The sequence below is a fragment of the Strix aluco genome, chromosome 4 (assembly GCF_031877795.1).
Source record: "Strix aluco isolate bStrAlu1 chromosome 4, bStrAlu1.hap1, whole genome shotgun sequence".
Taxonomy (NCBI): domain Eukaryota; kingdom Metazoa; phylum Chordata; class Aves; order Strigiformes; family Strigidae; genus Strix; species Strix aluco.
The window spans coordinates 95,544,695-95,615,489 of record NC_133934.1 but is presented as its reverse complement, the minus strand read 5'-3'; the positions used below and the strand labels follow the sequence as shown (position 1 = coordinate 95,615,489).

The window sequence follows — 70,795 nt, the reverse complement described above, 5'->3', positions numbered from 1 at the left end:
CCCTTGGTGACCTTGCCAGTGCAGCAGATGGTCATGGTGAAGATGACAAGGCTGTTGATGACTTTCGCTATGCTTTTCCCTAGTAAGAATAGTACTTTTCATCAGGACCCACTCAAATGCCCTGTTTCCCACACACTCTTAAGATACTCAGCACTGCCTGGAGCACACCTCAGCAGGTGTAAGAGGTGCACATCACTCATTGCTAAGCTTTGTGTACATATATGATTGGGAGATGCTTATCATATATTTAAATAGCTACTACCTACTTTGATATTCACTAGGTCTTGTTCTTCCCCCAGTGTTAAACCAAAGGTTACAAAACAAGAGGTTGGAGAAGGCAGGGGAAAGAAGGGGAGATTTTTTCTGTTGGTGGCAATCACTTGTGTGTGTGAAATTAAAGATGTCACATAAGTTTAATCATAAAAGTATCAAAGCTTAAAATAAATTATTGTGCTATCAGATTAAACTAAGTGGTTAAAGCACCTGTCACTTAATAAGGCCAGGCACCAAAAAACCTCAGCACACTATGCCAATATGTGTGTCCCCAGGGTGTGGTAGAGTTCAAGCGTCACCCCGGCACACAATGGCTGGTACTCCATTACCAGGTGCAAAAGACCATTTGAACATTAATTTCATTTTAATCTGAACAGAGGTGCTGACACTGAATAAGAGTGATCATTTAAAGCAGGTTTATGTAAATGAATGCAAGCTTGTGTGTAAACACAGCTTACAAATGATAACATATAAATTAGCTAATATATTGCCTGAATAAGAAGAGACACTAGATAGCAGCTTTGCTCTTAGATATGAGAGATAATGTTTTAGGTAAATAATCTTAACTATTAGCAAAGCAAAAATGTGTACAAGGATGGATACTGCGTTTTGGGGGGGATAATTTGCTATCTCTCCCAGAAAAAACATGTTTAAAAGATCACTAGATAAACAGATTTCATTTGTTGCACAGCAAAAGCAGGTTCTTCTTCAGCATGCTTGAATAAGTCTGTGGTAAAGCCAAACACATCAAGTCCATGTCTAAAATAAAAGATATTTGAGAAACTCTATTCCTTAAAAGCAAACAATTAAACAAAGAATACTTTTATTTAAAGAGCTGCTGCTACCTTATATTGATCACGCTGTACTTTATGCTAGCAACTGAGAATATGTGGAAATGCAATAGCGTTTTTGCCACCCGAGGCTCCAACACAGACTGCATACAGCCTTTTACTTGCAGTATGATATGTGTAGAAGCAGTTCGCGTTCAGGCTATTCTTACTCCTTGGGTTTACATGTTCTTTCTAGCCAGCAGCAACATCACATAGCCATCTCACCCCAAGCTGCCACACCAGTCTTGGGAATAATCTACTTTCACACTAGAGCAGCATATACAGCACAGAAAGCCTATAAAGTCAGTTTTCACAATTTAAAAAAGGAGTGGTCTCATTCTTCCAGACTAGTATTATTGGATAGATATGTCCATACAATATATAAACATGGCCTTGACCGAAGACTGAAGCAGACTCAGGGCCTGCCTGTTTCCCAGTCCACAGGGAAGACTTGCAGACAGCCTGCAAGCAGCCTAACTCACCCTAATTCACCTAGGGACAGACCTGAACCGGGTCTCTCTCCACCCCTCCATACAAAAAATCAAAGACATTCTCTTTCAGATACCAGATTCTCAGGACTGTGAAGTTAACCTCCTCTCTGAAAAGAGTAGACTGTATGGACAGAGACTGTTAACAACACTTCATCAAAGAGGCTAAGATATCTGTAACTGCAACATTATTAACAGACTACTATGCAAACAGCTACCATCTTTGTTAGCTCCCCACATGATATTAAATCAAGACCACTAACTAGCAGTGTATATAGACACCAGAGTCTCTAGGGCTTTATTTGCCCTTCCCAGACATTTCCACATACAACTTCTTTGTTTTAAACCCTATCACACAGAAATGTCTTTGAGCGTGTAACATGCGTTTTCAGTCACAAAGCAATCACCTCTGACCATTGGATTAGCCCCAGCAAATATAAGGTATTCCAAGACAGCTACTTACTCGAATCAGTCCACGTTATGCTCTAAGAAATTACTGGAGAAACAGAATCCAAAGAGCAGTTCAGTATTTTTCAGCTCCTTTGGAACCGGAAGTGCAAATTCACTTTCTTAAATACTTAAAATAATCAAAATAAGTCTCCAGAGGCTCGTACCACATCATGCCGTATCAGCCTTTGCCAACTGCATGGGTGTTTCAGTATCTCCTTTAACCAGATTCTTTTCTTCTGCTGACTGTGTTTTAAAAACTGAATAAAACAAAAGGATGTCTTTGCTGTCCTATTTCAGAGGCTTGTTACAGTCAGAAAATTTTTAGTGTGGTGGCAATTTATTTCTTTTTTCAAATTAAATTGCAGACATAGAATACTGAACTTAGACAAATCTAGCATGAACACTAGAGAACTGTACTGGATGAAAATAAGGATAATAGATAAAAATTTTTGTAAGTGAAGTAAAAGAACATTCTGTAATACACTATTGAGTTCTGCAGCTTTTTCTGTAAGTATTATAGTAATTCTGCTGACCTGTACATGATGTTCCTTGCAATGTTCCCTTTTTCTATTAATGCATCAATGTTTGGGTGAAGCGAGCAAAATAAGAACTGTATCTTTTAAAACATGTGCTCCAAAAAAATACGGACATGTTAAAGAGCAGTATAGGTGGTGGCATCCCACTATAATTTCCTGATGATTAGTAGTTATATACACAGTGTCACTGTACACCTGTGTAGTCTCCCAGACTTAACCTACACAAGATGGAGACACGATGTATCCGCAAAAACAGATGGATGCTATATCCAGCCAGCACAGAGCATGTGTGCACTCCAGACAAAATAGGATGAATGCTCATCTCTCTGTGGTGGGAGTACATATAGCAAACAAAGGGCAATCCAATAGGGCAGGTGGCACCACTGTTTTGACCAGAAAAGACAAGAACAGTGGGAAGGCAAGCAAGACTGGTGGGTTTGCGGCTGGCCTGCTTCCTTTCGTAGCCATGTGCCTTGGGTAAGTGGGAATTTGCTGAGGCTGCCATGAGCATTTGCCAAGTGACTGCTGTGGAGGATGTGAGAGGGTGGGATGTGAAGAGGTCTGCAAGGTGGTCCCTTGATCCTGACAAGGATGCATACCCATCATAGAGGCAACAACAGGACAAAAGGTAGAAGCTAAATAACCAGAGGAGTGTAGTGAACAGGGGCAGCCAAGATGGAAGAGTGCACTGGGAGACTGCACTGGTAAAGGTACAGGTGAGCTTGCTGCTTCACACATGCTCACCCACATGGGCATGCACGCATTCAATTTATCTCATATAAATTTATCTCTCACATCTTACTTCACTGCTAAGCATCTTACAAAGGGTACAGTATAGTAGGAGGACAGCACTCTTAATCACTGAAGCAAAAGACAAAGCTAAAGTAATAAAACTTTTAAAAAAAGTAATCCGTTAAGCTCAACATTTCAGTCAAAGTCCAGGAACAGATAGTGCTACTGGCTGGAGCACAGCACGTGTGATTACCTATGCAGGGGCAGGTTTTCTGTGTGTGTGTCTGTGTCTGTGTGTGTACACACGTACAGTACAAGGAGTTCCTGGCCCTCATCCTCTTCGGGTGGGAATGGCTAAACTGGAACAGCTAAGAGAAATAAAAAGGTCCCAGATGAGGCCTACAGGGACACTGCTGCATAACCTCATCTCCACTGCTGCAGCTCTTGTGCTGGGCATGCGAGTCTCAGGGAAGGACAGTACCCATCTGGGCAAGAGTGTCCTCTTGCACACTGGACGCGCCTGCAGCAGAAGGGACTCCAAGGCGGGAAGTTGCTTTCCTGGGCAAAGAGCTGGCTGGCTTTGAGATGTCGGAGAGGAAGTAAGGACTGCACGGTAACTTGCCAGTCAGGTGCAAAGGAACTGGCCCTTCTGGGATCTCCCAATAGCTCACAAGGAAGAGCAAGGCCAATAGTCAGTCTGTATCAGTACCGGTAACACAGAGAAGTGTCGGAAGGATGTTCTGGAGGCTCAGTTCAGTTGATCAACCAGGATACTGAAGCCCAGGACCTTCATAATCACATTCACTAAGAGACTTATTAAGAGCTCTATATGCGAAGGGCAGGCAGAGATCTGGAGTCTCAATGCATGAATGAGATGGTGATGCTGAGAAGGGGGTTTTATATACGTTAAGGAATGGGGTACCTTTCGGGACAAGACAGACCTGTAAAAGAAGGACATGCTGTCTGTACCTTAACTGGAGTCAGGCTGAAAATTGCAGGAAAACATTTAAACTAAAAGCTAGGGAAAGCCAAAAGGCACAAAGGAGCACCTGATTCATACTGACACAGTCCCAAAGGGGTTGTAGCTAATGCTCCTCTGAAAAGGCTAACAGAAATAAACAGCCTAATACAACAAATAGAAAAGGTGAATTAGACTACCCTGTCTGTTCTAGATACTCCTTAAACACACAGATACTAAATCGAAACAAGAACAAAAACCACCCTACCTCAATATTTTCCACTTTTTCCAATTAATTCAGGCAATAGCAGTAGAAAATCTATTATAGTCCCTTGTATGACTGACTTCGTTGTTTATTCTAAGGTATTAGAGAAATGATTCAGTTATGACATAAGAAATACAGACACACAACAGAAGTAAGGCCTGCTGAAGCCTGAACACAAGCCAAGTGACACAAGGTATGGAGAGAAAGATACAAGCGGTTACATGAGAAGCAGATCACTTTGTATTTTATCAGTCTGCTGGAAGAAATTGTTGAGTTCTGACATGGAATTGCTTTGACACACAAGAGAGTAAGTCAAAGGTGGAAATAAAAAGCAGACTAAAATCAGTCTCTGTCCCCAGAATAATTACAGGCTTTTTTTCCCCCCCAAGAGAATTGGCAGATCAGAAGAAAGGACCACATTTGTCAGGAAGTAAGCCAGACTATTCTTGATAGAGAAGAATGTAAATTACAGTGTCGAATATCATAACTAACAAAGCTTTTAAAAAGGCAGCAGTCCACAGCAATCTCCCATCAATCCCCAATGACAGCTAAAGACCATGAGCGGAGAATAAGACAATTAGAGGTCTCCCCGCCACCACCATTTCAGGTTCACTATTGCTTTTGTTACTACCATAATTGCCATTTGCACTGTCCAGCTGATCTAATGCCTTACCATGAGAGGTTATGTGATTTCTTACCCAGCCAGCCTTCCAATCCAGGATATTCTTCTCATTGCAATGTTTCTGTGGAAGCTGGCTGACTACAAGGCACCACTTCTTGTCCCTGCTTCCAGCTGCTAAATCTAATTTAAAGATGCTAAAAATAAAAAAGGCTTACATGTAACAGTACTGTTCAGAAAGCAAGAGGCTGTACTTCCTACAGGGATAGCATTTAATCAGCAGTGAAATGAAGAGAGGTACCATACAATAATTGTTTCACTGGTATTTCTGCCATTTGCAAACTTTCTAGCAGTACCTAACCCACTTTCAGAACATTTTGAGACAAACAACTCCTTACTTGTTAGATATTGAGACAGCAAGTTATAGAAACAACACAGAGAAGTCCTAAGTCATTTGACTTCCAGTTCAGCTGCTGCCCCAGTGACCACCTATACTAGACACCCAAGAATGCAGTTATTTACAAATTCTCTGACGGGCTGGGAGGGTCTGGGGCAGGGATCAAAAGAAATCAGCAGAAGAGCAAAACATTACCTTGATCGTTTGGGAACTTTTCCTTAAATATATACAGGGTGTATATAAAATACACTTCTGTTTTTCTGTGCAAAACACTTCACATTGATATTCCCACTAGTACACATACAATCTACTGTATGATCTCAGAGTCTCATCATACCCAAATTATCAAAAAGAAGTGCAGTTTGTAGCTTATATTAGGAAATGTTCTTACAGGCTTGCCTCCATGAGGACAAAGGAGCAGAGAGACACAACAGGGGAGGAGGGGAGGGCAGGGGAATCTTATTAACCTGCTCAGAGAAAGGAACTCCTGCCCCAACCTGTCCCCAGGTTGTCACAGGGGAGCCTCAGCCCCAAGGACCAGGTATGTCCCCATCTGTGAGTCTGTGGGAGAGGCTCTCCAGGTCTCCTTTCAGACTGAGGGGGGGTTAGCCCAGGCGTATGGGAGTCATTGTGGGATGCAGGGAATGAGCATTTTGGGATTGTATAAAACTTATAGGATGTTTATGGTGGGGGGAAAAAGGTGGCTAAAGGGAAAGTTCAGGTTGGTTTGGGGAGGAACAAGTGTGGGAGACTAGAGGGAAAAGGGGATAAAAGCCATCTATAAACTGGCATTTGGTCAGTACACTTGTCTGACCATGTCCTGCACCTGATCAGCACAGACTATCCCATCTTCTCATTAAACTCCATTTCCAACTCTTCTCATGGGTGAGGGGTCTGTGTGCATACGGAGGTGCAAGTGCAGTAACTGGAGTCAGACCATGGGGCATCAGGGCCCAAGAACGAAGGGTGACAATGACTGGAGAGACCAGAGAGTGTGCATTTGTGTGGGTGTGTACATCAGTTGTAATCACGACTGAACACCAAGCCAGACTAGCCAGAAAGTAGGATAAGATGCTCAGGAGGCAAGTATTGGTGTGGCAGTAGGTCTGGGCCAGATAACCAGGGGGGACGACAGGGCTCTGAAAGTTGGCTAGTGGAGGACAAGCAGGTCCAAGCCAGCTACTGGAGAGACCTTGGGATTTGGAGGTCAGCTACTGGTGAGGTCCATAGTTCCAGGCCAGCAACTGGAGAGACCCATCTACAACTGTGTGCCTGTGTGTGAGGCAACTGCGAGACCAGAGGATCCTGTGCTAGATACTAGGTATACCGGGTGTCTAAGACCAGCTACTACAGAGTGATCCATACAGATGTGCATATATTTATATACTTATGTATTTTATACTAATGGGCTTTCATCCTGAGCAGCCAGAGAGGGGAAGAGGACAAGACCATTGGTGCTCTTTGTGTTTGCATGAGTATTGCATTTTTTTTCTGTGTCAGTCTGTGTGGCTGCTTGTGCATACACGTACATATGTATTGTGTGCACATGTGCCTCTTTGGAATGCTCAGCCTTGCTATGGCTGGACCTGAGGACACAGAGCTGCAGCAGGCTCACCTCTATCTGCCTACGGGATTCAGCAGCACCTAAACACTTACCAGCATCTTTTCTGGGGGTGAGTGGGAAAAAAATATACATTGAAAAATGTTCCCAATAAGTGGCAAACTTTTTCCAATACCACACAAATAAGAAATTAATTATTAAAGATGAACAGAAAAGAATAAAAACCTCATTTAAGTGCTCATGGTGCCTGCTCGATAGCAAGTGAATAAATGAGATCTGCGACAGAACTAACACCATTTAAAATTCTTCCTAAGTGCTTGGGTTCATTCATGCCTGAAATACTAACTTACTGTCCATAATATCCCATACAAAATCTTGATGTATCTAAACTTTCACTGAAGTTCAAAACAGTCAGTGATATATACACCAGCTGGCATTTGAGCAAACCTAACTCACAATGAAAAGCAAAACATGACATCCAGTCACTTAGTTAAACAGCTCTGGTTCACAGCTATCATTAAAGTGTTCACACGGGGACTACAGACAGTAAAATGACTGGTATCAGTCAGTTTCACCCTAAAAAGGGATCAGTTTAGCATCCTCGACACACACAATGTTTCAAGACATGGCTAACCCCCCAGCACATGTCTGAGGAACACTCTAGCATACAGTGTCCCCAGAGTACCAGGCACTTGCATTTCAGGTATAAATCATTGCCTCTCACACATTTCCAGACTGGGTAAATCGCTGTTTTCCCAACGTGTCTCTTTGAAAGCGCAGCGGTGCTCCCCGAGTAGCCCCTCAGCCAGAGCCAGACAAGGCGCCTCTGCTGAAGCGCAGGAAGAAGAGAGGTCTCCATAGCAACGGGGACCGCAGAGGCTCTCACAACCCCTCTTCTTCACCCACTCCCCAAACTCAATTTTTCTTCCCAAGCGAACTGCTTAGTAGTTCACCTGAAAACACATAAAAAGCAAAAGCATAATACCTATTCCAGACAGACTTTATCAAGGGCACAACCTGAACTGGGCTTACTGCTTCAGGGTCTATTATTGCTGAGGCTTAGAACCACCTATACAAAAATGCCGGGGGAAATTATTACTGTATGTTATGATACTGTAACATGTTATTACTATGCCATTATTACATCAAAATATTACCAGTCATATCATTACATTCACCTGATGCTCCTTATTAGACTTGATTTTCAGTCACTTTTTGCTTTGTCAAACTTTATTCCAGCTAATCAGCAACAAAGTTAATCTATGCAAAGTGTCTGGTTTAGAAAATTTCATCTAAAACAATTCCAATTTTTTTTAAGAGTGACACAAAACATTTTTCCCATCCCCACACTTCCCCCCCCCCCCCCGATGGTTCTACCCTTTTTGGGGGCAGGCCTACCAATTTTTTCTGGAGCTATTGCAGACATGCCCCTCACTCTTTAAAAATTCTCTCAGTCTACCCTTTAATCATGTACCTGCAGTATATTTTACTGCAAGATTCCCTGCTTCATTCTTTATAGAAGATGCCTGTGGCAAACTTCACTGGTAGCTATTCCAAGATACAAATATTTATTCCTTATGCTAGTATACATTTGCCTTTACAAACACATTACAATCCTAAAGTAACTGGCAGTCTAGGTATCCCAGAGAGGATCTATCCCTTTATAAATCAGGTGTTTTAACAATTCCATTTTATATCTCTGTGCACAGATGTCAAAACAGGGAGATGAAAATCAGTTTCAGGGGCAGGGAGAGGCTGGAGCCAAACAGCTCATGGAAAATCCTGAGGAAAAGGGACAAGCCTTACCTCTTTTTGTCCTGCAGGACACTGGGAAGGCAGCAGGGGTTCACTTTTCACTTGGAAATCTGGTATCTGTTTTCAAGCCCACTGTTTTCTTTCGAAGGACACCTCCCTTTGATATCATCACAGCATGGTTAGAAACCAGGAGATAACTGTTCTAACCCACAGCTTCCCAAAAAGTGCTATAACCACTAGAACAGAGTTCAAACTGTATCAGAGCATCCTCGGCCTTTCCAGTGAAATTTCTTTCTGTACAAGACAGATTTGGGAAGACAAAAGAGCAAGTAACAAAGAGCCTCATTCCCCAAACCCCAATTAAGGCACTGATCTCCAGGGTCTGGGAAAGCTTCCTGGATTTGGGATTATTTGGGATACTTTCTGTGCATTTTTTACTAACTCTAAGATGCATATTCAGTCTGGGGAGCAGGCATTGGCACTGAGGACATCTCCTTCTCATAATTTTCATCAATCGTCTAGTATGGGGTTTTTTCCCCTAAATGTCTGAAAATAATGCTTTTTTAAAAGAAGAAATTCACACAGTTTTATCTACATGGCTAACACGGAAACTGTGAACAGACTCAAATAACCTCAGGAGCACATGCAGACTCTTATGAATATGACAAGAATAGAAACTACAAACCATGATAATGGGATATCATCTCACCTAAGCCTAACATGACACGAACATTCAGCTACACCCATGCTACAGTCAGTAAAAGCACAACTCATATAAGCTCCTCCATTTAACTGCAGTTAATGGTATGTCAATTTGTATGTAAATAAGTGAACTGTGGAAAATCCATGTTGAGTGACAGAGCCCATATCCTGATCTCCCTCAAAACTGTTATTCCTGGTCTTCCTTTCCCTTCTCCTGAGAATAATTGAAGGTGCTATTGTCCATTGCATTTTACCCATCAATTTTATCTCCCTTTCATGCTAAGCTCACTGTGCATACTGGCTACACACGCTCTTTGGAGATCCTCTTGATTTCCAGGACACACCCCCCCCCCCGCCACTGCTTGCACTCAGCTGAAAGCAGATGCAGCCACCTCCAGCGACCTCTCTCCGCCAAAGCTCAGAAGTAACACTCCCTTTCCCTTCTGTCAAAGGTTTGGTTGCTGTACTCAAGTAATAATTAGTCTCTGCAGATTGATTATCTCTAATAGCAAGAGAAAAATATCCCTTGTAGAGCAATAATGCTCTATTCCTACATTCACTGTAAATCTGATCTGAGGAATCTTTGATAAAAAGGAAGCTATTAAAACTTTACTCACTTTGAAAAGGAGCCCTATGTCATCCCAAGCTTTAAAAAAAACAACAAAAGCATCTTTGATTTGCCATTCATCAGTTGTCACCTATTTAAAAGTCATTGTTCACATGTATCCTTTTTCAAACTAGTGACAGCCACAAGAGTAAAAGCAGTAACTCCATATTCTTCTGAATCAAACAGCTAATACTTTTTCACAGTTACCATGTTCAAATACTCTATTTTCGTAAACTGTTTATTCAGTTTTGAGTAGCAGCCAAGAATACATTAGAACTTTTTGCTGTTTTCGTGCTGGAGGAGGGGGTGGAGGGAAGAAATTATCTGAATTAAAAAATACTATAAATTTCAGGTTAAAAATTTAAATTCTTAAATCCAATGAAAAATTACCTATAAACTTTGCTCTACCCCTCTGACCTCCAACTGAAAGATCTGAAGCCTCTATTTCTTCTACCTGTGAGTGTACAATGGATGAGTAACACCAACAGCACTGGTGATCCCCCTTTGCAGCCTGGCTGCTCTGCTGTGCATTACTGAAACATATTGCAGGGCTAGCTGCAGTCCTACCATGCTGTAGTTAATCTTCACAGCATGCTCTGTATATTAGAAGCCCAAAGAGCCTGAGATATGCCCCCAAAAATGGAAGAGTGAGATCACTGCACAGGCTTCATCTCACTGTATGGTCTTCATGATGAGAAAACAAACAAGAGAAAATCCAGAATGTACCCAGTTTACACAGATCTCAGAAGGGGAAGAATGGAAAACAAAAACCAATAAACACTTTCCTAGGTCAATTAACAGAATTCCTGTGCAGAATGCTTCTCAAACGGCAGAAATGTCTTTACCATAGCTTTATCAAGCTCTCATCTGTAAAGCCAACGCAGATACATCTGCACAGCCAGATGTAGCTCCCAGCCTGTTAGTCACAATGGAGAAGCCAGCAGTCTCACTTTCCTGGCCCACTGATCTCAGCCAGTCAAATCAGAGTCTTCTCTTCACTACAGTTGCAGGCAACAAAAACTGGTTTCCCTTTGAAAGGCTCTGAACTTCCTGGTTTCTGCACTTGTCCTGTGAGAACAAGCCCTATTCATACATGGCAAAGATACAGACAACCTAGCACAAGAGAGTCACGGGCACAACCATCAGCAGCCTGCATTGCTCTGGGACGTGCTGACCATTGATCACAACAAATCATACAAAAGCTGAAGTCTAACTATTCTCCAGCAAGAGGAACCAACTTCCCATGGACATGGGAACGCTACAGATTTTTCTTCTCTACCATTGCAATAGTACTTGTAAGTCCTCTTCCAAATAAAACCCTACACGATCAGAAAAACTCATCAAATCTCTTTTTTTTATTTAAAGAAGAAAAAATTCCCAACGAGAACTTTACTCCTGGTCAATGAGGAGCAGCTTAAGAAACTGGATGAAAACCTGTGCTTTTATTATGAATCTGTATCACTGTGGCACACTGCTACTATGGCAGTAGGTGGCAGAAGAATATTGTGGACAGACTCAGAAGAAAGACTGAAACAAGAACCCAGAGACAGACAAACAGGGTGACATGCCAGAAAAAAACCATGAGGACAGAGAATATGGTCTCCATCTTCAAAACTTCAGTAATTTGGTAAGGCAGTAGTTCTAAACATGAATTTTATTTTATCCTTCCTTTTAACAACTTCACAACACTATCCCTTTGATAATAACCATTTGGATTTGCCAGCTAAAGACCCTAGCCAGTATTACCATGACTGCAAATCATCATTCACTTCCACAAGTAATCCTGACTTCATCATTTTAGCCGCATCCATTTGGCAGCAGGTGGAAGGAACTGCACTGAAACACAGGTCAGACAAAACAAAACAGTTCCTGCAGTTCTTACAAGGCAGTAAAAAATTATCTAACCTGAGTCAGGCAGAATACACAGGGAACCACAGAGCAAATAGATCTGTGCAGGATTAGTGGAAATGAAGCAATCAATTTCAAAGCAAATCTCTACCATTCTTGTTCTTTCATTGACGACTACTACACCCTTTCAAAACAAGTTAGGACATGCAAAGCTTGAACCTCTTGACACCTTTTACCACACAGGATTAAGTCAAGCAAAAGGAATCAGTACTGACAGCATGTGTTGCTTCTCATGTCACATCGCTCACGTCTGCATCATTCCAGTGTCCAGTAAAATCAGCTAGTTCTTCCCATTTGTGCCTTTCGCTTTCCCTCGTATTTCGGTAATGAAAGTTGCTGCATTACACACAGAAATTCAACACATGAGTTTTCCTTTTGCTAAGACAATTGGAGGCAATTGAGGGGTCCAAAAAACAGTCATTCATATCAGAGCATTGACAGAAGCAGCATAATTGTTTTGGCTTCTATTCTGCTAGAGAAACTTTTCTTAGAAGCAACAGATTTAATCATTCTGTACCTGCACAGCTATGGCCTAAGCACACTGCTGAGTGCAACTCACCTGACCTCACACCAGAAACACATCTCTACACATGCACTTGTCACTCCAAAGTTCCTGAGGCACCAACCACTCTCTTCGTTTCAGGGAGTACCAAGTACAGGTGTGGATCAGAAAGGAAAGTGCTAATAAGAGGCATGGGTCTTTTCCTAGTTATTCTGCTGATGCTCAGCACACTTGTATTTTTTCTGTAACATGTTCCACATTCCCTGATCCAAGCACAGTTCAAACAGTGGAACAAGAAACACCAGTGGCAAGCATTTTCACTGTTTTATTCTAGCCCTGCCCCGAGTTGATAGCTTACAGGCTAGGAAATGCCATTACTATGAGAACTGCCATTACTAGCCATGGAGCTGCCCAGGAAGACAGCATTAACAAGGCCTTCTGATCTCATACATACCTAGTATATCGTCTTGTGCGTTTGGTAGGTAAGTTCATCAACATTTAAAGCTTCCCAGATGAATTCCCCAGTTCGTGCACCCAGCTAAGTATCACAGACAGAAATGGCTTGCAAGTCTTGAACATACTGCAAATCCTTCCTTCACAGAGGCAAACCAAGCTGATGATCAGCATAACTAAATTGACCAAATTCTTCCCTCCAGTGCCCCGTCATGTGCCAAAGGAGTGCATACCAGGTAGTACCAGTTGGGTTCAAAGCACAGAGGTGCAGATTTACCCCATCTTATTCCTCAGTCCTTGAATATTAAAATCATAGGCCTGCTAAGCAAGAACTTCCACACAAGCAGTGGAAGAGCAACAGCAGGAAGTTTGTGCAAACAGACTCAGCCACATTAACAGCTATTTAAAACAGTAGCATTTAAGCACTTTATAGCTTCCTTAACTCAGTAACTCATGACCTGTTATCTGAAGAACTATCAGTTACCTGAAGAACTACCATCTCTAACTGCTTTAAGTGATTTTTAGACTAACAATTATGTTTTGTCCATTCCACACATGGAATAATCTGATTCTTGACAAAAGAAATTTTTAACAATGAAAGCTTTCTATAAATTAGAACAAAAAACAATAGGGAAAAAATCTGCCCATTAGCAAGCCTCTTCTTCTGGTCAGTCCTACCAGTTAGATCCTCTAACTGGTTAAGGTCACATTAAGGTCACATCCAGGTTCAAGCTTTGGCAAGCTTGTGACAACTACATAACCCCTTTTAAAGACAAACAAAAATTCTAGAATCTAGTACTGTTATTGCTACCTAAAATAAATAAGTAAATTGAGGATGTGTTTTCAATGTATTGGAAAGTAACCATAAAGAACAGTTTGACTTTCTTGTCCTCAGCAAGTATCATGAAACATGTACCATAGCACTGTCCTTTCAGTATACAGCAAAAACTAACACAAGAATTTCTCCTACTGTTACAAGTCTCCCAGAGGTCTCAAATAAGTGTGATAAACAGAAGGAAAAAACGCAGTGTACATCTCTCTCACAACTGACTCTATCACATTCTTCTGCACAGCAGGAACTCAAATTAAATTCACAACCCCGACTGTGATTCTTCCCTCTTGTAGGACCTGGACCTCTCTGTGCTGTAGACTGCTGCTTATGTCAGATCCCAGTATTCATTATCAAGACTAAGGCATATACATTTGTTCCCTTTCAAGCTGGAAGTAGAAAAAATTTCCTCCTTTTAAAAGGGTAGTGGTATTTTATCCAACAGCAAAGTGACTTGGGCACGCACAGACATTGTCGGATGTACAAGTTGCACATCCACCCACCCCAGAAAGGGTTCAAGCCCACATATCCTACCTCCGAGGAGGGTGTCCCCCATCTCATGCTTTAGGAGAAGGATAGACCTAATTCCCCTTGAAGGGTTTCCCCTCTGCAGAGAGGAACCTGAGACTCACTGGACTAAAGAACTGCTATTCTGCAGCTCAACTGAGGGGCTCACCTGATGGAGGAAAGAGCTGGATGCCGCCCACACTCTAAGGACCATGGCAGAGAACAAATGAAGAAGAAAACTCAATTAACTATGTTTGTGCAAGCCCAAGTGTGAGGTAAATATCAAAGCTGTTCTCGCCTGCTGATGCAGAGATAGTGTGCAGCATGTGCACAAGCAAAACTTCTGGCACGTATGAGGGTTGAGCATGCAGACACCGAAACCCTGGGATGTTCTGGAGATTGGGGCTTCAGCTTCTTTGTGGCTTTGCTTCCATTCAGTAAAGAGGGAATAACAGTACATCCATAGGGATGATTTGAGAAGATGTTCTTAAAGACTCAAGTTTTCAGCTGTTACGATAGGGTGTGTCATAAACGTTCTTAAAATAGTGTTTCGGGGCAGCAGGGAGACTGGAAAAGAAGGCAGTTACAAAAAAAAATAGTTAAAATTGGCTTCCATCACTGTAAATTCATGAGGCCCGCTGCTAACACTTGTCATTGGACTATTGCATTTTCATATTTAAAAAAAAAACATGATTTGCTTTCCTGTTTTGCTCTTTGATAGGCCTAGAGAAATTACTGATCTGGAAGCTTCATCAGCCTCACAGTCATCCAATCTGCAAATAAACCCCTTATAACAGGTCCAAATCTTTTCACAGACTCCCCTCTCGAAAGCAAACTGCAGGAGTGTCAAACCATGACTTACAGTAATCTTGCAAAATTTATACCTGTGGTATTTTTTGGTTGGTTGATTTTTAAAAACTCCTATCTGCTGAAGGCATGATTATATGAGAGTGTTCGTTTTCTTCTTCAAATAAAATTGGAGGATCCATGCTCATGAAAGTAAGTCTGGACATATGACCCAAACGTACGCTCTTAAAGCTCAAAACCCAAAAGATAAAGAACTAAAATTCTGACTTTTCATATCCAATCTTGTTATTTTTAGGACACTATTTACTGGCTGTCATTTTGTGCCAGGCACTACCCAACATATGGCAAAAGAGAGTCCTTTCCCCACACTACCTATGCACTAAATAGAAAAAAAGCAAGAACCATGAGGATTACCCCCACTGGACATAAGCATAATTGAGGCCAAATGACTCAGTGATTTACAGTAATAACCAGTAAGTGTATTGCTGACTGAGCGCAGAGCTCAACACTGTTCCAAGACTATGCTTTACAATCATCTCAGAAATTATTTAAGTGATATTAAATATTACCAAGAAGAAATCAATATTAGAATTAATTACCATGACCACAGAAATGGATTTTAGCATTACTCGAGATCAGGAAAACCAAACCCAAATCCTTGATAACAAGAGCCAATGACCATCAAAAAGGTCCTACGGATCTCTCCTAAGAGAGCTGGAGACTTCCTCAGTCAAGTCTTGTGTGAAAAGCCTCATTTCCAGTAAGCAGCTTTGAATGACTTAGATAGCAGTGGCATTTTACTGAAATCCAGCTTATCGATCTCCCAAACAGTGCTAACTTGACTCACCATAAAGCTTATTTTGCCTTTTTTTTTTTTTTTTGGTGAGAAGTACACGTGTATTCCTAACAAAACAACATACTGTAAGCACCTAGAAAGCAAACTTACACACATTTGTAAAGTTATATGGCCAATATATTACTAGTTTACTACCACATATCTAAAGTGTATGATTCTTACTTTAAGTAGGCAAGATTGCACATGGTTATATGTATGAATTCGAACTCTGCAGAACACAAATACAAAATCACTGCAGTATGAAACAGAAATTCAGTAAAAATTATTTAAAACACTCCACAGCTTTTTCTATGGCAAAAAGGACAGATCCCATTACAGTTGAAATTAAGGGTGTGATCAACCCATTTAATTTTCACCCATTTAAATTCTGATAGAAAAGTTTTCTAAGTAACACATACATATAATGTACCAGTCCTCATCTGTGATGAATACCATTTTATAGTAATAGCTTTGACACATCAAAAACCCACGAGGAACTTGAAATCATACTCCCGAGGACCTAAAATGCAAAAGGAAGAGTCACTAAGGCAGCAAACGATGCTAGTTACTGTTTGCTCTGCAGTCCCTGACCATGAGGATAAACAAGCCACATCAACAAAAAACTCCAGCAACACTCACCCAGCAAAGAGCCTACGAAGATGACAACCTGCACCGTGGTAGTGAAATGCCTGTAGGTCTGCTCCTCGCCGTGCTCCTCGCCCTCGGCAGTGCCAGCCTCGCTGCCGTTCCCGCCCTGCCACACCGCCTGCCCGGCCGAGGCGTTCCTCATGCCCAGAGCTCCGGCCACAGCCTGGTACGAGGTGTGCTCGCTTTCATTCCTCGAGATCCAGCTTTTGTCATACCCCATGGCGAAGTTCGTGCCTTCCCTGCTGCCACCTGATAACCACAGGTTATCGAGCCCTTCCTTGCCTTTAAAGACTGAAAGGAGCCCACTGGCAAGGAGGCGCTTCTGAGGATAAAGCCCCGTCTCTGACACTTGGACGCATCTTCACCAAGGCTCCGTGTCCCGGAGAGTGGGGCTGGCTTTTCACGTTTCTACCCTGTAAATCATGATGGCCAGTAAAGAAAAGCAGAAAATAAAGCAGGCTCCTCCTTGCGATTAGCTGTCCCATATTTCTGGCTTCACAGTACCACAGCGTTTCCTCAGCATGTTTTACTGCAATAACCGTGAAGGAGGAAATGAGTCCCCGCTGCGGCTCATCTTCCCAACCCTGCCAGAAGGTCACCTCGCACCGCACGGACCCGCTATACATTAAAACCGCTTTGGAAAAGTTGATGGACCACAAGCTCTGTCCTCCCACTCCACTCTCAGCCTGGGCGTCCGCTTGTGTCACAACCCCGAGAGAGGAAAGACATCTCCTTCCCCGTGGCACATCCCCCTCCTGCCCACTCCTCCCGTGGGGAGACGTGGCTCCGTCCCGCGTCCCTCCTTGCTCTGCGCGACACTGGGCGCCAAGACGACCCTCACACCGCGTCCAGAGAAGGCAACGACTGCTCAACGGCTTCCACCGCTCTCCAGCTAATTCTCAGGGAAAATTAATTTGGTTTTGAATCCCAAGGCGGGGGGCACTCGAGCCTCCAATGAACCAAAAAGCCTCCGCAGGATTCTGCGTGACCCGCCCTGAGGGCGCCCCGCACCAAGCGCGGCCGGCGGCGACACCCTGACTCGTACGTGCTCCGACATCCCGGCCCGGGCGCCGAGCCGCGCTGCGATACCGCCGCCCGCTGCCCCGCCACTCCACACTGCGGACGGCGGCCCAGCCCCGCCGCCCGCGGGAGGCGGTGGCCCGCCGGGGAGGGGAGGGGAGGGGCGGGGAGGGCCGGGCCGCCGCGCTCCCGCCTCCGCCGCGCTCCCGAGGGGCGGGGGGCGCCGCCGTCACGTGGCCGCGGCACCCAGCGGGGGCTGCAGTGCCGCCATTTTGCCCGGGAGCGCCGTGCCCCCAGGTTGCTGGCTGGAAGCTGGAATTTCTAAACCGGTATTTTAAAATAGGTCCGTCACTCTGAGGACAGAATTTCAAAAGACAGCGCTAACTTCTAGGTATACATGTTATTTCTTAAAATAAATACTTTTTAATACATAATTTGCCAGGAGAGCTCTATAGACATCACAAGTTTGGGTTTTAATCGTGCGTCCATATAGCAGGTGCATTTGCCTTTACTATAAAGATTTTAGGAGGATGGCTAGTTAAGTCAGAAAAAGGGCTTTCAGCCATTGGCTAGCGATCTGGAAGCGCCCCCCACAGACCACTACCCGCGAGTACCCCCCTGCCCAGCAAGGCTTTTTCAGGGACCCCAAACCGACAAAACGTGTTTCTGTGGTCCACGTCCCGTCTCCTGTGAACTCCGATGACACAGGAAAGAGCTGGGTGCTCTGCCGTGGCTGCAAAGGCATTTGCTGACCCCGGGGAAATGGGGACTGCCACCACCCACCCCACCACAGGCGCTGCAGGCTGGCGGCCAAACCTCGGCTTGTACCTCCAGGTGTTTGAGCCTTGCCCTTCACAGCCCCCCCCCCCCCTCCTCTGGGACGGTGAGTCTCCCAGCTCACTGCTCCAGGCTCTTTTCTAGTAATTCATGTCTCTTCCCCACACCCAGCCTGGCCCCAGGCTCCCTCACCCTCCCACCCTTTTCTCTCACTCCTCCTCCCAACCCATTCACCCCGTCCAGCCAGTCTGTTTTTCCCAACCTTCCCCAGACAGTAGTCAGTGGCTTCCACCCTGCATTCCCCTCATCTTTGTTTCCTGGGACTCCCGATTTCACTTCTTCCTCCTTTTGGTCCCCCAACATTCCTGTGGCTATTTTGGTCAATCTCTCTGGCCAGACTCTGGCCTCCTCCCCTCCATCTCCCAGCCACCTGCCAGGGGCTTCACACAGCTTTTTTCCACACAGCAGCCCCTTTCTTCAGCTCCTCCCTCCGGGACCCTTCCCCTCCTTCCTGCACTCCGCCTAGGGACACCCACCTCCCCTCACCATGCACGCAGGGGGAAGTGAAAGCAGCTCTCACATTTCACATCATTAATAACTAGAATTAAATTCTAATGTTGTGGGATATGAAAGTTTTAAATTTTGTCTTATAGAAAGGAAACTTCCATCCAGATGCAGTCAGGCACATGATCGGGGCAGGTGGACCCTTCAGTGATGTCCACCATACTCCAGTAAATCTGTGCCGAGCATATGAATGCTTCCTCCTCCCTCCCCCCCCAATATAATTTGGTTTACTTTATGCAGGTTTTCACAAGGCTAGCTAGCAAAGCCACAGCACCGAAAAACGTTGTCTCTTCCCATTCACCCATTAAATTTTCATGCTTCTGCTGGGGTGCAAGACTTTTTAAAAGAAATTCTCAGAATGTTTTTATTATGATGTTATTTTTCTCTGGCTTGCTTCTTGGAAACAATGAATCACTGTAGAAGAAATTAAGAGAAAAAAATAAAATAGCCTGAGGTGGACATCTGGTCTAGAACATTTCATCCCAACTGGTTAAAATTTTGCCAAGTCACGAAGAGCGAGGAACAGCTTTTACAGTGCATAATGTTACCTTGACCCCCCCACTCTTAAACAATGTAACATGGGAGAAGTTTCCCATGTGCTGGACTCTGTGTCCTACACAAAGTGCTTGGAAAGTGCAAACCCGTAATTTCTGTTAAAGACAACTTTGCTGAAGCTTCTTAATTACTTACTGCATCATATTCAAATTGGCCATTCTTGCTGTGTCTTTGTGTGGGAAGATGAATCAGTGGCCTAGAAACTTTTATTTCTACTCTTGAACACAGACAAGTTATACAAATTGATAGATGAGTCAAATAATAGCAGTTCCTTCTAAGAAGGTACAAGAAACTCTAGTGGACAATTACAGTGCCCCAGGACACACTTAACTGTGCAAAAAGAAATCTCTCTTGTTGTTAGATAAACACTACACAGCTTTGATCATGTATTTCCCACCAAAAAAAAAAAAAAAAAAAAAAAAAAAAAGAGCTAACATTAAAGGCACCTAGGCATTTCCAGACATGGTAAGCAACAGAGAACACCATCAGAACAGTGATACAGTTTAAGAGTTGGATTTGGTTAGATACTAATGACATTATGAAACTACTTAAATAAATTGTAATCCCAGCTGGGACCATAAGAATTTAGTTTAAGTGAAATGGAAAGATAAACAAGTACGCAGGTAACAAGCTTTCAATTTCAGATGGACAAATTGAGGGCTACAGGAACTATTCCTTAGAGTAAGTCCCTCCTTAAGTGGTCTATTTATAACAAAAAGCTCAGGAAGTGAAGATCACTCCATTGATATAAACCTTTTAAGTAAAATAAGGAAAAGCTTCAGAAGATTTTTCATGCAATTACAAAAGTAAAGAAAAATTGAGTCCATTATGCTGCAACAGTAGAGATTTAAAATAATGCAAGTATGGCTCTGAAACTGGGTTTTTTTCAGTTAAAATAACGGAATTTGATCTTTAGGGGCAAGATAATATAACTAATGGGGATCCTGGTATGAACACAACTAGGTCTCAGGCAGGAGGAAAACTCCAAGATTCAGTTCATTCAGCTTCAGTGGATTCCACTTGTTTCCTACATTTCCTTACAAATGAAATCACCTCAGTATAATGTATGGTGCATGGTAGCAAGCCACAGACTACTGCAGCATTTTTCTTTGCCTGGGGATTACACACCTAATAAATAAGCTTGTATGTATGAATATACTCGGGTTTTTTTCATTAAGATCCTGAAACTTTAAAGGCTGCATCATCTTATGGCAATCCCTCTGTTCAGTAGTTCCCACTTGAAGTGACTGAGGAGAAGCACATTTTCTTCCCCGCTATCCACCGCTCCCCTGAGAACCCCCAGCTGCTTCTCTCCAGCCAGTCCCACCAGGGAGACCCAGGGCCTGAGGGGGTGTCACAGAGTCTGGCCCCACTTCGGGTTTGCAGCTCAACCTGCCAAAGGCAGGCTGCTCCCGCTCCACCTCCTGGCAGTGCTCAAAGCAATCATCAATGGAAACATTCTTTAGTTTCCACATAAACTGCGCTCCAGCTCTGCATGAAATTTGTTCTGAATTTTGTGGGTTTTCCCCTTCACAAATCTTTCTCAAGGTCTATGAAAAACAATCCGCACAGTAACTACTTGTCTTTGGTGCATATCTCTGTATTTGCAGATAGACCTGGAGGCATATCCCGGGGAAGTTCAGCCCGGACATTATGAGAAGGTTCTTCACTGGGAGGGTGGTGGGGCGCTGGCGCAGGCTCCCCAGGGAAGCAGTCACGGCACCAGGCCTGGCAGAGTTCAAGGAGCGGCTGGACGCCGCTCTTGGTCGCTTGGTTTAGTTTTAGGCAGCCCAGCGAGGAGCAGGGAGTTGGACTCGACAATCCGCGTGGGTCTCTTCCAACTCGAGATACTCTGCGATTCTATGAGGCACCGCTACGCTGGGCCTACACTGCTGGCAGGACGGGCCAGGCGGGACCACGAGCGGCCGCGGGGCTCGACGGCAGCGGTGGGCGCTAAGTCGCGGTCCCTCACGGGGCGGCAGAGCCCCAGAAAGGCCGCCGGGAGCCGTCGGCTTCACGGCCCTGCACGGCCCGGGGCTAACGCGGCGCCGAGGTCGCTGCGGGACCGGCCCGAGCCCCGGCCCTTCCCGCAGCCGCCGTCACCGGACGCAGCACCAGGCCCCGGCGCCCCCGGCTCCGCCTCCCTCCGCCGCGGAGGCGGTGCCGGGGCGCGGCGAAGCGCGGCCGCCGCTGGGCCGGCGCCACTTCCAGGGTGGCAGCGCCGCGGGGCCGCCCGCCATGGCAGCCGCCCGCCCCCGCCCGGGGAGCTGATATGGCCCGGGCGAGCGGCGCGCAGCAGCTGCCGGCGGAGGCAGCCGCGGAGCCGGCCGAGAGCTACCAGCTGCGGCAGGAGAACGAGCTCCAGGTGCTGGAGTCCATTTACGGGCAGGACTTCCAGGATCTGCGGCAGAGCCAGGCCTGGAAGGTAGCAAGCGGGGCTGCTGCGGCTCGCCCGCTGCTTGCGTCGGGCTGGCCGGGGCTGGGGTGCCCTGTCCGCGGCAGCGCTGCCCTCGCCGGGCCGCTCCGAGTGCGGCGGCCTCCTTGGCCGCGCTCCCTGCGGCCGGTAACGGCGGGAGGGGCAGGCCCGCTCCTTCCCCCTCCCCGCAGGTGGCGGGGGGCAGCGGCAGGAAGCCGCGCGGGGCCGCGGTGCTTGCGGGCGGGGCCCGCGCCTCGGGCGGGTGGGCGGCGGGAGCGCTGTTAGTGCCGAGCCCTTGCGGGTCGTGCCGGGCGCCTCCTGCCTCTTGGCTGTTCGCCCGCGGTCCTCCCCCCGTCGGCCGGCAGCCTGGGACTGGCCGCCTTTGCAGTTAATCCTCTAGGTCGATGCGTTCGCGCCGTAGTTAATGCTGTGCGTATAACCTGCATTTTAATTAATTGTCAGGGGTTTTTTTAAATTGCTTCTTAATTTATCCCTTAACCCACTAATTACATACCTTCTTAATCGTCTCATCGGTGTACAGGTTGCTGATCTCTGCATATTTATTGTATGCTGTGGTTTACTCTTAACTGTGGCTGTTTCCATGATAATGTAATACTTTAACTTTCGTTTCTATAGTGTTGTGTTTTTTAATCACAACCAATTAATGCTCAGGTCTAGTGCTCACTACTCTTTCATTTCTGTGTCCACAATGTCTCATTGATAATTTTTTTTTTCAGCTGCACCTGTGGCACTGTTTTCCTGTACCTGGAGGTGCTGGTCACCCTTTTCAGTTCCCCAAGTTCACTGCTAATGTCGTTTCTTTTTACATTCTTGTCCTGGTTTTGGCTGGGATAGAGTTAATTTTTCTTCTTAGTAGCTAAAATAGTGCTCCTTCAGTATGGGATTTGTTACAAGAAGAATCCTGATAATACCCTGATGTTTTCAGTTCTTGCGAAGAGATCAAGTACTTTCTAGCTCCCCATGTCCTGCCTGTGTGCAGGTGTACAAGAAGCTGGGAGGGGGCACAGCCAGAGCCCCGGACCCAAACTGACCAGTGAAATATTTCACATCATGTAATGCCATGCTCGGTATATAGAGGAGGGGTGCCAGGAATGTGGGAGTTCTCTCCTGCTCCTGGGATTGTGGTTTTGGGATTTTTGGTATTTCGGGATCACTAGCTGGGAACAGGCTGGGTATCAGTTGGTGGGTGGTGAGCAATCGAGTTGTGCGTTACCTGTTTGTACTTTCTATTATTGTATTATTACAATTATTAAACTGCTTTTATCTCAGCCTACAATCTGTCCCGGATTCCCCAGGCAGGGGAGAGTGAGTGTATGGCTGCGTGGTGTTAGGCTGCCAGCCAGGTTCAAACCACTACGCTTCTTTTGGGTTTAGTTTCTACAAGATATATCATAGCCCCTGCTGTCTTTTTTTCTGCCATAAACCTGAACTTAAAATTGTTGCCGCAACCTACAACTTCTTTTTTTTTTCCCATGGAGTTTGATGTGGGCACTTTAATTTGCTGGGTTTTCAGAAGTATTGCAGACCTTGCTCCCTATTAAATTCATACCTGGCATCCTCTTGATTAAACTATCCTTTTCCCTGCTGTAAATCCAAAGGGAAAATAGAGGGGATAGTGACCATCTTTTAACCCATTTCCATATTTGTTATTCCATGTGTTATTTCCCTACCTATTTGTCATGTTACTAAGATCTCAGTTGTTTGGTTTTTTCTTTTTTTCAAAAAAAATCATTTTCTAATTGAAAAGTAAAAGTTTAGAATGTTTATATGGGTATGTTTTACTTTATTGTGATTTTGAGTAGGCAATTTGAACAGGATGGGTGGGAAAAGCAATACTTGTTAAAATTCTGTTTTATGCTAAAACCAAAAATATAAATACAAAAAAATTACTATCCTTTTGTTTGGCCACACAAGGTGTATATAGATGTGATGTTATCATCTGTTGTCATGTCAGAAAATAAAATATTGACTGATGGGTGTTAGTGATCTAAAACAAACGCAAAAGAAACAATACTATTCTTATAATGAATGCTTTAATTTGTAGATAGTCCATAAATAATCTGTTACATTTATTTAATTTTTTCCTACTACTAGCCTACAGTAAGCAGGATACAAGGGTTTTGTTATCAAACCTCATTTTTGCTCAGCCTGAATCATCTTTCTATTAACTGTAACCACTTATCTGAAGAAGTTCTAAAAATATACTGGATAAACTGTGATAATCAGTGAACCAGTTCGCTCTCATTGAGCAATGTCAATACATTAATATATTTTTTTCATGGTTTGGATGGTCTAACCTGAATTCTGCCATAATATGGGTTGTGAGAGTTGTGTGCTTTCATTAAAAGAAAACCAAAAAACTCTTTTAAATCAAAAGTTTTGCTTTCCATTTTAGGTACGGCAACCTCCTGAAATTAATTTAGTTCTGCGTCCTCAGGGATTGACTGGTGATAATGAAGTGTATGCCAAAGTTGATCTGTGGGTCAAGTGTCCACATAGTTACCCTGATACGTGAGTGAACGTTAAAATACAACCTTTTTTCTATGAATGTTTTTCTTTGTTTTCCAAAGTAAAGTGTAAGTTGAAAAAAACATGTAGTTTTATTCATCAGTCTTATTCTTGCTTTCTGCATGTCAGTATTTGTTAAGCCTGTGATATTTTATAATAAGCAACTGTAACATTTGGCACCTGAATTGGATGTGGTCTCTTGTGCAATGGAGAATAGCAGGGACGCATTTGTCAGTGCAAGACTGCAGACTCAGTCTGTACCTTGGAGAGACATAAACACAGGTATACCTGCTAGCATCTTAGTGCCGTTTTTAAACTTTTTCAGCTCATGACCTGCTGAGAGAGGGACAATCTGCTGTCTTAGTTGTATCTGCTGTTCCTGTTTTCTGCTGGATTAGCCTTTTGGAAGAGTTCTCCATAGAGAATGTAAACAGAATTGCAGGTGATCAGCCTCCCCCAGCATTTTGGGTTGGCAAGTAATTTCTGGGTTAAGTGTTGCACTGTCCCCCATTTTGTTCAGTCCTTTTGCCACTGGTTGTGTCCAAAGCATAACTCCCTTTAGCCCGTCCATTTGTGCTGTGGCATGAGCGGTATACAAGGGAAGTGCTATTCCTTACTAAGTGATAGCTCAGTTAAACCCTGTAACACAGGACAGAACAGCCACTCAATATTATTTTTTTTTTAAGATAGCATAGATACAGACATTTTACTTGTTTACTTTATCTTAAACATTTTTAAAATTTAGCTGTTATTTATTTTTTATATGTTTCTTTAGATTTGTGTAACCCTTATAGTGGTGATAAATTTTAAACACCTAAATGTTACACTAGTAATATTTTTAAAGGACTATTAAGTAAACTACTGGTTAAGAGGTGAATTACAAGAGTCTGCAGGGTTTCTTTGGTAGTTCTGTTAAGTATAACTGGCAAGTAATCTGCAGCCAGAAAATTTGCTGGTAGGGAATGTAAAACAGCATTTCTGGCTTTATTCTATATTGTATATGTAATATTTATGTACTGCTTATTTGAGCATTGACTAATTGCCAGGTGACTATGAACTCCATTCCTTTTCCCTCATCCACCATTTTTATTAACATTCTGTTGCTTTTTACACTCAGTTTTTCTAATGAGGGCTTTTTTTACGTTTTGTTGCTGTCTCCCAGTGTCCCTGAAATACAACTAAAAAATTCAAAAGGCTTGTCAAATGAGAAAATAAATGAATTAAAATTCAGACTAGCTGAACTGGCAAAACAGCGCTGTGGAGAGGTAAGAGCTTTTTACTTCCTTGAGAAATATACTCTGGACCTAAGTAGTTCTAAAAACATTTGTGGTATAATATAATGGAATGCATCCATGTTGGATGTGCAAGGTGCATTGCTCCCGAGGAAGGAGAGACTGACTTTCTTTCTTAACAATGTTTCTAATTAATGAAAGTTCGCAATATGCCTGATCTTAAAATACAGTGCATGTGTAAATAGTGCAGGCTTTATTCCTGTTTAAAGGCAGATTTAAAGGTTCATGCTATTCTCAAGAGTTATTTCATAGTATGAAAAGCAATACTGACTAAAATTGACAGCTTTCTGCACTGTTCAGATTAATTTGAATATTGTAAGTGGCTATACCTGTTTAAGCAGATAGTGATTACCTGGGGAGTTTTTCAGTGTGATGTTGTTCATCTAATGCCAAACTGAAGGGCAAAAGACCTTAGTTATAATACCAGCTCGACACTTGACTTCTGCAGCTATAGCACAGTCACTCCATGCCATTGTGCCTTTTTTCTGCTGTGCCTAGGAATAGTGATACTTGACTTCCCCCCGAGTAGGATAAAAAGAGAAAGATGGAGAAACGTGTGAAGCTTAGAATTTGTATCTATTTTAAGGGATTTTATAAGTCCCCAAGTATGTTTGGTATTGATAATACCTTTCCATTGTTGCTGAGGACTGAAATGACTCAAAGAATTACTAGCAAACACTGAATTCTTGGTGAAAGCAGTTTATGGTATGTTTCTTATCACTTTTTGGAAATGTTACAGTGAACAAATCAAATGTGTTCACATTTGCCTTTTTAAAAGTGAGAAATACACAGCTGTGGAAGTTGTTATGTGCTGAAATGGAATACTCTGCTTTCAGTTTCTTAAGCCTGTCAACTGTACAGGTTTGGCAGGGGTTGCCTGTCGTTCAGTCTTGCCCCATCAAACCTTCTTTACTATACTTCTACTTTGCCAATTTTTCTGCATACTTTCAAAAGAACTGTTTTAGGCAGATACCGTTTTGTTCATTATGTTCAATAACCAAGAATTTCCCCAATTTTTACAGTATCTTTGGAAATTATCAGTTTAACAGTGTATTCTGTTTTTTTTTTCTGTTTTGTAACGACTGTGCTATGGACAATTGATAGGAAATACAAGGTTCAAATTCTCTAAGTAGCCTCTAAATCATGTCACATGTACTGTCTGTTCACAGCTGACCCCAGGAGAGCTGTTGGCCTGTAGGGCTTTAAATCCCTGACTGATTTCTGATCTCTTTGAAAGGAGCTACAAATGTGTCATAGGTTTTCCTAATGTTAATTTTCCAAAGCAAGAATTGAGGTTGCTCCAGCAATGTGTAGATACAGTTGTCAGTTACATGTATGATACACATTTTTGATGAATGATATACACAGTGCAGTCTTGAATTACTGTCCCTGCAGGGAAAGGGAGATAACTGTTCTCTCTGCCTTGACAGGTATTCTTTATTAAAGTGTATTGTGCAATATGAAAAAATCTGAAAATATCCCAGTTACCTGTCAAACTGAACAGCAGACTGTGGTTTTCTGATTATTGAGATTCCTTTTTTTAATACATGTGTGTGCATGCATGATCACCTTGCCTTCTGCATAGTAACCTGGGAAAGATATTTTAGTTTGCATGTGTCAGATATATGCATATTGTGCTATTCTTTCCGTTCTGAATTGCCTCCTGGTTTCATTTTTACTTTCAAGCAGGGGATTCAGTGTTTGAGAATCTTCGGAGTGTCAGCCTGTTACAGGTAGATGGTACAATTTAGTTTGGCTGTTCTCCCACCTATATATATGCAAATCCTGCTCAGTGCTCCTGCTGACTGCTGGGATGCATCTTTGTGATGTACTGTTCTTTAATTTTGGAGATACGATGGTCTGTTAGCACTACAGATTGCTTGAATTAATAACGCTATTAGATGCTACTAGACTGATGAAAGCTTAAGCCCAGACAGGTCAATAGATCATCAGTACATACCCAGTTCAAGTGAACAGTAACTGAAAATTGATTCCAACAAATCGTGTAACAGAATTCAGCTGAGTCTTCAGTGCAGTTCTTATTTTAGTAGTTGTGGTTATATGAATGTGAAATGCCTTAAGTAGCTTTACAGTTCTAATTGGGGAGCCTAGTTTGTGTTAGCAGTGAAATAAGTATTTCATAGCGATAGATACAGTAATAGACAGTCGCAAAGGATTTATTCTGTTGTAGCTTGTATGTCATAAACACAGATCATTGTGGATAGAAAAATATGCCTAAAAGCAGATGAGAAAAGGATAATTTTTTTTTTAAGAAAAAGAATATGCTTGAAGTTGGCTGTCTCTCAGTAATTTGTCATCTTTGCTACTGTGGTCAGGGGGTTTTCATGTTGCAGTTCTATTAATAATAGTACTGAGAAAAATACTGAAATAGGGTAAATTCTCCCTGATAAGTAACAAAATTAGCAGTCACACTGCTGCTGTATTGCTTTTTCATGTTGGGTATCATTTTACTACACGATCTACTTTTTCTTTGAACTCTGTATGTCATATTTGTTTTCTTTCAGGTGATGATATTTGAACTTGCTGACCATGTACAGTCATTTCTCAGTGAGCATAATAAACCACCTTCGAAGTCTTTTCATGAAGAAATGCTAAAAAATCACCAAAAAGAACAAGAAAGGCTGGCTCAGGAGGAATTGCGTAGGGCACAAGAAGTTAAGAGAAGAGAGGAGCAGGAGGTAAGAGAAGTTAAAGTATGAATAAGCCTGTATTCTTAAAATAACATAAACAATCATGATTTTGTAAATTATCCTGCACAGTATGGGGTTTTAGTGAATTATTAACTTGTCAGACCTGTCAGTATGAGTTGATCAGTGTGTGCTACAGGAACTATCTGCTGCTGCAATTGTAATATTTTAATGATGTGTTTTTAACCCTGAGAAATATTCATGCCTGAAACCTAAATGTTGATTCCTGATCCCGTGAAAATCACTTATAAAGAGGACCTTATACAAAAGTGTAAGCAAATGTGTATATATAAAGCGCATTCCATCTTAAACTGGAAAGTATTAGCCAGACAGATAGGTAATCCAGCCTGCCTTCACCCACAGAGTGCCTGGAATGTTCACTGTGACAGACTTCTCTAGAGGGCAGTGAATTTAATCCAAAGAGACTTTGGACCTGCATACATTCCTCACTAGGAATGAGGGGATTTATCTGAGTCTCACAGAGACTGGTAGTGTGGAGTCTTTATGCTGTGGGAATATGGATAGAATAGCTCTTTTTTTAAAAGAATGTTTTGGCTTATTCCTCTACCTTTTCTGTGGATGAAACTTTATTGTTGGGTCTGTCAGTAGAAGTAATTTTCTTTAGTCTACAACTCTGTTCTCCTGTATCATACAATTGATGTTGTTAGCTTCCTCAGAAGAGCTAATTTGACTTCCTTGGTTTTTTTATTCTTGTGAGATCCACAAGTTCTCTTTAACACTTTTGAAAAATCAGCATCATAGCTTTTTTTTTTTCTAAACCAGGGTAAGATTAGCAGTTGCATTGCATATACTGTTGCACCTCTAACAAAACCAAAATTCATTTCAGCAACGTGAAATCCTTAATGAGATTCAGAGAAGGGAGGAAGAGAAAAGAGAAGAAAGAAAAAAGAAAGAGATTGCCAAACAGGTATTCTTTCTAAGCAAGCATGCAAAAACCATTGCAGTAACTTCTATCCAGTAGTGTAGCATATGCTTATAAAAATTTGAGACATTTACTTGACTGAATTGTCCTTGGATGTCTTTTCTCATCCAGTGCTTCTAATAGATCTAGGCTAAAATAGGTTTTTGATTATATGGGGTTTATTTCTGGAATAAAATCAATTGTAAGGGACGACAGTTCAGTAATCAGCATCTTCAGTGTACGGAGATGGATATTTTCAAACAGACATAGAAAAAAGCTAGTATGTTAATGTTTCTGTTTCATTGTAAAGAATCTTTACGTTCTTGCCCATGGACAGTACTGAAATATGCTTTCTGGATCGCAGCACTTCTTCCTCAGCCTCATATATACATTTATTATGGAAACCTATTTCTTCCGTGATCTGGGTGACTTCACAGAATAATAGTCAAATACTTGCATATTTTGAGGATAGCAGTTTCTGTTGTTACTTGGTGTTTTTCCTGATTTATAGGAACGTTTGGAAATAGCTGCATTGACAAGTCAAGAAAATTCTCACAGGAGAGATACTGCAAGATATAGAGTTGCTTCCAGTTTAAATGGGAGTTGTTTGGAACATGGAGTGAATAATAAACATCGACCAAATTCAGCTGGACGTTCAAAGTATGTATGTCAGTTTGCATGTGGATTTTCTTTTTTTTTTGCAAACATTAGATTTTAAAGTGAAATTCGAAGGCAAGAGAGTAATGTGCCATGTTGCTCAGCTATTCACTTTGTCTCTGCACACACACCACCACCCCGCCTTCATTTGGCATGGTTTAACTAATTCATGTGCTATGGATAACTTGGGAACTTCCCAATTAAGGGAGTCAGCTTGGCCCTTAGTTGAACTTAGAAAGTATTTGGCAATCATTGGAAGGCTGTTAGGGCTTACTTAGTTTCTTAAAAATATGCAATATGTTGCCAGTTGCAGAAAAAAAGTATTTTTAAATCAGTTAATAAAGGTTTTGGAATAACACAATAAATTACAGCTTATATTAATCTCAAAACATTTGCTGTAAAGATACACCAGTGTAAAGTTCCCTGCCAGAAAATCGGATAATGCTGACTGCATTTGCAGAGCAGCTTATTGAAGGGGAGATTAATGTTGCTGAAGGGTTCTTTTGCTGGTACACAACTCATCTAGGTTAGGATTGGTGATGATATAGGTAGGTTGGGGTTTGGGGTTTTTTTAACTTTTTTTTTTTTCCTTCCCCTGTCCTGTGTTCATAGCTGATATAACTGTCAAGGACAGTGGAGATACCCTGGTATTAATTTTCCTAGTTTTGATTCAGATCATGCTAATGACTTGTTATTTGGACTGCTGTTTTAATGGAAATAGTGTATTCCTGTTTTTTTTCTTGTCTATAGAGTTCAAAATTGTTTTCACGTTATTTATCAGCAACACTAGATACCTGAAGAAGTTCATCTTTGATCTATCCTACTTTGACTCTTGTTGCCTCCCTTTGACTATCCCAAGTCATATTTGGCAGTTGTTTCTGCATATTGTTTGACAGTCCATAAATCTCTCTTCCTATCTTCTTGCTAGTCTTAGTATAACAGAACGAGACAGTCTGTGCTTGTGGAACAAGACAAGTGTCTCAAAAGTTTGTTAATATGCTTTAATGCAGAACTCATACAATGAACTTCTAAGAATTTATGTGGAAAGTTAATATATGTTCTTACTTAAAAAAACAAAAAATCCCCAAAAAACAACCTCCCCCCCAAAAAAGATGGAGTTACTTTTTTTAACAATGGTGAAAATAATAAAAAAAATATTTTGAAATGTTGAAACTTTGATGCCATTTAGAGTTAAGCAAAAACTAGATATGTTCAGTTTTCTGAGGTCTCTTTTCACAAGAAGAGTGGTGCAGTATTTTTAGCTGTTTATGAAGCCTGAACTTTTGGCTGTTGGGACACAAACTTTTAGAAAACTGCTAAAATCTAAAATAATTTCATTTATAAAAAGTATTTGAGTTTGGAAAACCAGATGCTTTCTTTGCATATTTTGTCTTTATACAGTACTTGTAAGACATTCCCTGTGGCATCTCCTTACTATGTAGTGCTTTTTTACCTTGAAAGAGCTTCTGCGTTACCCTTCATTTATTCCTGTGATCTCTATACGTGATTGCATTTATTTGGAGGATAGTCTTGCAGTGGTGATGTTTCTGTTAATTCCAAAATAGATTGTACCAAGAAGTAATGGAGGCTGCTTTGGGTTAGTGGTCTTGAGTTCTTTCTGATCTCGTGTGCAGCTCCATACGTGCATGTGAGAAGAAACACCTTAATCATACTTGCTTTAAAAGTTTTTGCAAAACATCCCTTTTCCTGAAGGAGGAGTTCAGAGTAGTAAAGGAGGCAAATGGGAAACCATTTCAAGTCAGGAAAAATAATTAAGCTAAAGCTGGAATGAACTTCCAAAATTGCACATACTTGCATTTTGTAATGTTTTGAAAGAGAATGCAGATCAAGTCAAACTTACATATTTTTCAGAGCTGTAGTATGTTTACTTTTTTTATTCCCACTCCCCCACCCCCCTACTGGAAGTGTCGTCCTAAGATGCAGAAGCTTTAAGGTCTGGATTCAACTCCTGGCTTTGAGTATAGAGACCCAGTGCAGCATGATGTTGGTGCTAAAATGCTGGACTTCTAATCAGACATACATCTTGGCACTAACTCAGTATCTTTGAAATTAATGGATATTATCATTGGATGCAAAAATCTCTGAAAGCTAATCCTCTTGCAGAATTGGTGTCTTCAGGGACTGCAACAATACTGTCTTTTTTTGAGTTGGAGAAAAATGTTCTGTTCACATTGCAGACGAGAACGCCAGCTTTCTGTTAGTAATAATGAAGAGTCCCCTGGAAATTACAAAGTTTTGAACTTCAGCACAAGTGGTGCTGGACAACTTACTGTCCATAAAGGAAAATGTCTAGGTAAGCAAAATTACAATTGCGGCTTGAAATGCTGGACTTTGGGCTGGTTTGGGTTTGGTTTTTTTGAGAGGGAGAACTTAATGTCAACTGGTACAAGCAGCATGGGTGGAGAGAATATTGTTGTGGATTGTGAAATGTCACAGTCAAGAGTGAGAGAGGAAAAGTTGCTTTGTGGTAAATATTTTATATTTTCTTAGGACTATTTTAAGTAAAAACTTGCTTCTCCATATACAAATACATAACGGAATAGCCATACCAAAAAACCCCCCACCTTAACATTTTATATTCTCTACATAATTCAAATAATACTGAAAACTCTTTGCCTTTAAATGTAAATAGCTGGCTTGTCAGCTACACATGGCTACCAAGCAAGAAGTCATTTACCTTTCAGTGAAACCCGTGATAAGCATAGGATTAGAAATGCATACTTACTCTCCTTCCATTGCTGCCAATATTAAAGGCATAAAAGCAGTGGTTTTAGCAAAAACATAAACACAGGCAATGATAGGAGACTTGGAGTTGAAAGGCTGCCATGAAGTGCCCATATGAATGGGCCATCAAACGTTTTCATTGTTCATTTCAACATAGCACTTCCTCAGTGGGAGGATAAATAGCCTGAAAGTCTCTGGAGCAAAGGGAATTTTATTATTTTGCAGTTTGAGGATGAACAATTTTTTTACTGTGTGTAGAGCTCGGCATTTACTCAGCAAAAATAGCATTCATTTATTAAAACCTGAAATTCTTCAAAATGTGCAGCAATTTTTTGCCAATATACTATTGCTTTCATTCGACTACTGCTACACAGCATCTGGCCTCATCAGACCTGATATTTTCCATACCTACCATGTAGGTATGGATCTTGTTTAGTTGCAAGTAGATTTGTGTTTCCAAAACTGTAGAAAGCAGGCTTACTGGTGTTTATTTAGCATTTGCAAGAGCTCTTGTCAAGTCCTTGGAAACAAAAGAAGCTCTTTTCCTCTTCTCTCTCTTCATGTATAGGCAAGGATGAACAGCTTGGTAAATCAGTCTATAATGCCTTGGAAGTTCGCAGTGGAGACTTTGTTTTAATATATGAGTGGGTTCTGCACTGGCAAAAAAAGATGGGAAGGCTTCTTACAATGAATGAAATAGAAAAGATTGAGAAGTGTAAGAAACAGGTAATGCCCATATTTTGCATTTGGCTTAGTAAAGGTTGGGTGGGGTTCAGTGCTTTTCTTGAGACTGCTAGTTTATATGAAACTTGAGAGGGTGGTGATGAGCTTAAAAATGCTGGTGTTCAGAGTATCTACACCACAGAAGAAGAGGGGTGTGTTGGGCTATTCGGGAGTTCACTTACAATAATATAAATGCAAGAGAGTGTATTTGCAAGTATGTATAAATAAAACAATATTAACATTCTGAAGAAAGGGAATCAAGCTTGCCTGGCAGAAGCCAAAGTTGTTCTTGCCCCTTGCGTACAATACTTCCCTTTCAGAAAAGGATGACAATGTCATGTATTTTATATGTATTTTGTATATGTTATATATTTTAGTAGTGGTGCATTCATGAGATGACACAATGCATGTTATGTTGTATTTCTCTAACAGCTTCAGGGTGCAGAAACAGAGTTCAGCTCACTGACGAAGCTAAGTCACCCAAACATAGTACATTATAAATGTATGAACCTTAAAGAACGGGACGATTCAATTGTGGTGGACATTTTAGTGGAGCACATAAGTGGTTGCAGCCTTTCTACATACTTACACAAAGAGACTCCAGTTCCAATTGAGCAGTTGCGCCATTATGTGACTCAGATCTTGTCAGCTCTCGACTACTTGCACAATAATTCAGTAGTGCACAAAGTTCTTTGTGCTTCCAGTATCCTAGTAGATGCTGAAGGAAACATCAAGGTGACAGACTACAGCATATCCAAGCGCTTAGCTGATATCTGCAAAGCAGATGTTTTTGAGCAAACCAAAGTTCGTTTTAGTGAGGATGGTCTTCCCAGCAAACCTGGAAAGAAAGGAGATGTATGGAGTCTGGGCTTGCTTCTGCTTTCACTCAGCCAGGGCCAAGTAACCAAGGAATATCCAGTTGCTGTTCCTACCAATTTACCTGCTGACTTCCAAGACTTTCTGGAAAAGTATGTTTGTTGCATTCCTGTATCTTTTTGTCTTTGATTTTTATTATTTTTTTTAAAGACTTGAACAGTTTTTTGAAAGAACAGCTAAATTTCCCCCTGTGTCGCTAGTTACAGCTTTTAGTGAAGAGGTGATTGCTCCCTCATGGTTTAGGCTGCTAATCTGGGATATGGGAGAACAGGTCTGGTGCTCTCTTCTTCTCTGCCCTGCCACCAACTTTGTGTGTCACTGTGGATAAGTCATTTAGTCTGTCTTTGCTTCTGATTCCCATCTGAATGATAAAGGTGATAACTTCTTAATGTAAGGAGACCTCTTTGAACATTTAGGCCTGATAAGGAATAGATCTTTGAACAGTTCTCTTCTTGGTTTGCTAACAGATGTGTTTGCTTGGAAGATAAGGAAAGATGGACTCCTCAGCAGTTGTTACAACATAGTTTTATAAACATTCCACGAATGAAAATACCTGTGGCTGAAGAAAATCTAGATGGTAAGAAACTTGGTTCTTTCCATATTCTGCTAAATGAGTGGACTACGTGCCTGCAGTAACAGAAAAATTGAGCTGTGGTAGAGCTTCACAAGACTGTCTTTTAACTACATTAAAAGCTAGTAGGTTCTTTAACTTCTATATCCCTGACTGGCTGGGGTGAACTGACTGCTGTTGTCTCATCAGCATTAGCTTTCATTAAACCTGTAAATTCATCCACCTCCTGCATGGTGTAAATGTCACACTTCAACATTGTCCTTGAAAGGTGCTGTTCCAATGAGACTTCTTTCCTCATTACATTCTTGTTTGAATCAGTTCCTTTGTTCAGTACAATTAATGTTAGTAATTAAAAATGGTATTAAGGTTTAGGCACGTACCAGTTTTACACAGCAGAGCGCTTCTGTATTTTAGATTTTTAGTTTCACTTGAAGTTATTTTGGTTTTGTCTTCTTCCTGATGCTTATTTGACAGACCCTTGTGCCTTATCCCCCTACCCCCATAGTGGCGGTGGTGGTAACCTTTGTACCCTCATTACAGATTCAGCAGGTATAGATTGCATCGAGACAGTTGTACCCAGCAGTCAGATATCCAGCGCTTCATTCTTCACAGAAACACAGAGACAATTTTCGCGGTACTACAACGAGTTCGAAGAACTAAAATTACTTGGCAAAGGGGCTTTTGGAGCAGTTATCAAGGTATGGTATAAAAACTATTTACCTCTATGGAATCCTTGGGGATGTGTGTGTTTTATCTGAAGCTAAACAATATATGCAATGTTTGCATGGTATTGTTTGTCTTCTAGTGTGCTGTGCCAGTGTTGTGTTTTTTTTATCTTGAATTGAATAGGCTGATAAGTTTTGCAAGAGGTTGCTGGGAGTCTGGGAAGAAACCTGTCAATATGAGGAAGCTTGCATTTGAATTGTAGTCATTTCCCAGGTGGAGGGAAAACTTCCTCTTCCATGAAATTATTCTACTTCTGCCTCCACTCATAAGGCATTTCTAAGCATTTGACTTTAGATTGATTTGAATTTTGCAGGTGAGAAATAAGCTTGATGGTTGCTATTATGCCGTGAAACGCATCCGCATAAACCCCGCCAGCAAGCAATTTCGGAGGATTAAGGGGGAAGTAACATTACTTTCCCGCTTGAACCATGAGAATATTGTGAGGTATTACAATGCTTGGATAGAAAAACATGAAAGTCCTGTTCCCACTGTGTCATCATATGAAACAACTGAAGAGAAAAGAATGCCCATTAAAGCTGGTCTTTTCATCCTTACCACTGAGGAGACAAATGATGTGGAAGCTAACGCTCCTCCTCCGGTTTTGACAAGTTCAGTTGAGTGGAGTACTTCATGTGAAAGGTCTTCCAGCAACAAATTCAGTGGAGCTGATCAGGAGTCCAGTGATGATGACGATGATGGTGATGGGGTGTTCTCACATTCATTTTTGTAAGTGGGCTTCAGTATTGGATCTATAGGGAACATGAGCAGAGTTGTTTTTTCCAAATTTGTGTCTTTTATCGTTCTCACTTATTTTGTTAGAAGCAGTTCACTGCATTTTTGTTCTGTCTCCCGGTTCAAAAAACTGTATTTGCCAGCAGTCAGATAGCCAAGGAGAGGAAAACTTGCAGCTAGAAACTGTCAGTGTATGAGTAAAATTTTGGTTTAGGCTTCTGAAAGTTTCTTATCCTATGACTGTTTACGTTGGACTGTCGCTTCTAACCTTGAGAGTAAAGTTTTTAATAAATAATAACAGAAATATTACAAATCCTGAAAAATACCTTACTTGTCCTTTCTTTTTTATTTTTGTTTTTTATTAACATATTCCATACCTGTCTCTGTGTATGGAGTGGTTCTTTCAGTCATGGTGGTTTATTGTTTAAGTAAGTAAACTTATCTCAGTTTTGCTTATTGAATACAGAAATTAAATTTTACTGATGCAAATACGTACCTTCCCTTTAAGAGACTGGGCTGTCAGAGGCAGTGTTGCTTTGCAAGCAGGATACTGTTTTGGGGGTTGTTTTGCTTTTTTGTTTAAGGCACATGGAAGGTCTTAAATGGAAGCTTAGATTTTCTTTTTTTCTGCAAATAGTTTCCAGATTTCTTAGGAAGTGTTTCTTGGTACCCAAAACTTTTGGGTTTTTTCTTTCTCTCTTTTTAAACAGGCCAACCACAGATTCTGAAAGCGAAATAATTTTTGATAATGAAGATGAAAACAGTAAAGGTCATCCTCCAGTAAGTATAAAGATAAAGCTAGTGTAAATGAAGAGATCATAAAATAGTCTTCAACAAGCAAGCAGGTCAGTTGGGAAGTTTTGTTTCACTTCTAGTGTAAGTACAGAACCATATAAGGTTATGTTCCATCAGAGTAAATGTTGTGCTATCATGAGCTGCATTCCATACAAGTCAGTCTGATGCAGTTAATCTGGATTCTGTTTCCCATAATGTTCATTGAACTAAATGAGTTGCACTTTGTAGTCACAAGCTTAGTTATTGCAAGTTTAACACTTCAGTATGTACATGATTTATCAGTTAACCTTATATATTGCTTTGCATCATCTGAAAGTTGAAGTTCTGTTCTGCTTTCAGATGGTATAAACCAACATACGTGCTCATACTAGCCACTTCTTGAAAGTGGTGACAGTACATATTGCTAGCAGCCAAAAAGAGATGGGAAGTCAGAATAATGTGTAAGGTTTTAGTTGATTTTAAGATTTTACAACAGCACTTGCTGTGAACAGTCAGTGCACTATATCACTGGAAAGCTAATGCACACTTTTCTACAGCATCTAGAATCTGTCGTTGCCAATCTTGATGATCTGTAGAATGCTCTTATTAAAGCTTCATCTCCTTCCTCTTTCTGTTGTAACGTACACTGGCATGAAAAAGCTTTCAATATATAATTTAATAATATACAGTGCATTTTTTGTCACTGTAATACACTATATCAGAATTGTTGGTTGGGGGCAGGGATTGCATTATTAATTTAAGTAAGCTTTGTATATTTTAGTTTCAAGATTTTAATTTCTGTTTTAAATGCGACACACTTCTGAGATTCAGGTTTCATCCAGATCTTCTGGAGTGTTTTTTCTGCAGTGTCTAGTGATGGCAAAATGTTACTCATTCTCACTTTGAAAATGAGAGTTGGGTCACACTTGTTTTTCTAGTTTACTTAGAAGCAGTGGCATTACAAAATGTCAATATATTATTTTGTTATTCAAACCTAGCATAGGAGGTGAGTTCTCATTAATGTGTTCCATCCATTAAAAAATAGTAATATGCATAAAATAAACTCTGGCTGGCTTCCAGTAGTTAACTGTTCTGTTACTTTTATTGTGATAAAGGATGAAGAAGGCAATGAAAAGAATAGCCATGGAGGAGGAGAGAGGACACCAGTCATTCAGACAGTGCATTACCTGTACATTCAGGTACAAACATGCTTGCGTTTTCAGATTAAAGGATGCTGTTTATTCCAACCTGCAGAGATTAATTGCTGGCTTTCATGAGGAAAGTAATAACCTTTAAAAAAATGCAAATGAGACCAAGTTCAATGTTGGTTTTGCAGCAGACTGGTTTTCTGAAAGGCTTGTCTGATGGAAGGCACTGCAACACACGTGTCTTGTTATGCCTTCCAAGGCTCTACAGTGGTGTCTACAGAGAGCAAAGTTTTGTAGTGCCATAGTGTGTAATGGGATCACCAGTTTAGCTTGTCTGCAAGTAAAAACTGACAACTCCCGACCTAACCTTAGAACAACAAAAAGGTTGGCTGGATGGCTACGAACCTTTTTGAGTCAGTGGCTTCCAGAGCATTGTTTTGCCTTGTGCTTGTTATTTGTTTAGAATATTGATCTCAACCCCATAACACTGTAGATGGTGTTCTTGAGGTTGATCATGGTGTTAATTCCCAATGCAGAGTTGAAATGTACTGTGTTACCTTCCAGAGGGGAAGTTGTATTTCACAGATGAAAACTTCCTCATTCTCTTCAAAGGCACTATATTGTGTATGCACTTTTCTTTTAACAGACGACAGTAATCTGCAAAGCCATTGTATTGCCGTAACAGTAGGAACAAAATAAAATTCCTGCAGGTTTGCAACTTCAGGTTTTACTACTGACAACATTTCCTTTGTGTTAAGAGTTGGGCTGTTTCTGGGAGAAGTCGACTTTCATAGCTAACTGTTTTGTGGTGATGTGCAATTTTTTTTAATGCACTTAATGCCAGAGCTTGTCTGAAAGGAAGATACAGTTGGATGAAATTAGATTTTAATAGCTTGTTTGCAGGTGTTGCATATATTCATAATATAAGCAGTTAAGACACCAAGTAAAATAAAGACAGAGATTCTTTGAAGTTTGGCTTAAACATACATTATGGCTTGGCTGGTTTCACCTTTTTTTTTAATGTTTATATTAGAGAATGTACTATTCTTATAGTCAGTACATCGTGTACCATTGTCCCAGAAAATGGGCTAGGACCCATAAGTGAATGCATGTTTTCTAACTAAAAGCTCTTGGGAAAATTCCAAACAGCTGAATGTTTTGGTGCTACTGTTTGCTCCTGAACTGTGTGTTACAGAACGAGGCATTAATATGCACACAGATAGAAGTTTCTAATGGTCTCTTCTCTTGACAAAACTGTGCTTTCTTCCCTCTGTCCCCTACGTATGCAGATGGAGTATTGTGAAAAGAGCACATTAAGGGACACTATTGACCAAGGATTATATGAAGACACTAGTCGACTTTGGAGGCTTTTCCGAGAAATTTTAGATGGATTGGCTTACATCCATGAAAAGGTAAGTAAATATGACAGTTATGGCCTATCCATAATATCTATTATGCCTCTTTTCTGTATGGGTTTCTTCATATCTATTTATTTTGGGGTGTTTATTAGCAAGGTTCATTCCTTGCCCTTTCCATTATTAATCTGTTCTAGGGGGTTAGAATATTTTGTCATAAACTTGAATTTTATAATGAACCACTTCACATTTTTCCCTTTGTTACAAAAATTTGACCGCCTTTAAAAACACTTTGTTAGGTGTCTGGTAGCACTGAAAATTGTTTCTAGCTTCTGGGCTACAGACTATAGTCTTAGTTCAAAATTAATCATTAGTGACTTAATGTAGTAGATTTCCTGCTGTAGTAAAAATATGTAATATGGTTTTCCAGTGTATTATAGAGTTTTGTTTTGAATTGTGTTCATTGTTCAACATTCTGTGGGGGGTTTTTTTTGTTCTTTTGCTGTAACAGGGAATGATCCACAGAGACTTGAAACCTGTGAACATTTTTTTAGATTCAGATGATCATGTCAAAATTGGCGATTTTGGTTTAGCTACAGATCATCCAGCAAATACAGTAAGTACAGCTGAAAGGGAATGAAAAAAAACTTGAATTTGGTGGTGTAATAACATGAAACATGAAAATAAACCAAATAGTACTGGTTGGACTTTATATTGTGAGTGCCATAAAATTGTATTTCTAAGGTTGTAGAATTAAACCACATACTGCCAACCAAAGCAGCAAGAAAAGCCAACAAGAAGCATTTCAAGTGCTATTTACAATATGTCTGTTTACCTGATTTCAGGTGGTCTCTAAACAAGAAGAAAATCACTCGGATAGTTCTGCTATGTCTGACCCATCAGGTTAGTTTACATAGTAGCTTCTTCTAAATGATTTTAAGCAAGCGCTTATATTCTTCAGTGTTGTATACTCTGTTAGAACTTCCATTCATTCTTTGAAAATAAAGCCCTTTTTACGGGGGGAGGAAAAAACCAAACACCAACTTTTGGGTAGATACATTACGTATAATATGGCAGTTTTGACTGTTATCTAAAAATGAATTTGCGTCCACTGCTAGCCTTCTACCGTGGATCAGTGTGTTTCTCATGGTGAGGTATACAGAGATCCTGTATATCTGTTCCATCTGCACTTCTGTTCTCTTGCCTGTACAGGACAATTCCAAGACTTCAGGGAGTTTTGATTGCATTTTTTTGAGACCTTCCATAACAGGCTGAATTTTGTGTTTTGAGAAAATTTCAGTACACTGTATGTTTTGAGATGAGTGTAATGGCAGTGAAATTTAGTTGTATCATTTGTGGGCTGACCTACTACAATTCTGTAAAGCAACAAATATGTTTAGCTACTATAGATAGACACAGATACTTGACATATGAAGGTAAGAACTGTCTGTTTTGCAAACTGTTCTTGACTGATTCTCTCTCAATAAGGACTGCATTCCAATCTAGAAGAAACGAGGACAGAAGATGAGTAAGGGTTTTTTTTGATGCTGCATTTCTTTCCCACTTTCTTGAAACTAGTACTCTTATCTTTTGCCATGTAGGTAATTTGACAGGGATGGTTGGCACCGCACTGTATGTCAGCCCAGAGGTCCAAGGAAGCACTAAGTCTACCTACAATCAGGTATGATTAGAGTAGACTTAATAAAAAGGTAGCATGGAATCTAAGGTACCAGGTACAGTTTAGGTCATTCCTGCTCAACAAAGGTGAATTCAAGGTGGAATGGGATGTGGTGCAACTGCTGTGATAAGCAAGGGAATGAGAAATATTCCTCTGAGAGGAGACCAAGGGTGGAAGGATGTGGGCAAGTCAGTTTTTCTGCCTGTGCTGTGACCATGACTAGGTGCAAGCAACTTCAAGTTGAAAGCAGGTAATCATGGAGGACCTTTATAAATGAATAGGATACAAATCTTGCAGTCTTTAGTTAAGGTAAAATGTCATCATCAAAAGTATATATTGCTCTCCTGGATTCCTAGACTGTGACTTTTCTGGGAGGTGGAGTGCATTTTTTTCATCAAAGCAGATCCAGTTTATATGCAGAGACAAGCTGAATTTCAAAGCAAGAATGTTTTTGAAGTGGGAGTCCTTTACGTCATGGCAGTGCTGTGATGATAGAAGGCACTGAAGTCTACCAAGTCTTAATGGATTTTGTCATTTAACAAAAAATTTTTTAAAAAAAAACCCAAAAACCACACAAACCAAAAAACACAGGAAACCCCACCCCTCTCTCCAGCTGTAATATACTGTGAAGTTTAGCAAAAACATTGTTTCGTCTCTGCTGTCATTTTCTGCAAAGAATTCATAGATACTACATTTAAGTTTCCTTTTTTTTTCTTCCTTAGAAAGTGGACCTGTTCAGTCTGGGTATAATATTCTTTGAAATGTCTTATCATGCCATGAGTACTGCATCAGAAAGGGTCTTTGTTCTTGGTCAGCTAAGATTGGTAAGTACATGGATATAAAAGATACTAATTCTGTGCATCAGATAGTTTCTTAAGGGAGGTAAAACAATGCAAAACATAGCAAAAATCTTTCCACAGGGAGTGCTTAAAAAAAATAAAATATGTAATGAGAAGTGAAGAATAAAATTGGAGCTGGTACTGAAATTCCCTTAATGCACTGTGGATTCCTTAATGGTGTTACCATCAGTCAGTATTCTATCTGTGAATTATCTTTTTTTTTATGGTGCAAAACATTAGAGGCGTAAACATCAGATAAAGACATCACAGCTTTAGTACACCTAGGTTTCAACCTGGTGGGTCTTGCTCAGGAACTAACTGGTATTTGTAGTTGGTAAATGTTTGTGATTATGGGTTGTATCTTCATTGTACAAAACATCATAAAAGCATTTCAGTGACATTGTTTTTTTATTTTAGCTCTTCAAACTAAATTTGCCACGTGGGTTTTTTCTGGATTTTTTTTTTTTTTTCTTCCCCATGGGCAATAAAAATGCTTAGTTTCTCTGTTTAAATATGTAGAACTTAAGACTAGTCTGAGCAAGTTGGACTACCTGTTACAATTCAAATGTGTGTTTTGTTTTTGGTTTTTTATAGCCCGCTATTGTATTTCCCAAAGACTTTGATGAAGTCAAGCATGCAAAGCAGGTAACTTTGAAGACACTTTAACAATTAGATATTTCCTCTCAAGAAACATTAATTTTTTCCCACTTAATTTTAAATCAGTGATCTCTGCCAAGTTCTTACTACATTAGAACAAAGTAAGGAAGAAGAAATCTCAAAAGAATATACTAAGTTAACATGGAAATATACTTGCCCACAAAATTCCCTGACCACAGTCATAAAGAAATGCAGAGTTCATTGGCATACCTTTTAAGCTCTAAGGGGACAGTTTTGACTCTTCAGGCTCAGACAAATGGCAGCTGTATTGTTTATATTGTTGAAAGAAATCTGTGTCACAGACCAAAGAGGTGTGCAAGCTAAATTGACTGCTCTGAGTTCGAAAAGAGCTGCCAAGAGCTGGATGCCTCCTTGGCAGAGAAATGAAGTGATGAGGAGCAGTATAATCTTTTCTGGACCATCTAGATAACTTTTTCCTTGTGCTAGTGGATTCTTCTGTTGACCATTAGCATTAGCTTTTCATCTATTATGCCTGTGAAAAGCAATCTGCCTGTTACTAGTACCATAAAAATGTTTCCGTGTTCTACAGTTTACTGAAATATGCCAGGAAGACTCCCCGTTCTTTAATATCTGTAACTCTTAAATCTTCGTTGTTATGCATATGATTTTTGCTTTCTTTTAACTTTGTTGATAAAGAGATGCCAGACTTAGCATAACATAGAACAACAAAGGATACTAGATATTTTGTCATCCCAGGAGGGATACTTCTAATAATTTGTGTTTTAGTAAATTCTATTCAGATAACATAATAAAATATATTTAGAATTTAATATCCAAAGAATATCCACCCCAAAGATTCGAATCCTACTGGTTTTGTCCCCTGTAGAGTCTCATAATTTTTTGTTAATGTGATGTGACTAAGAAGAGTGTGGTAAATACTGCTAATACATAAAATTTTTCTAACCTATAAAATTTTGATTTAATTTGTAGAGATCTGTTATTACGTGGCTCCTGAACCATGATCCTGCAGCACGACCAACAGCTGTGGAGCTGTTAAAAAGCGAACATCTTCCACCACCACAAATGGAAGAGTCTGAACTCCATGAAGTACTCCACCATACCTTAGCAAATGTGGATGGAAAGGCCTACCGGACTATGATGAGTCAGATATTTTCACAGCGTATATCTCCAGCTATAGACTACACCTATGACAGTGATATGCTGAAGGTTTGTAGGTGTTCTGAGGATGTCTGAGGGGGTTTTTCTCTGTTGGATTTAAAAAAATGTTTATACAGGTAAACTCTTAACATGTTTGGGAGAATTGCATTGTGTAACCTTCACATTGGTTCCTGTTTAAAGCTACACTCTGTTCTATGTGGGCTTGAATAACCACTTCACATTTGAACCTTACGTTCATTCTTCAGTGAAGAAGCGAACAATGTTTGATGGTAGCAGCTAAAGCTTTAAGCTTGTGTCCAGATGATTACTTTCTTTACTCTGAATTTCTGTCACACTAATGATACTTGCATCTGATTGCCAACAGAATGTGTTGCCTCTGACTGTTTTCTTCCCTTTCTAATCGTGGCAAAGTAATCATCAGTTTCTCAACTCTTGTATTTCTTTAGATTTAGAAAAATTTAAAGTAGCACCATACAATAATGTTTTGTATAACTGTAGTTATCTTTTAGTGTGTAAGCATTACAGTTTATTATGGTAGGACGAGATAGGAGAATGCTTATTGCCTATATTACGTGGAATGTTCATGGCATATGAATTACATATGTTCTTTTTATTTGTGCTGGTTTCAGGGTAGTTTTTCTATTTGGGCAGCCAAGATACAGCAGCATGTATGTGAGATTGTCAGCCGGATATTTAAAAGACACGGTAGGTGTGTTTACAAAAGTCGTTCATTTCCTTTTTCATGATTAAATGGATTTAAGAGAATGGAATGGTTTTACTGCTATCACATGAGTCGGAAAGTATGTTCAGTAGTTGCCCATGATTTTCATTTTTACATTGTTTTTTGCTGTTATTTCAACATCCCAGTAGTAACTGTTAACTTCAAATCTGAATGATTTAAATTTTCTACAGAAAGAACAGTGAAAATCTCAATTATATCTCTGAATTTATTTGGTTGTTCTGATAAGTCTGTGTGAGCTTTTAGAGGTAGGGAGTGTTATGTAAAATCTAGATCTGAATATAAGGGTAGCTCTTTAGTGAAAGACCAAGTATCCTTGTAGCACAGTAACCTTTCTCTGAACATAGCCAGAATGGGAATGGCCAAAGAAAGAGCATGGAAACAGAGTAAGTGTAAGGTGGCACTTCCAGTGATACTGCTTTTAGCAACGATTTGCTGTTCGGGAACTTCCTGAGCCAGAGCTGGTGTCATGGTGCTTAATAGTCTCTGATGATTTTTTCTTTCCAGGATTCTATCCAGTCATTAGTAGTAGTATTTGCTTTAAACTAGTTTTTAAGAGAGGAAGAAAAATTTATGCATACACTGCCACATTTGAAATGTTATAAATTGTATTGTTTTATAGGTGTTTATGATACTATTTTATGTAAAAATACAAAATTTTAAAACAGAAACTGGGAGATTTCCTAGTGTATCATAATCTGATTAAGCATGATCAAGGTTTGGCAATACAAAAGAATGAGAAACTGAGAAATGTGAAGTCAAATAAGGAGAAGTTACTTCCTCCCTTCCCCATCTAAAGCTTGACAGACTGGAGAGTGTTTGTCAGCATTTTAAAGATTGAAATGTTTTTGTTCTTTTGGAAAAAAACTGGGGGTTTTGGATATGTATTTTTTCCATTAGATTGTATCTGTCATCTGTAATGGCTAGAAGCATTTCCTTGTATTTGAAGCTTTTTTTTTTTCCCCGATTTAACTGTTTATGTTGAAATATAATTGAAGATGTGACTAAAGCTTCTATAATAAAATAGCTGTTTGAGAATCTGCAGAGTTTGAAACAGGAAAGTAATTTTCACTGATTAGTGATATTATTGTTAATAGTAAGGTTTCCATAAAGATTGGATTCATACAGATAGAGGGTTGCAAAATATAGCCAGAAAAAAAGGTATTTATGATGTTTTAAAGTGAACCATAAACACTCCTACTATGTTTTTGACACACAGGATGCAACATGTCTGAACAATATTTGTTCTCTATGGAAGTGCCTCTAGACGGAAACAGTACTCTAGTATCTGTAGAGTTTCTCATCTGTTTCATATGCATGCTTTTGTGAAAGGTAGTGTTTAAAGAGGGAGGGCAAGGTGAGGATTTTGCTGGGGCTGTGGAATTGTCAGTTCTCCTCTGTTTCTCTGGGGGCTGCATGCTGAGCCTAAGAAGCGTGCGAGATAGAACATCAGTTTGTTTGATGGCTTTCTTTAAACAGTGGAAGAGGAAAGTCTATTAAGGATACTTTAAAAAATGCATTATTTTAGAAGTACTGGTTGAGATTATCGTGCCCTGCAAGGTTGTTCATGAGCTTTTAAAAAGCAGATGTTACTTCTGCAATGGAAGATAATAGTAATTTACTGGTTTTGTGCAGGAGCCATCAAACTGCATACTCCACTACTAATGCCCAGAAATAAAAAACTATATGAACATAATGAAGCTTCATATTTCATGGATCACAGTGGAATGCTGGTAATGCTTCCTTATGACCTCAGAGTAAGTACTATCATCTCTGCAAGCAGAGCTGGGTTTGAAGAGTGCTCTGGTGTTTGTAGATAACATGGATTCACTAGTCACATATTTGGTTTAGGCTTATACTTCTCCTGACTGTTGAAGTAGTGTATCTTTCAGTGTCTTCCTGTATTCCTTAGTACTGTACTCCTGGTCTTGACAGCTGGAGCCCTGATCACATAGGGAAGAAATAGACTCTTCTTTTTTTTTTTTTTCTTTTTTTCTCCTATCTTTTTTTTTTTAAACTTAGGTGAAAATAATGCCATATTATAAATGTGATAGATGTCACTGCTGGTTTGGTGGTTGGTTGGGGTTTTTTTCTTGCTTTTCCAGTGACCAGTGAAAATTCTAATGTTACTATCCCTTTCTTGTTTATATGTGGGTAATGAGAGAGAGAGGATGTGGGTAACAGTCTGTACAGTTTTATATTCCTTAAACAGATGTTGTCAAGGTTCATTCTCTGGAGAGGAATTGCAGTTTGCACAGTTGAAACTTTGCTGTCTGGGATTCCTCTATTACTAATACCCAATTATATGCAATGTTGGCCTAATTAGTTACTTCGCACTTAATTTAATACCTAAATGCTTAAAGTTATATTTTTTATTTATTATTGATTGCTAAAGAACCTGACTTACTATATTCCATTTCACTAATTTAAGGTCAGTTTGACTCACCCTTCCTTTGCATTTATAACATCAAGCTATACAACATGATTCACAGTTAAGGATTTGTACAGGATCTACAAAATTGATCATTCTGTTGGAATTACTTGTTTTGGAAAATGTGTTGGCCAAAGACTTATTATAAAATACACCTTTATATCTTTATGTAAACAGCAAAATACCTGCTTGTACATCCTAATATGCTCATAGCTGATTTATGGTGCATTTTGCATGCATATGGATAATTAAGAGATGTCTTTGTGTACCTCTCCAACCTCTTCTAGGAACTTGGTGGGGGGGGCAGCGGGGGATGTTTTTATATAAAACTTGCAGCAAGGATGTTTAGATAAATGTTAGTTGGCTATGGCAAATATTTAAGGCATTATTACACATGTGAGAGTACAAATGTTACTGCACAGTAGTAATTCATCTGCCGTTTCAGAGCCTGGTCATACTGAACGTTTTGTTTCAACAATTTTCATGTATTTTGTTTTTCAGATTCCTTTTGCAAGATTTGTAGCTAGAAATAACATATCAAACTTGAAAAGGTAAGGGACATAGAGGTGATGTTTTGCACAGATGCCGTGCTTTGTGGCAGTGACCACTGAGGATGCTGATTCGTTCTTTAATGTTTCTTTTAGATACTGTATAGAGCGAGTTTTCAGACCTCGGAAGTTAGACCGCTGTCATCCAAAAGAACTCCTAGAATGTGCATTTGACATCATTACATCTACTGGAAATAGCTTTTTGCCTATAGCAGAAACAATTTATGCCATTTCAGAAATCATTCAAGAGTTTTCAGTGCTACAGGTAGATTCTTTAGTCGTTCCCTTTGCTCTCTTTTCCATCCTAAAATTTTAATTTAAGTAAATATTTAGTCTAATGTGTTTAAAAGGGATAGTTCTTTTAACTTTAACAAGTACAGAGCTGTTTTCACATTTTATCAATAGTCAGTTACAGAACACTGTCATTTAAATCAAAAATGTTTCTTAGGTAAACTTAAAATGAAGCATGGGTTTGTGTGCAAGGAAATATTAATTGAATACTTACAGTGCCATTGAAATAACATCTTTCTTCTGTCAGCAAGTAATTATTGTAGAATGGGACAAGCCTTGCCATTCTTTAGTTACAGATGGAAGATAAGGTGGTGGAAGGAGAGGTATGAAGTTAGTTTTGAACTATTATGAAATGTTTAGGAAACCTTTTTGTATTCCATTTTGCTTTTAAAAAAAAAAAAAAAACAACTTTTCTTTCTGCCTTTTTTTTTCTTTACTCTTCATTAGGAAAGAAATTACAGTATTTACTTGAACCACACTGCCTTACTGAAAGCTATACTTCTGCACTGTGGGATACCAGAGGATAAACTCAGTCAAGTCTACATCATTCTGTATGATGCTGTGGTAAGATAATAGTTAATCTAATCTCAGTAATCATCACTGTAGAGTGTCTTATTTTGTGGAGCTATCTCTAAAAATGAGTAACAGACCATTGCCAGCATAACAAGGAATATCCTGTTGATATATAGAAAGGCTGGCTATCTTTGGGCTGTAAACTTTAATTACTTTTCTGTTACTTCTGGATTAGGATGTTTTAAGATGATTTTTATACGTGTATTTATGAGAGAATTATTCACCTGTATAATTAAGAACTAGTAGGCTATTCAGTAAAAACTTTAAAATGTATCTTAATATCATGTTGGTCTTTACCTTATAAGCAGAGAAAATAGATGAAATCAATTTGAATAATTAAGGTTGTGTCAAAATCCCAACAAAATGCCTTTTTATTTCCTTTGATTTTCTTTTTTTGTTTATTAATTTACATAAGCATTTCAGTATTTATGCAGAAGTGCTTTTCAACAAATTTGATATTTTTATACTTTTTTTGCTTCTTGAAACCAAGCTGAATACGTCTCCACTACAAGATTGACGAAAAATGTGTTATTGTTTTTGTTCTTTTACAGTACTATTGCAGTTAGTAAATGCAACCTTTAATTAAAGGTATTGGGAAGTTGTGTTTTAATTCTTCTCAGCAATAGTAAAATTTTTTTTGGTAACTCAGTTGTTGAATACATTTGAATCTTTCTCTTGTAGACTGAAAAACTGACTAAAAGAGAAGTAGAAGCCAAATTCTGTAATCTTTCTCTCACATCAAATAGTGTAAGTAATTTTAATTTGGTGTTAATTTCTCTGTGACTTGCCATAAGTCAGTAATATTTTATTTACTTTGTGGTTTTAATCAACCAGAGTAAGAAAAATAAACCGATTGATCTATTTTGAACTGCAGATATGTCTCTTTGGAAGTGGTCTTGTTTTGTTCTCTGTTCTCTCTGGAAGTCAGTATTGCAACTGTCCCAAGTTTGTTTCTTCTTTCAAATGTATTTTTCAGACTGTGCAAACAATTAAAGGGTAAATGGAATACTCTGCAGTTGTATTTAGTAAACCAAACAGAGAAACTTTAAAAAAAAAAAAAAATTGTTTGCAAATGTTGATGAATGTGCTTAAAGGGTTAACTTCTGGACACCCTGATGAGACTTGTGCCTGTCCATTCCTTTCCTCAACTGGCTAGGTAAAAACAGACTGCTGGGTAAAACAAGCAAAAAAGGCAGATATTTTAGTCATACCAAATCAAATATTTTTCATTTTTTTCACATGTGACCTATTATGAGTGCTGTCAGTGGTGCTACCTATGTTTTGTACTTGAATTTCTTTTTTTAGCTTTCTCGACTCTACAGATTCATTGAGCAGAAGGGAGAAGCAAGCAATGTATTTCCATTTTTAAACACAATGATAAAACAAAAGCCAGGTGTCACTCAGCTGTTGAAGCATGGCATGAAGGATTTAGAGGAAATCATTGGTCTGTTAAAGCAACTTGGAATAAAACTTCAGGTTTGTAAAATACTTTGCTAATAAATTAATGAATTTATAAGCTGCTGAGCCTTGTAATTTGCCAGGAAACAAAGTAATGGTGTTTTAGAATAGAAAAGGCACAACAAAGTGTCTTTTGATGGCAAGTAATAATACTTGGCATTGGGTTTTTTGGGGTTTTTTTAAGATGCATTTTAAGAATAAGACCTCTTCCAGTCAGAAATTTTTGGCATGATTTCTATCTAATGACACAAAGACTTTCTTTTTTAACCAAGATTGAAAGCATTGCCTAGAACGTAAGAAATCTTCTTAAATTTTGAGACAAACTCTTAAATATTTTAAAAATACAGAAAGCTGACTGCTAAAAGCCTCCCCTCCTCCACCTTCCTTGAGGCTTGCTGTTTGGGTTTTGTGCTGTAGGTTCTTGGGATGCTTTAAAATTAAAGCATCATTTCCTTGTTTTTAATTGTATATTAAATTTTTGGAGATAAGGAGTGTTTCTGTCTGTCTTCCTTATGTGAGAACAGTGTTTTCAATCCACACTGCTAATGGAAAATTAACTATATTAACTGGTAATATTAGTAAAGGACTTGTACACATATTCATTTTTATTTTACAGGTTTCTATAAATCTGGGACTAGTTTACAAAATACAGCAGCACAATGGTATTATCTTTCAGTTTATAGCATACATCAAAAGAAGACAAAGAACTGTGCCTGAAATTCTTGCTGCAGGGGGCAGATATGATCATCTGGTATGTGCTCATCTCTCTTAATGAATTTAGATCTTTTTTTTAAAAAAACATGAAAAAATGAAAAAACTTGACATTTTGCAAAAGTAATTATTTGGGTCCTCCATTTTGTTTTTGTCTTGTTTTGAGATTCCACAATTTAGAGGGCCGCAGACGGTAGGACCAGTTCCTTCAGCTGTTGGAGTCAGCATAGCTATAGATAAAATAACTGCTGCTGTTTCCAGTGTGGAGGATTCTGTAAGTCTGTTTTTGGGAGGTGGGGGATTTTGTTTATTTGTTTACTTCTGATAGTTCAGTAACCTAATTGAAGCCACAGATGGGCAAAAAACTAAGATGTTCAGATGTGTTCTACAATAATACCATACTGAAATAGACAGCAAACATCAAGATGACCTGTGTTGTTCTGTGTTTCTCTACATAAAATTATTTAGTAAAATAAGAATTAGGAGAAGAGAGGATCTTTAGGCTTATACCCTTTTATTTTTAATTTAAACAGGACATTTTTCTCAGCTTGTGGATAGTTTCATATGGAAGAGTAGAACTGTAGATACTTAGCTAATAAGTGTTACTTTGCCCCTACCAATTCTCCCTTTATAAAAGTACAGAAGGTGAGAGATGAAAGGAAACTTAAGAAAATGGACTACTTTGTACAGTGTCACATAATTTCACTTGGTTGTGGAATGTGTATATCACTAAGTTTTATTTAGAAGAATAAATCAGCATTGCTAAGCAGAATGGGAAGGAAAGAACAGGATAGACTAGGATACTTTGCAAGCTGAGGCTGTGCGGATGCTTTTTGTCAAAGAGTAAGCTTCAGTGACTTTCAGACATGCTTAGGTACATTGTGGCTCTATTTAGAGATGCATCTAACACTTTTTTTCAGCTTGATGCATTTTGGAAAACATTAGTATATTTATTCATCTTTGTTATTTTATCTGCCTTATGAAGGGGAAGAGGTAGTCTTGTGGCTAATATTGTCCCCCTTGTTTTTACTTCCCCTTCAGGTTTCTGTCAGCTCGTGTGACCTGCTGGTTGTAAGTGTTGGTCAGATGTCAATGGGTAGAGCTATCAATATTGTTCAGAAGCTCTGGACTGCAGGAATTCCAGCCGAAATAATGTATGACTGGTCCCAGGTAGAATTTCTGTCTCCATGTGTTAACTGTATTATTGTTCCCTAAGATTAGTGCAGCCTAAGACCATTGTTTTTCAATTTTTTTCTAGATTTTATTGAGTTAGACTTATAAAACTGAGCATGTAGGGTGCTATTCAGATACAATAACGTTAAAGTCTCACTGGCCTTTCAGCGTTCTTCCTCTCTACCTCACAGAGTATTTAAAAATGCGATGGAGGATCTTCATGCGCTCCTCAGAGCACAGAGGAACCTTCCCCAGTTACACACCGAGTGTGGAGTCCAAGGCCTGTTGAAATCAAGGGGAAAAGTCACGTAACAAATTTAAAATGAGGCCAGTTAACTCCAATTAAGTGAAGTGATAATGCTTCACAGCAGAAGCATATTTTGTACCAGTGGAGGCAATACATTTTCTTTTCGATGAGGACTGCAAGTAGGATCACTGAATGAATGAGTTAATCCTTAATAAAGGGCATGTCTGGAACAGAACAGTAGCATCAACTTTTAAATACATCCACATGGCTAAAGACTATCAGGTACAGAGGAAATACTGACATCATTCTACTGTTAGGAAAACAGTTTAGTAAACTGAGCTACTAGAGATGCTGTGGGGTCCCCATGTAGCCCCTGGAGAGATGTGTGGTAGGAGGGATGGAGAGTGGCAAGCCCCTTTTCCTCCAGTTTTTGTGCCCCTTTTCCTCCAGTTGAAACCAAGCAGACCTTTAGTCACTACTGCCTCACTGGAGTAGTGAGCTGCATGGCAGTGCTGAAGTCCCTTTTAATAGTGATGGCAGTTATCTGAGGATTATGAGCCTGGTCCACCTTTAAGTATGCCGGTTGGTGACTAACAGAAGAAACGCTGCAATTGTGCATTCTGAGTCATGGGCTGCAGAGCAGACAGTTTTGAGCTCACTCACTTAATTGTCTGCCTTTTTTGTAATCTTTTGCCATAATATTTTCAACAGTTTAAATCCCTCAGAACTGAAAAAAATCCAGATCATTATGCTTTTCCTGTGATTGCCCTGGGTTCTCTTCTTTTTTCAGTTCTTAAGGAACAAAGGTTTAGGTAGTTCCTGCCTCTGTCTAATGCTGTCCTGCAACCCACTGCTAAGTCAGTATAGCAAGCCCTTCAGTGAGCTCAGTGCTGAGAGAATGATGTAAGTCAGCCTCAGGTCTACATGAAACCCAACTGGAGTCAGCTTTCATGACAGACTACCAGTCCTGCAGGACTGAGCTGTTGCGGACAGTTGCAGACAGTGGGGTGGTAACTGATTGATGTTACATTGCAGATTTTTACAGTTATCTAGACCCTGCACTTCTAGATCCAGCTAGCCCTTCCATGTGGGAACCAAGCCTGCAGGACCTAGACATTCTCTCTGACTAGCATAGACTTGAGACAGATTTCAGTTTTTAAGGAGTATGAGGTAGATAAATATATGTGTAATGAAGTTTCACCTCCTGGACTTGTTAATAAAGCTTTCCTCTCTCAGAAGTTTACATTATCAGTGTAACTGCTGTATATCAAGTTATTTTAATCAAGGACAGGAGACTTTGATTACTTAAGTGATAGTTTTATAATCTGACAAATTTCTGTCCCATTCCCCTGTTCCCACTTTAGTCCCAGGAAGAACTGCAGGAATATTGCAGATGCTCTGGGATTACATATGTGGCTCTTGTCTCAGATAAAGAAGGAAGTCATGTGAAGGTAAGTGTGGAACTAGAGGATGCTTGATGGTGTTTCAGACTTATAATCTGTTGTTCTGTGTTTCTTTTTAAGATCATGATTGTTTTCAGTGAAGTATTTTAAGTAGATGGAATTCAGGTAAATACAGTTTCAGTTGCTTCTGAAGAAGCCTGCTTTTTATCCCTCCATCCCACTGTTATTCACAGACCTCCTTTCCTCCAGGAAAGTCCAGAAGTTAGTGCAAACATTGCTCAACTTTGAGTCATCAGTGTCTTTACATGGAAAAAGGTTTCTGTTGTCTCTGATTTCTTTGAATCTATAAAATAAATCAGTTGACTCAGTAATCTTTCCAGTTGGCAGCTTTCCATGTTACAAAACAAATATAAATAAAACGTAAATCTAAAAATCTGTGTAGTTCAAATAGAGAGTCTGAACCACACTCCTCATTTCTGTAAGCTGAGGTCAAGATGGAAAGACTGGACTGCATCACAACACGAGTTACCACCTTCTGTGCTCTACAACCTGTGGTTCTGGTACCTTTTTAGAAGTTAAAAGTTTTAAAATATTCTTGATTCCAGATCATTAGGAAAAAAACATTATTCTTTGAATAAAGATTCATTCTTTGACTGAATAAAAGTAACCATTTGACAGCATCTGGCATGGCCTTGTTACCTAGCCAATGTGAATTACTAAAATATTTTTCACTTGTTATTCGCTCTCCTTGTCATTGTAACAGAAATAGCAAATAACTGCAGTAACTGTATGAGCAAGTAGATTTTGATGATGAGAAAGCAATATATCAATGTCTTCCACAAGACTATTATGGAGCGTTCTTTTAAATACGACTTTATTGAAGCAAATCCAACAAAGAACATGCTAATGAGGTGAATGGTGTTGTTACTGATTAATCTCTTCCCAGTAAAGATGGAGCAGGTATTCTGAGTTTTGAATGTTTGAGTCTAACTCTTGCAAACTGAAAGGCAAGCCTTATTCTAACATAATTCCTTAATTAAAAAAAAGCCCCAAACCAAATATGCTATTATTAATATGGTATTTACACCTATAAACCATTCTGTTAAAAAAATTGTCATAAATTAAATACAAGTAGCCGAGCTAGTTTAAGCTTTGGGAATGCAGAGAAAATCAGTTGGTTTAAAAAAAAAAATAATCTAATCTTTGATTAAAGATTTAATTGGCAGTGATTGATTGGTAATGATGATAGCTTCCTACCTTTGATTGCTTCACCTTTAATGGATCAATAATCCAGTTTGGTTTTGATTAAATTTGATAAGTTTATTCATATGCCATTTTAATAATCAACAATCTTAAGAACCACTGAACTACATCACAGGTGAAATCCTTTGAGAAAGACAGACAGACAGAGAAAAGGATTTTGGAATCTGACTTAGTAGATCACCTGGTCCAGAAACTGAAAACTAAAATCTGTGATGAAAGATGTAGTAGGTAAGTAGCATACCATGTCAGTATGAATAGTCAAAATCAGAAGTGTATGTTTGTTATAATGAAGTAATTTTAGCATATGCTCAGTTAAACCTTGATTTCATTTGATAAAGAATAAGAGTTTTGCTTAATCCCTCTCGAGGGGAAAAGAAAGCAAAAGGCTTGGTTATAGAATTTTATTGAGATTAAGAGAGTGATTTCCTTAGCTCCTGTTATATTTATCCATAGTGTTTCATAAATGAAAAGGCCATGCAGTTATCCAACTCCAATGCTACTAGAACAGGAGTATTGTTTGTATGGCAGGACTGCCTGCGCATCCCTGTTACTGACCAGAAGTCCACTACATTCATGTACTGTGTAATCAAAGAATTAAAGCAGCAGATCCCTTTCATTCTGAGGCAGTGTTGATATGATAAAAAGGAAGGTGTAATTGTAGTGCACCTGTACGCTTTGGCTGGCACAAGTGAAACTAACACCTGTCAAAGACTCAGGATACACAGCAACACTCCATCATCCTATCTTTGTTGAAATTACTATTTATTGTCACCAATAGAAGTTAGTACTGAAATCACAGGAGAGGCTAGTCGCACCTGTGTGCATAAGCAGTATAGCTGTTATTCACACACAGCCCTTTGTAAATACATAATTATACACACATCTATATATATATATGGGTGTACATATATATGTATGTAATGGCAGCAGGAACAGACATGGTTTAGTCACACAAACTAGAATTCAGATTTGACATCTATAGTATTTCTGAATAGACTTAGCAATAAAGGAAATCGTTAAGCTGGGAGATACTTAACTCAAGCACTAGTTTGTGCAGGTGGTTGATGTCTCCTGCTATCCACCTCTTCATTCTCCTTTTTCTGGCCTCAGCCAGTCTTGGCATTTAACTTTGCAACCAACCTGATTCTCATGTGTTTTGTGACAGATCCACATTAGAAGCTGTGAAAGAAAATAACTCTCTCTAAAAGTTACTTATTTCTAGATCCTGAGAACAAAATATAGAAAAACCCATATTTGGTAATACTAAACAGAGTGGTGTGGTTTAACCCCACCCAGCAACTAAGCACCATGCAGATGCTTGCTCACACCACCACAGTGGGATGTGGGAGAGAATGGGGGGAAGAGTGGGAGAAAGTAGAACTTGTGGGTTGAGGTAAAGACAGTTTAACAGGACAGAAAAGGGTGGAAAAATAATAATAATAGAATGTACAAAACCGGTGATGCCCAGTGCAATTGCTCACCACCTGTCGACTGATGCCCAGCCAGTCCCTGAGCCACAGTGCCCCCAGACCAACTGTCCTCAGTTTCTATACTGGGCATGACATCATATGGTATGGAATATCCCTTTGGCATGTTTGGGTCAGCTGTCCTGGCTGTGTCCCCTCCCAGCTTCTTGGACACTCCCAGCCTCTGCTGGCAGAGCAGCACGAGAAGCTGAAAAGTCCTTGACTTTAGTATAAACACTGCTTAGCAACAAGGAAAGCATCAGGGTGTTATCAACATTATTCTCATCCTAAGTCTAAAACACAGCATTGTGCCAGCTACTAGAAAGAAAATTAACTCTATCCCAGCCAAAACCAGGACACAGAGAAGTGCAGTAACTATGATTGTAATAACACTAGCAAATTTCTTTGTTAATGAATCCTGAATGTGGAAAGTAAAGGGATCCAAACTAATTATTGAAAGCTGCTTTGAATATGTGGGATCTTAAGTATCAATATTACTTTGATACTTTAGCAGTATCTCACAGAAACCTGTAAGAAGTTGCAGATTAAATTAATAATTTAGAGATGCATGTATTCTAGTATTAAGATCTAAATTCGCTCTTGCATGATGGGGAGCATGTGCTTTTGTATTCATAGGAAGCATAAAGATTGCTTCTGGATCTGATTTTGTCATGCAGTTTTGTATGATTACCTATCTGTTCCAAAATAGAATTTAATCTGCAGATATGTCCTCAGAAGTATCCATAAATTTCTTTATGTGTTGGAATGAACTAAGTATGTTTGTATGATAATCTGAAACCATGTCTTATTACAGTATTTCTTCGTTATTGTGAATTTGTTTCCCTGTTTTTGTTTATTTTTTAGAGAAACCTCAGATAATCTTTCAGTACCAAATCAGAAGGGATCATTTACTAATATCTCAGGTATTTAGTTACTAGTTACAGAACATACAAACTGTTTCTTTTTCTCCTTAAAAACTGTTTTATAAGAAAATCTTGGTGGAACATTGTCGTGTTTTAACCCCCACCAGCAACTAAGCACCATGCAGCCAACTAAGCACCACCTCAGTGGGATGGGGAGGTTGTGAAAACTTGTGGGTTGAGATAAGAACAGTTTAATGATGAAAATAAAATATAATAATTATAATAATTGTAATGAAAAGGAAAATAACAAAAAGAGAGAGAGAAATAACACCCAAGAAAGACAAGTGATGCCCAATGCAATTGCTCACCACCTGCTGACCGATGCCCAGCCAGTCCCTGAGCAGCCATCGGCCCCTCCTGGCCAACTCCCCCCAGTTTCTATACTGGGTGTGACATTCTATGGTATGGAATATCCCTTTGGTTAGTTTGGGTCAGCTCTCCTGGCCATGCTCCCTCCCAGCTTCTTGTGCACCTGCTCGCTGGCAGAGCACAGGAAACTGAAAAAATCCTTAACTTATGGTAACTGCTACTTAGCACAACGAAAGCATCAGTGTGTTATCAGTATTGTTCTCACACTGAATCCAGAACACAGCACTGTACCAGCTACTAGGAAGAAAATTAACTCTATCCCAGCTGAAACCAGGACAAATGTATTATCAAAGTCAGAGCAAGAAAATGTCTTCTAGCAGTGTGTTAAAGACACTTCCTCCTAATTCAACTCTGTTCCAAGTGATCTAAAACTGAAATTTTCTCCAAACTAACAAAATAAGTGCTCAGACCAACAGACAGAATATTCCCCATGCAAGCATTCATTGATGCAGTGATTCAGGAGGGGGAAAAAGCCAAAAACCATGAGCACTTCCTAGCTGAGGAGAAATTAAATGTCATCTTGATGAAAAATGACAAGACCTGTGGTTGTTAACAGTGTTGAGACCCATGTAGATTGACCTACTGGTCTAGATTTTTTTTTTTTGGTCAAATGAAAATGCCTTTACAATTTTAGCTACAGGTTTTCACTACTTAGTCTGATAATAGAAGTTTGTGTATAAAGAATAATAAAGAATATTAACAAGAATGATAATATATGTTGTGTGGACAAAGTTTGGCATTTTTTTATAATCATTTTATTAAGTAATGATACGGTGTGTGGTGGTCATTGTTGTTTTTAAATAAGTGCCTTTTTCCCCCTTGCATAACGATGAGGGAGAAAGGTGGCCATGCCTAACTTGGGGTGTTGGGGGTGGGTTTTGTGTACATGTGTGATTACCAGAAGTGGCAATTTGGATTTCAGAATAAGCCATTTCAGATTTTAATTATTGTTATTTGCAGGAGCCGGGATTTATTGTTTGTCGTTAACTCTGCTATGGGACTGAGCATTGAATAGTTGCCTCATTCTTGTAATAGCTTTTCTTTTTTTGATATTAAGTACACTACGTTCCTCTGTAAAATTTTGTAAGCCATTTGGAACCTTTTATTAGTTTCAGGGAACACTGATGCAAAATACCAAATTTCTTAGTCTTACCAACCAGTCCCTCAGAGTCATAAGTGAGCATTTGAGAATTTACGTGCACATGTTTCACTATCCTATCTACTTGACTTTGGGGGTTTTTAGCAGCTTTTTGAACCCTATACTACTAGCTTATTAATATTTGTGAATTTTCTGTTTCTTGCTACTTCTTGTATAAAGAAAGAATATAATCTAAAACTATGTGTTTGCATTTTTAGGTGCATTTGAATCACATGGAACTCTTGTAGTGCCTAATGTTAGTGTTATAGCTCCTGAAAAATTATCTGCCAGTGCCAGGCGTCGTCAAGAAATTCAGGTACACACACATCAAACTAATATTAAGAAGTGATCCTTTAAAAGTTAAGGAATGGTAGAATTCATATTTTCACTATCATCTAACTTCTACAAATACATCCTGTTTGCTCTTTATTCATAACATAGACAAAGCAACACAAAAGGTTGAAGGGAAGACCCACGTTTTTTAACATTTTGGATCTTGGGGATTATCTGTGACGTTGTGGCTCAGCCATCGTAACACTAGAATATTAGAATATTAGAAATGTAATTTTAGTAGGAACCATGGTTCTGGAATTTCCCTTTTTTTTAATAAATGCTAAAGTGTGTTAAAGGTGCAAGTTCAACATACTTTTAATTTGTAATATATTTGTAACAGACTCTATATATTTATTATGTTGTCTCAAACTAAAGGCCTAACAAAAAATTGTAATTAAAAAAAAAAAAACAAAAACAAACAACCGTGCCTAAAACGTGATATTATAATAATGTAGAAAAAATTAAGTGATACTAGAAACAAATGTCAGAGTTTGCTCATTTAGGATTATTGGCTTCAAGATATTTAGAGTACACAGTAAAACAGAACTGTAAACTTTTCAGTCCAAATCTGGGTGTGCAACAAAAAAGTACCCCCTGTAAATAGTTCTCGGAACCCAAACAAAGAAGTGGATGTTATTCTCTGCTTTGAGCTAAACAGACTTGCTGCTTTCAGGTTTTTAATACATAAAAGCATCTTTCCAAGGTACAAAAGACAACATAGTGCAAGGCTGCAACTACATTTGTAAAGTGCTACCTTTGCAGGATTACTAGCTTGCTCTGGAAAAAAGTGTTACAAGGCATGATCCATACTCTGGTTTGGTTTTCAAATCAGTTGTCCTTCTTCAGCTAGAGATGATTCGCTGTATCCAGTCACAGGTTCTCGCATTCCTCTGAAAAGTTATCTAACGCCCAGAAACAGAAAGGCAGCTTTTACTACATACGCCAGAACTCACATTGTAATGTGCAGTTCTGACTGCTTTAGTAGAGTACCAGTATTATCAAGTCTTTACCATTGCTGCAAGAGTGGCTCAGCCCTGGACTCCTTCCTGTCTACACATCAAGGACTGTTGTGGAATTGTTACTGAAAATTATATTAAATGTGAATTTGAGTTTAAATATGATGTAGTTCTACATCTTGTGTTAGAAGCAGCCTCTTCTGTTCTCATCATCTATGAAATAGAAAATAAGTGTTCCGAACCTCTGGCACAGCAGCAGTGTATTTTACTTTTGCCCATCTTTTGTTGCCAGGTGCAAACAAGACTTCAGACATTCATTTCTAGCCTGCAACAGAAAACAAGTGAGATTGAGATTTTAGCAGTAAGTATTTGGCAGAAGCCTGAATTAATTTCAAATTCTTAATTGAACTGGATGATGTAGTTGCTGTCTGGAACAAACTACTGCCGATAGTCTCACTTTAGAGATACCAAATGAACCAAACTTTTGCTTAAGTAAGACCCATGGCATGTTTCTTTAATACTTGAGAAGTATATCAAACTGTATGTATTGGACAGTTGCATAGGATGGAATTTAAGAAGTATTTAGTTGTAAATTCTTAAACTGTGCTTATGCTAACTAATGTGGTAGATTTAATAACTTGTTCCTGCTAGATCTGCTCTTACGTTTAAACCAACATAGCTTTTGTCTCTACGTAGCTTTTAGACTTTGCTGACCCTGTCACAAAGGACTTTAAAATAGTAAATGCTTTTCAGGAAACATACTGTCTATTTGCCTGCACCTGTGTGGAACTTTCCATAATGGAATCTGTCATCAACAGTTTGTTTAAAATGCTTAAAACCTTGGTAAATTCCCAGTTCTATCAGCATGAGTGCTTCTCTGGAAATCAAAAAGTCTGATTCCCTTCAGGATAGCTAGTCTCTAGTTGGCAAACTGATAATAGAAGAACTGTTAAGTATTGATTTCTTCATGATATGTTTACAGGTGGATCTGCCAAAAGCAACTGTGATGCACTTCTTATCATTAGAGGTAAGCAATTAAGTACTGTCATTAAAACTCTTTAATTGAACAATAGATGATAAATTCTGTTCATAATCAAGTGAATGTAAAATTCACCTATTGTAGCTTTTCCACTTCAAGAAGTCTGAGTTAGGTTTTAAAACTTGAAAGGATTTTTTTTCCCCAAGGAGCTTGACTGAGACTAGAAAAATCTTTTTGTCAAATGCCCAAGTTATGCAAGACAGCATTAGGAAGTCCTCATTCAAAGCTCTGTTTTTTTCCCCAAGAATAGTTAACTGAAATTAAGTCTTACTGCTCATTTTCAGAAACCAGTAAGCATTAATAGCAGTTTCAACGAAGGTGTTTCTTGAAGCTGTTAATGAAGGAGGACCCAAAATATAGATGTATTGTTTTGAGTACAGTAGCTGAAACATCTCTCAGTGAAGCCAAGATAAAAAGGGGATGTATAAGTATTATACTGACACCTTTAACAACTCAGAAACTGCTCGATGAAGGGGAAAAAAACCACCAAAGACAAAACTCTTCTTTCTTCCAACAGCAGCAGTAGCTTTAAAGTCAGACGTTCCTACTAGAGAGATGGATGCTTCCCCATGCCCCAGAAAAAACAAACTCAGGAATGGCATCCTGCCTGGGAGGGGATTTAGCACTTTAATACCTTTCATTTGCTGCTCTGAAGCAATGCTTGTCTGGTAATCAGGCACCAGTGAATCACTTGAAAATATTTTCAAAATATTTCTTAGTCCATCAAGTGTAGCCAACTCATGGAGATAGTTTGGGGTTTTTTTTAAAAAAAAAAAAAAAATAAAAGGTGATAAAAGGCACATGATCAGTTTGCATCATTCACTTTTGACCAGCACAGTTCTCACATTCTGTCCAGCACTGTGAAACTGATAGAGCCCTTTTCATTGCTTATACCTTTTTATCACTAAACTGTGTTAAGAAATTGATCACTTGATTTTTAAAAAAGTATTAATAATTTAAGTTGCACGTTTACATGAATTTTGAAATCTGTTTAAGAAGCACTGACATTGCACAATGTTCAGAAGACTGAATCTTATCAGAAGTATTTCCTTCTGTGTCAGTGTAAGACTGTATCATAGTGTAAAACTGTATCATAGTTTCTTGTCGATTTTTTTTTTTTCTTAGTTTGATGGAGATAGACAAGCCTTTGATGCTACTGTGAGACAACTGATGTCACGATGGCCAAAACAGAGATCTTCATACTTACAAGCGATTTGTGATGAAATTTACAGTATCAAAATGGAAAAGAGGTAAATTTGTTAAGCTCTTAGAAGTACATAAAACATCTTAATTATTTCTGCATTCAAACTTTACTAAACAAGCTGCTCTTAATTTGTCCTCCCTTTTCCCTCTCCTTGAGGAAAAAAAGAATTATTCCAGAAATGTGTATAGTTCCTAGAGTACTATGGGAGTTTACTGGTCATCTAATCCTCACTTGTGGTAAAATATAAATTCTTGGCCATGTAAAACAAAAAATTTACAAGAAATTCTGAAACATATTCCCACTTTTATCTTGCTTGCTGCTTCATTCATAAAACCAAATAGCAAACAACTACATACATTCAGGTATACTGTTACTCTACTACACAGTAACCCTCTTTTCTCATGGGAGGGACTCAGCTTCCCTTTTAAAACTCATGAGCACATTTAATTCCTCCTGCTTTGAAGGAATTAGATGGGAATCTGGCACAGCTGACAGACTGCCCGGCTTTAAGCAAACACGATGATGCTCTCCCATGTACAGTAAAGCCTGTTTCTGTTTTCTAAACAAAAACATTTATATTCAACTCATAGTTTCCTCGTTGGATTCTGGCAACAGATAGTCTGGGCACATCTAGTTTTAAGCCTCAGATTTTCAACTGTTGCATGTACTGCTACAGTTAAGTGAGACCTAGGTATTTATGTCTTCTTGTGGGTTTCATTTATAATACTTTTTTTTTTAAACTCATGTTCAGCTTGAAGTTATTACTTAACCTTTAAATGAGACTAAAAATTGACTTTGATTCCTTTTTCTTAGAGACGCCTCAAAATTGCTTCAGGTTAGCTACTAAGGCAACTAAATAGCAAGTGAAACATGGTTTTGTTCCTGTGGCTTGCAAGGCTGTGAGGAACAATTACTGCACACAAGTAATATTCCATGCAATGTTGGGTGTGAACGTAATGCAGTCCCTGACAAAGCCTTCCTTTCCCATTTGATGCCTGCACACAGAACACTGCTTTGCCATACACCTTCAGATCACTGAATGAAAACTGAACAGGCTGGATAAACGGAAGGAGAACGAAGGGGAAAATTGCAGTCACAGCCAAAGAACTAAAACTCCCTGCTTTTCTACTGGATCTTTGCCGTTAGCTTGTTGCTAAGATTTGCCACAGGTATTGTAGCTTTTGAACCTGCAGTTTCAAAGTTTAAAAATTCTCTTTTCCTTCTCTCTGCAGGGTTCCTGCTCTTATCCTGTACAGTTACCGAGACGAATACAAGGTTTTGTTCTAGTGCTTAAAGCATCTTTTATGGGATGCTTTTACTAACACACAACAATCTTTTGTCAAAAGGAATTTCAAGAAGCTGTAATAATGCAAGGCAGGCTACTTAATGCCTTTTTATGTGTCCAGATTGAATTTCATGTGTAATATAAAACTGTAAATTTATGTCAAAAAGTAGAAATAAATGTTTTATAGGCAATTAAGGAGCAAGTCTGACTACAGCCACAGATATGTATCATCATGTAATTCTTGCCCCTTAAACCACAAAAGAGATTATCAGCTGTGCAGGTGTGAAACTGTTTTTTAAGTACAGTTTCAGAATGCCTTTTATGTCAACATGCAACAGTAGTACAGAAATGCAAAAATCAGTTCAAGGATTAGAGGATGAATTATCTTCAACTCCAACAAACTGTTTTAAACTTTTTTGAAGGGTTTTTATTTAATAAAAGGTTTGGCTACTGAGCCTTCTTAAAGTATGTAATACAAGTTTTTTGTGGTTTGTTGTTTTTGGGTTTTTTTTAACCCACTGTTTTAATTTCTGTATAAAAGATGGTAGATTTCAAGCTGAGAGGGTGGTTGCAAGCTTGGCTGCCTATCTTGTCCTGCCTGTACTTCTGCATTCAAATCAAGCAGCAGCTTCCTGGGAGATGAAATAAGGCCTGATACAGGAAAAACTTGTTTCAGACCTAACCCTGAGACTTTTAGGAGAAACAGTAACCTGCATGTGCCAGCGGCATAACCAAAGTTTGGAACTAGCTTTCTTCACAGGGCTTGTCAGATTAAGTTTGAGGTTAAAGTCATAGTAATTATGGGAATCTTACAATTACCTTCTTGAAGCTAAACTGTAATACAACCCGATCAAGGAGAGAAGCTGAGCCAGTCTGAAGATGAGTTACAGCAGCCATAGTTAACTATGCATTATATTTCACATCCACTTACTTCTAATACTGGATATGCAGAAATGTTGGGGATTTCTGCATGTGTGCTGGTGTTTACCCTCCCTCCCCACCTGGTACCCCTTCTGTTTAAACAGCTTACTCCCCTTTCTTTCTCCAGTCCAAAGAGTTGCACTTAGCACTGCAGGCTCATTGCATTAAGAAATACCTACTCCCTTTTTCTGCCCTTTTCTTGTAGTAAAGAGGAAGGCAAAGTTAAAATATATGTAAAGAGGTAACTTGAAAGACAAACCCAAGAACTTCTGAGAACTGTGAAAGTTACAGCATTGGGGTACAGATAACTGTACCATTTGTAGCACTTCACCAAAACAAGTCACATCAGTCACTACAACCAAATCCATTTCTCATTGTATTTAATAGGAACAATTAAACCTTTTACACCTGCTCATATGAAGGAGCTACTTTAAGATGTGAAGTATGGGGAAATTCAGATCCCTGAATATACTGAAGGATGAAGCTCTAAAAAAAAAAAAGCATAGGTGACATGAGCACTTTCAAACCATGTCTGAAAGGAACATGGAGTCCTGCCCTCCCCCCACCCTGAGCCAGGGTGAGCACAGCTGGGTCAGCATGGAGTGAGGGCACAGCTGCCTGGCTTTGCACGAGCTCAAACACTGTGCTGCTGGCTGCCTGAGGGATAGCTGCACTGCACTCTGTAGACACATCCCTCAAAATAAGACCAAAACAGGAAAGCTGCTGTTCCTGGTAATATGTTGGCACCCACTTTCCCTAGTACTACTGAGGCTTATCTATAAAACTGGGCATCCATCACTGAGACTCCTGCTCCAGTCTTGCTTTGCTCCCAGGTTTTACACTCATATAATACAAAACAAACAGCAGTATAAGTACAAAACTAGTTGGCAGCTGAGTGTAAAGCTATTTCAGTATAACCCTGTAAATACTCCTGCCATACAGCAATCCACAGAAGGCACCTTCTGCTCTCAGTTTAAACAAAAGTACTGATCACATCCCAGTATCCTGCTGGAAGGAAAGCCAAAGACAAGTGGTAACTCAAAAAGAAATGGACTTTGCTTTGAGCAAGGGTCAAGTCTGTTATAGTGATGGTAGGACACTGTTCCGTCACTGTGTTGCTTTACTCTTCTTGTTTTTGCTTTTCTTGTCTTTTTTCTTCAAGCCATCCATGTTAGCTCTCAGCAAATTTGAATATGCCTGAAACAACAATTGGAACCATTAAAAGAACAAATACCTAAGTGACAATATACTAGAGGTAACATTTTCCATATTGCTAATGAACAGGTATCTGCATTTTCTCAGTTACAGAATCATGCTCTTACACCCTACACTGGGAAACTATTGTTTCTAAACCAATGCAGAAAGTTAGATAAAATACAACAGGATTTTTTTTTTTTAAACAAAAGCAGATAGATGGGTAGTCTAAGGTTAATCTGTGTGGCAGTTCAGCACTTAACCTGTTCATAGCTGTCCAGTGCTTCCTACTGACCACTCCCCAATACCTACAGAAAAGGAAGATAAAAGGCATACAAAACTTACCATCTGGAATTTATTTACTTCTTTTGAGCTCACCTACAAAAGTAATACTGGATGTTAACCAAGAAAACACTGGCTTCTATTACAAACCAAGTATCAGTATGTGTTTATCCACCAGTGACCACCTAGTCTTAGCAGCAGTTGGACCAACTCATCCCATTCAGCGATAGGTAGGCTGTACTGACACATCATAGGACTTCACTGATTTAGAAAACTGAAAACTCTCCTTACTTGATCAATAAAATCCTCTGGAGGCCATTCATCCCAAATCTGTTTTCAAATGGGAAGAATGTGAGGACATTCTAAGGAAGGTTTTATTTACTTGTTGCAGTCCAGATTCTCTCAACTATTTTGCAAAGTAACGTTTTTCCTTGGGTTTCCTCACAGAGGAGAGCTAATGTCAGCTAAAGCCTTCTCTATTTCTTAATTCAAAGTAAACACACATCAGGTTTTCAACTTCTAGCTAACATTCCCTGAAATACAAACAGCTCTGTAAATAAGAAAAAAATTGGTATGCTAAGCAAGATTAAGGCTCAGAAGAGTCTATCCAGGCCCATGTGTTCTTGCCAGGAAACAAGGATTCTTTTCCTACTATTTCAGTCTGGGCACACTCAGTTCTTCCGTGGGTTGCAAGAACCTTCAGTGATTCCATCCTCTGTCACCTGAGGCCTGAGTGTAGGTGTGCAGGACCCTTCTTCCCCTTGGAGCCACACCCTTTGTCCTCATACCACAGGTTCCATATCTGCCCTGTGTCCTTCTGCCCACGTCTCTAGAAGCAGTTTCTCCCTCCCCTCCGAACAATTGAACCTGACCGCTGAAAACAGGCAGAGTTGCCTTCTGCTGTCCTCCAATACCATTCTGAAGCCAAGTCCAGCATAGAGAGCAAAACCATAAACTACTGTCTCATCTGTAATGCCAGGTGTAAGCATTAAGACTTCAGTTAAGTAACACTTCAGCATCCCAACTTCAGCTGTGTATTTAGCCACCATATAGTTTCTCTAGAATTAAGAGGCTAGTTCTCACAAAATTCATGTAAAGACAAATGCCCAAAATATGGGCATTAAATAAAAGAGAAGTAGGACCACTAATCCTTCTAACCCAAAGTTGTCACTTACCACTGTGCTAATTTTCTTCTTTCCATCAGTTGCTCTTAGAAGACACTTATTGTCTGCTGGTTCAAAACTTTCTGCGTGGCCTTTGCGTGGGACTGGCTTTGTTCGGCCATCATCTGTATTGAAAGACAGAGAATGTTTATTCATATTTCACTAAAATCACCAGATGCCTCCTGACATATGTTAAAAATTGCTCATGAGGAGATCTGTATAAAGCACCTTGGAATTTAAGGCCACCTGAACCGATATTGCTGCCAAATTTTCACAGACCCCTTCCTCTGTAACCCCTGAAGGATCTGTTCCATGAACGGCATCGGCCAGGCAAATCCCTGCCCTGACATGCTTCAGCAGCAGTATGTTTTAAATGCATGTCAAACTGCAGCCCAGGACACTTGACTTCTCAAGTCGTGCCAGCTAGCCAGAAACCAGAGAAGCAAACACCCAAAAGCAACGCCGTAATTCTCTTTTTATAGAAAATCTAAGGATTTCAAATTATTAAGACTTAGAAAGTCCCAGTGTTCCCTGCAGTTTGAAAGACAGCTTTACTTCAAGACTATTAGTACTGCAGCTGATTGATTTGTCCATACTACTCTTTTTTCAGATACTCCGAATTACCCCTGTATCTTTTAAAATACATGCTAACAACAGTAACTTTGGTTTAGACGCACACCTCTCTAATCCAGTAACAGACGTAAAACTTACATTTCTTCAGCGTTATGAAAACGCTCCCCGAAGTTCTGCACTTCTGAAAGAGTCTGGTAAGCTCTGTCAGGAACTGCAAGAGAAAGAGACCCCATCTTTGGCTGGAGGCCACCACACAGGCGTTTATTTCTTCTCCCTGGGCAGCCCGGCGCCGCGCGGACCGGGGAGCAGCCCCAGCCCCCGCCCCGCTGCGGCCGCGCTCTCACCGCAGGCCGGGCACCCCCAGTTCCGCGGGAACAAGCGCCAAGGGAGGGAGAGCTCCGGGGATCTCCCACACTGAGGCTGGAGGACACGAGGTCCCAGCCAGGGAGGGCCCAGCCCGAGGTTCCGACTCCGCAAAACGCGGTCTAAACCCCCGCGGCCCCACCGCGGCCGCAGCGCTTCTGCCCCCCCCTCCCCGCCCGGGTCGGCGGGCACAACGATGCCCGCTCCCCCCGCCCCCGCTCCGCCGCGGGGGCAGGCGACGGGGCGGCCCTGCGCGGGCCTGGCGCGCCGCAGGGCTTTGCGGGGCCGCCCTCCCGCCGGCGCAGGGCGCGCCCCCCGCGGCCGGTGTCCGGCCGGTGAGCAGCCGCCTGCCCGGTGCCGGTGCCGTGTCCCCGCCGGCGCCCACCTGCTCGCTCTCCAGCAGCACCATCCTGCGCCGCCCGCCCGGAAGCGCCGCGCGCAGGAGGGGCGCACGCGCACCGACGGCACGAGGCGGGTCCGCGCGCGCGCGGCACCGCCCCCGAGCCGCTGGCGCCGCTGGAAGAACTGGGCGGACGGAGCAGCGCCGCGCGCTTGAGGGGCGGGGGGCGGTGAGCGGCGGCGGAGAGGCCCCGCCCCGCCCCGCCCCGCCCCGCCCCGCGGCGGGAGCGCCACGTCAGCCCCGCGCGGCCACCGGCCGCCCCCCCCCCGCCCCCCCGGGGGAGGAGCAGCCGGTGTCTGCTGCGGGACGCGGGAAACGCCGCGCCCACGGGGCGCCGCAGCCGCCGCCGTTATACACCCGCCCCCCACTCCCGTTACACCCCGCCGCGGCCGCCCGGTAACGGGGTCCTCCCCTGGCACACAGCCGGTGCGTACGCAGCCTGGAGGAGCGGCACCGGGGCTTCGGCTGCTCCTCAGAGGCTGCGTTACGGCGGCGGCGGGCCCGTGGCTGCCTCACCCCGGCCGCCGTGTCCCCGCGGCCTCACGTTACCCGCCGGCCGAGGCTCGGGCTCGGCGCGGCGGCCTGATAGTGGGGCTCGGCGCGCCTGCGCTCGGCCTGGGCGCCGCACCAACGGCGGGGGCGGGCGGGGATAAACCGGCTCCGGCCCCGTTTCCCCCGCCCCGCGGGGGGGGTGTTGGGAATCACCGCGGCGTCCCCAGGCGCCGGGACGGGTCGGCAGCCGCCCCAGCGCCGCGCCCCCGCTGGCCGACATCTCCAGCGAAGCGCTGAAACGGCGGGTGCAGGGCGTCTGGGCAGCGCTAAGGCCCGGAGGGTGCAGCGGGTGACTTGAGACGAAATGCAGAAGACCCTTAGACTGGTACAAGAACCAGCTAAGAGGAAGGCAGCGTCTGGGTGGGGCGAGAGGGCGTTTCACACCCGAAATACTCAAGCTCCTGAGGGGCTCATCTGGAAAGCGGGAGTTTTATGTCAGGCCCCGGTTAGCTGTTCTGGGAACACGCAGAAGTAGCATTTGACCTAGTACCTTTTCATGGTTCTCACTAGGAAAATTGGTTTCTTTTTCCTCCGCGGACCTAAGAAAAGTAGACGATAATGCCCTATTCAGAGATAAAAGGGGAGAACTGCTCTCAGGCCGATAGGTGCATGAGCCCCTGAGGAATTCACGCACTTCGTTTAGGAGCTCAGGAGTCCATTCTAGACAGAACCGAAACACCTTCTTGCGTTATCATTCTCACGGTGGGGGTGTTGTTTCACATATAGAACTACACTTCAGAGAGTCTAGTCCCTCCAAAAGTCCTTTTTAGAGTGTACAACCATTTGCTGTCCTTTTGCAGGTTAAGCGAGAGGCAGTAGAGGGTGCTGTGATTGCACACACAGAAATGAAACTGCCTAAAGGACAAGGAAACCAATACCCAAGAAGCAGGTCATCACAACACGGCCGTGGTTTATCAAAATCTATCAGTTTATTAAATTAACTCCATTATGTTGGAGTCAAAGGAAGTGTAGAGATCCAACACTGCCTTTCCCTAACTGTGGATGGTATTATCCTCCTGATGGTTTTGCACTTGTGTTATTTGCAGTTAAGGAGGAAAGACTTCCAAAAAATAAATTCCATTGTTTCTCATAGCATTAAAAATCTCATAAAAAACTGAAGTGTGGAATATGTGTTATTTAAGTCTTCTGCAAACAGCCATCCTAAGGGGACATCATCAGTGCTGTGGTCTGAAGTACAAGCCAAAGCCTTGTACAGTTGTAGAAAGTGATGGTCCCTGCCCCTAGAAGCTTACAGTCAGTGTCCACAGCAAGTGAAGACAGGTGGATGCAAGGACTCATTGCTGACACCTACTTCCTCTAACCCTGCCTGGCTGCAGGAGCAGTCATAACAAACTCCTAATTACAAGAGGTTGTTTTGTCAGAAATCAGAGTAGGGTTGTGTTTTCAAGAGAGCTCTGAACAAGGACGATGCAATAGGGTTGCAGATTTTTGTAGGCAACTTGTGAAAGAAGAGCAGAAATGGAAAAGCTAAAATAATTGCAGTATACTCCCTTTTGGAAACTCTCATGGTCACAGACACTGGAAGGCAGAAGTGCATTTCCACTCATGCTTGCCAAAAGAGAAGCTGGGTGGCCTCGTAGCTGAAACATGGGGACTGCAACTCTCACCTGAATTCTGACTCTTGAATTCACCAGGGAAGTCTTGTGTTGCCTTGAACCGGTCTCCCAACTTCCCTGTACTACAGCTCTTCTGTCATAAAAGGTGGAGAAA

At 40.4% G+C, this 70,795-nt stretch overlaps 3 protein-coding genes and 1 long non-coding RNA gene across 17 annotated transcripts in view; 1 reads left to right on the top strand and 3 right to left on the bottom strand.

Moving 5' to 3' along the window:
- The window catches only part of GPR176 (G protein-coupled receptor 176), a 45,187-nt gene extending 27,438 nt beyond the window's left edge, over window positions 1-17,749 (bottom strand). Inside the window, exon 1 of the mRNA XM_074821535.1 lies at window positions 16,654-17,749. Coding sequence (XP_074677636.1) covers window positions 16,654-16,882 — 229 coding nt within the window. The 5' untranslated portion in view covers window positions 16,883-17,749. The remainder of the gene's footprint in view (window positions 1-16,653) is intronic.
- Window positions 17,750-21,760: 4,011 nt separating this feature from the next.
- EIF2AK4 (eukaryotic translation initiation factor 2 alpha kinase 4) lies at window positions 21,761-64,084 on the top strand. 13 transcript variants are annotated; one of them, XM_074824472.1, is made up of 40 exons: window positions 24,409-24,526; window positions 24,849-24,965; window positions 25,686-25,788; window positions 27,505-27,548; window positions 28,341-28,514; window positions 29,371-29,451; window positions 29,957-30,105; window positions 32,301-32,416; window positions 33,416-33,573; window positions 34,003-34,538; window positions 34,914-35,023; window positions 35,558-35,715; window positions 36,057-36,469; window positions 37,186-37,255; window positions 38,365-38,448; window positions 39,687-39,809; window positions 40,264-40,368; window positions 40,598-40,655; window positions 41,354-41,433; window positions 42,153-42,254; window positions 42,864-42,914; window positions 43,878-44,114; window positions 44,696-44,771; window positions 46,441-46,562; window positions 47,738-47,787; window positions 47,881-48,049; window positions 48,523-48,639; window positions 49,330-49,395; window positions 49,954-50,124; window positions 50,723-50,857; window positions 50,984-51,091; window positions 51,859-51,987; window positions 53,602-53,688; window positions 55,019-55,131; window positions 57,234-57,292; window positions 59,018-59,115; window positions 60,381-60,449; window positions 61,071-61,115; window positions 62,253-62,377; window positions 63,564-64,084. In XM_074824472.1, the coding sequence occupies exons 5-40, from the start codon at window positions 28,344-28,346 to the stop codon at window positions 63,616-63,618; spliced, it is 4,596 nt and encodes a 1,531-aa protein (XP_074680573.1). In that variant the 5' UTR covers window positions 24,409-24,526; window positions 24,849-24,965; window positions 25,686-25,788; window positions 27,505-27,548; window positions 28,341-28,343; the 3' UTR covers window positions 63,619-64,084. The 13 variants fall into 13 exon arrangements, 9 of the variants coding, with proteins under 9 accessions (XP_074680568.1, XP_074680567.1, XP_074680569.1 ...); XM_074824471.1 differs by having other exon boundaries at window positions 27,502-27,548; XM_074824467.1 differs by lacking the exons at window positions 24,849-24,965; window positions 27,505-27,548 and adding an exon at window positions 21,762-22,003 and having other exon boundaries at window positions 24,411-24,526; window positions 50,783-50,857.
- LOC141923387 (uncharacterized) lies at window positions 59,430-62,538 on the bottom strand. The gene is made up of 2 exons (XR_012623285.1): window positions 60,143-62,538; window positions 59,430-60,034 (listed from the first exon to the last, which is right to left on the bottom strand). It is a non-coding gene; the product is annotated as an uncharacterized LOC141923387 (long non-coding RNA).
- Window positions 64,085-64,900: 816 nt separating the features above from the next.
- On the bottom strand, window positions 64,901-68,610 carry SRP14 (signal recognition particle 14). Of its 2 annotated transcripts, XM_074824475.1 has the most exons (5): window positions 68,498-68,610; window positions 67,888-67,960; window positions 67,189-67,301; window positions 66,077-66,109; window positions 64,901-65,734 (listed from the first exon to the last, which is right to left on the bottom strand). In XM_074824475.1, exons 1-5 carry the CDS (start codon window positions 68,519-68,521, stop codon window positions 65,645-65,647), a joined length of 333 nt encoding a protein of 110 aa, XP_074680576.1. In that variant the 5' UTR covers window positions 68,522-68,610; the 3' UTR covers window positions 64,901-65,644. The 2 variants fall into 2 exon arrangements, with proteins under 2 accessions (XP_074680576.1, XP_074680577.1); XM_074824476.1 differs by lacking the exon at window positions 66,077-66,109.
- Window positions 68,611-70,795: the final 2,185 nt, after the last annotated feature.

Excerpts from the sequence above, each read along its gene's own strand:
- EIF2AK4 (XM_074824468.1), top strand. The coding sequence starts at position 21,851 with ATGGCCCGGGCGAGCGGCGCGCAGCAGCTGCCGGCGGAGGCAGCCGCG. Across the intron at positions 50,858-50,983 it reads GGGGCAGATATGATCATCTG|ATTCCACAATTTAGAGGGCC; the intron begins GTATGTGCTCAT and ends TCTTGTTTTGAG. Across the intron at positions 59,116-60,380 it reads GGCGTCGTCAAGAAATTCAG|GTGCAAACAAGACTTCAGAC; the intron begins GTACACACACAT and ends TTTTGTTGCCAG.
- SRP14 (XM_074824475.1), bottom strand. The coding sequence starts at position 68,521 with ATGGTGCTGCTGGAGAGCGAGCAG. Across the intron at positions 67,961-68,497 it reads TGCTGCTGGAGAGCGAGCAG|TTCCTGACAGAGCTTACCAG; the intron begins GTGGGCGCCGGC and ends TTTCTCTTGCAG. Across the intron at positions 65,735-66,076 it reads AAGTAAATAAATTCCAGATG|GCATATTCAAATTTGCTGAG; the intron begins GTAAGTTTTGTA and ends TTGTTGTTTCAG.